The sequence below is a fragment of the Oreochromis niloticus genome, linkage group LG8 (genome assembly GCF_001858045.2).
Source record: "Oreochromis niloticus isolate F11D_XX linkage group LG8, O_niloticus_UMD_NMBU, whole genome shotgun sequence".
Classification (NCBI taxonomy): Eukaryota; Metazoa; Chordata; class Actinopteri; order Cichliformes; family Cichlidae; genus Oreochromis; species Oreochromis niloticus.
This window is the reverse complement of record NC_031973.2, coordinates 24,448,789-24,520,877: the sequence shown is the minus strand read 5'-3', so window position 1 is coordinate 24,520,877 and position 72,089 is coordinate 24,448,789. Positions and strand designations below refer to the sequence as shown.

Genomic DNA, 72,089 nt, shown 5'->3' with positions numbered 1-72,089 from the left:
AACAATACTTTCTTATGTAAAATTTGCATATAAAGGTTTGTTTCTGGATAAGATAAGCTCCATTATCCATTAGTTTGGTACCAGCTTGCTTGCTGAATGTTTATCTAGTAATCAAGAGCTGCAGGCCAAATATCTGGGTTTGGCAGAACTTCAAAAATACTGACATTTGGTAATAAAACAATAGCAAGAGGAATAAAAATCATCATGGAGATGCATGAAATTAGAAAAGAAAGACAAACAGTGTGATGGCAGGAGAACCAAAATCAAGATTAAAAACAAACAATGGGCCCCATGTTGCAATATTAGCATTCGTAGCTGTCTGTTTACCCGACTGAGTTAGCAGAAACGCATCACTGAATTTAACTGGCCCAGGACATAATGATAGTATGATCAGGCTTTCAAGGACATACTGGAAACAGCCGAAAACCGGTTGGGATAGGTTGTAATATGCTCTTCTTAATAATCCTCCTGATCTTTATCTCCTGTCTTTAATGAGCTACTCCAGATCAGGTTACCGCGGCAGAAAGACGTCTCGATCGGCACAGTTTCAGGACTGTGCTTGCGAAGGTGCGTGTTGGCTTTTCTCCAGCTTTTGTTCCAGTGGTTAGCCGTTGTAATTTGAAGGTAATTACAGAGAAGACGTTGTTTTTCCTTTATTACAAACAGAGGCACTCCCTTGATATCACACATGTATGAGTGTTCTGCCTGGCATGAGGTGTGTATGGATGTTTTGCGCATGTGCTTTGACTTCTCTGCTAAACCTTTGTTACCAGCACAGACCTACGACATGCAGAAGGAGATGTAAAGTACTTGCTCATGCGTCGTGCCAGATATAGCGCACAGGTGCACGGGTGGAGGTTTGGAATAATTATCAGCAGGCACTACAGATTTGGAGATTTGGAGATGTATGTAATCCATTGACCAGTTTCATCATGTAAAATTTATCAGCTGAGGGTAAAATGAAAAGGTGGAAAGAGAAAAATGTGATAAATCTCACTGTAACATTTTAATGCTAAATCTGTTCTCACATTCTACACAATCAGCAATAAACAAGAAATTGAGTCTATATTCAAATTAAAAACACAAATTTCTGGATTCTGGCCTTAATGGTCAAATGTACATAGCAAACTTATATCTAACAAGTTGAAAGTGGAAAATTTTATTTGGCCAATTTTGCGGCAATGCCTACCTCATTTTTGTTGTGTTGCGCTGAAGAGTGTTAAAAAGACTGGTGGAGACTGAAAAGAAAGTTTAGAAAATATTGGTACTTAACTGCTTCTACAGGAATTGCTGATTAGCTGACAGCTGCTGCGAATCAATAATTAATTAATCATCTGCAAGTGTGGGCACCTCTATGAAAGCAGAAATTATGGCATTTTTCTGGCCTGGACCATTGTGTGTGTTTCCAGGAGTGGACATCTCCTTAAAATGTACTTTGAGATCAGATAACCTAAACACTAGATGTCAGACTCTGTAGGCCTCAGTTAATGTTAACAAGTACAGCTTACCTGGCAGCACTGATTGGAAAAAGCCTCTTCTCTTAAAAAACATGACAACACATCTAATGTTCAATGGAGAGATAAGACCAAAGTGTGGATGTTTCATTATACTCCACAGCACCACCTAAAACACAGCATATCAGCACAAATACCTCATGTCAAATGTGAAGTTCAGTGGTGGAGGGGTGATGATTCTGACTTGTTTTGCAGCCAGTGGACCTGGGTACCTTTAGTTATGGAATCAACCATGCACTCCTTAGTATACCAAATTTTTCTCTCAAATGTGAGACCATTTATCCCATTGATAAAGATGGCCGAAACTGAGTCATGCAACAGGAAAGTGATCCCAAGCACAACAGCAAATCTACAAACGAATGGCTGAAAAAGAAAAGAATCAAAGTGAGTCAGTCTAGACCCCAACCCATCTGAAAATGCTGTGGCAGGACTTCAAAAGAGCTGTGCACAAGTGAAATCTCTGCAAACCTCAATGAATTGAGCAACAGTGTAAAGAAGAGCCAAAATTCCTCCACAACAATGTGAGAGACTGATAAAGTCATACGGGAAACTATTACTTTAAGATATTGATGCTAATTGTAGTTCTAAAGCTATTGAATCATAGAGTGTACTTACTTACTTGCATTAATGCACAAAGAACCAATGTGTAAATTCAAACCACCCTATAAACTGAGATTACAAATGAGCAGATCCATAGATGCCATGCTGCAAGTAAGTTGCATGTTGCTAGTTTTTCACTGATACCACTACACGATGCAGTGGTCCACCCTGATCATTTAACAGGACACGAGTTATTCCCAAGTTTGTTGCGAGGAGAGCTGCAAAGAATCCTTCATCTGTAAGTCCTTTGTGCACACACCTCCACAAATAAATCGACAGTTGTTACAAAAGATTTTAAAGTAAAGCCAAACCCTAAGTGCCCGTGTCACACAATGGGTGAAGTGGGACTTTAATTTTCATTTCACTAGCTGGGCCCACGTCCTCATTTTAGGTTTGACAACGTTTTAGTAGGTAAAGGTGAATGCTTGGACACGAATTGAGCTGCGGTTTGGGGAAGGCCTCGAAGGGGACTGGCGATGGCTCTCGGGCCTAGCAGATCCTCATGTACTAAATAGAAGTGAAAAAGTTAAAGAATTGAAAAGGGCAGGGAGGGTGGGGGACATAAACGAGAACAAACAGCTTGCAGAACTGGGGGAACCTATATAGATGAGAACCGGAGGGCGCGTGTTTGGAGGCGTGGTCCCGCACCTGAAATTCCAAAACATAATCTCCAATTGTTGCACTGACACATGAATAAATGGTTTGAGGATACGGTGATATGCAATCAAGATAATGTACTGGAGTCCTTACTAGGTGACTTACTGGCAGAAAACCAGTGGGGTTAAGAGTGTAGATGACACTGATGGGTACCTAAATGTATTCAGTAGGAAATACTCCAGTTTGTGCAGTTACCAAGTAAATGTTGGTGTAGATTAATCACGTGACAGCAGGCCATGGCCGCTGTGCATTTATAGGCAGAAAAGGCGAAAGCATTAAAACACTTAGTTCTACTAAAATTGCTTTAACCTTGCATTACTGGATCAGTATTGAGAGTGCAGTGCAAGCATGCCAAACAGGACAGGTATTATTGGTTTTAATTGCCAGCTGTGGACACCTTGGAACTGAGCAACCCGAGACCCGTGGCTGACCCTGGGCAGAGGCAGGTCATTGGACAATATGACACAAGCGTCTGATAATCCTGTGCATGTGCTGTCAGTGGAGGGGTTGAAGGATGTGGGTTGAGGTGCAGGAGGAAATAAAAACAACATTAAGGACACAGTGAATAAATAAAATCAAAGGAGTTGAAGAAAAACCAAAAGGGATAAAGAAGAGGGAGAAAAAAAGAGATTTTGTGTATAAGTGGTAAGTATGAGTGTGGTTGTATGAACAGAATGTACTCAACTGATTACCATGGAGGAATGAATGTGAAACGAGAAACACACAGACTGGATGATGTGGTTTAATCATCTATTAAACTTTTTAATTAGAGACTTTTTTAAAACATTGGACTGAGTCACTGATTCATGAACACACAAAGACTGAAGTAACTTTTCCTATCTTCACTGAGTGCCTTGAAGACACTGGAGGAAAAGGAGATGGAGGCTAAATGTACCTTCCATCAACAACCGTGAACCACATCTACTCTCCGGGGGATAAACATTAACTTTTGGCTTGCCAAAGCATTGCAGCTTATCACAGAGTGGACCTGTTTTTAGTATGATTGATTTTATACACTGTATATATACATTTCTTCTCTTTGCTGCCAACAAAGATAACACACTTTCAGAATATATTGAAAAAAAAGATTAAAAAAATTTGGTAACTAAAACCAAAATGTCTTGGAATATTTCATTCCTCATCCTCTCGCTTTTTTGTGTGGTTTGTCTTAGAGGGTGGCCAAAAGGCTGAAAACACTTAGCGCAAGCATGGTTGGAGCAGAAACGAGCCCATTTCAAACAGGACACTGATTCAATATTGAACCGCAAAGATCTCATCGGTTCACATTGTGCACCCATGACTTAATTCCCAGACATGGAGAGAGCTTGAAGTTTGAGGATGACACCGCAATCATCAGATGATTACACCAAAAAAAAAAAAGCAAGAAAAAAAATGATGAGGGTTCATATCGGGAGATGCACAAAATCTTCCTGTTGTGTGCACAGAGAGCGAGGAGGAGGAGGTGAACTGCTCTAGGTTCCTGTGTAGCTGTCTTGGAGAACCTTTCATGTCTGTACAGGAAAGTGAAATCTCAAGAAAGGCTTTATCTCTCAGTGAAGCTAAAGGTTAAACTTTTTTTTAAAGTATCCTGACTGGCAATATAACAGACTAGTTTGGGATGTTTGTGGTCCAAGACAGGACAATTCTGCATAATGCTTTCACATAGGCAGTTTGCAGCAGTATCCATGTAGGGTAAGCAGCAGTGCTGCAAACATTGCTATTGATCTGAACCTAAGAAATGTCCATCCTCTTCTTTTTTGCAGCTCAGTTTGACAATTTTTCATGACTCTGGATAAATTGGTGATGTTGCCACAGTAAATAGCCTTCCTACACAGTTTGCAATGTTTCATTTACAGCCATGAGGTATCTCTGCTTTTCGTTTGGCTTTACGCTCAGTCACTGTAACCTACTTGTCTGCTCAGGACTACTGAGTCATGTGACGGCACAGCAGTAGTACAGAACAAGGGAGGAGGCGGAGCAAAGTGTCCATGCGAGATTTCAGAGGAGTGGTGTTTGCACAGACATGTCTACACTAGGAATGTATTGAACATTGAGGACTGAAACTAAAATATGCTGATACCAATACCAATGCTAGTTTCAGTACTATTGATATTTAGATTGATCCACCTCCTCCTAGTAGCACGGATAGGAATTAGCACCTACAAGTGTGTGGTCATGGTTCTAAGCTGGAAAGAGTGGATTTTCAACTTTGTTATCAACTTTGTTGTATGGTGCTATTCCATCCTTGGACAGTCCAAGGACATTTTGGACATTACATTCCTAGAGCCTAGCTGCATTTGCAAGTGTTCGTGAGTTTAGTGTGCTTTGATGGCTAGAATATGAACAATGGAATTAGAAAGACGATATGAACCCAGCATATGGGTTTATGTATATTCTAGTCTAAATCATAAATCATACATTCTTGTCTAATCATAAACTGTGGAAAATTTAAATGTATGGTAGTCCGTTGTTTCCATGTCGCACTCACAGTCTGTATAAAATATTGTTAAGGACCAGAATTCCTACCAGATGGCTGCTGACTATAAACTTAAATATTACAATAATAGACTACAGTGAGAACAGATTTTAGTTTCGTGTTCAACTCTTTAATGTGAGGGTTAATTTAGGGAAAAAATGTGACAGAGTGAGACTGAGCCAGCTGCTTTTAGCTGCTTCCCTATTCACAAAGGGTCACCACAGCTGGTGATTTTTACAGTGGATGGCCCACCCCACGCAATCCCAAAGTGGGATTTATTTCATGCAACTGAGAACTGCGCATGAAAAATTCACTTATCACTAAAAACGTAATATGTGAAGGAAGTTGAATAAAACACAATAGAAGAAGAAGAAAATGCTATAACTTGAACTAAACACAACACAAAAAGAGAAAAAACACAAAATAAGCTGACTAAACATTATGAAAGAATAAAAAATATGAGAGAAGGTAATGAATGGAGCAGAATAGAATAGCCCTTTATTGTGATTATGCAAAATTCAACCTCTAGAGGTTGAATAAAACACAACAACAACAACAACAAAAAACATTAGTTGAATAAAATATCATCTCAGAAAACTCTAGGGAAGTGTTTTTATGGAGAGAATAATGTGACGGAACGACTGTGGAAGAAACCAAAACATGCACAGGATCGCACGGACAAACTTAAAAACAGTGTATGATTCATTGGTGCTGTGAGGGAGAAAAAGATGCAAAGTAACGTGTGTTTTAGTCACATGATTCATATAATGCTGTTGACTATTTCCACCGATGTTCATGTTTTTCTTTTGCTGGATTTTTTTCTATTTCTGTTGTTTTTAATTGAACATCCATTGTGTTTTGTGTGCTTTTGCAGAAATCTTCTATTTGCTGGTGTTTGCATAAGTTGCAGTGCATTTTGACCTCTCAGGGCCACCATAAGAAAAGCTTCAAGGTTAGTAATGAATCGCAGTGTTTCATAATCAAGAGCATCCTGTACAGACATAAAAGTTTTCTTCTGGCCTCGAGGTCCAAGTTAACAAAGACAGCTTTTGGCCCGCACGCTGTACTTTGAGAAACCTGGCACTGAAGAATTTAATATACGCTACAAGTATATTCCACCTCAGCATGTGCAAGGCTGTTAACAGTGATGGATTAGTCATCACGGCTGAACAGACAAGAAAGGACTGCAAGTCAGACACTGGAAAAGAAAGTGTGTTCAGCTGCCACAGGTTGACATGTAATACCTGGGCAGGGAACAGCAAACACTCCACAGAAATTAAGACACAACAAGGTTGTATACTTTAAAGTCACACATTTAAGGTATCATCAACACCTCTGCAGCCCAACAACATGTGACAGCACCAGGGAAGTGCTCATGCCAAAATATTACAGAGGTGTGAAACCCAATAAGTCAAGGACTCTCTGCTGTTTACATGCGGTTGCTGTTTTCATTGGAACTGCAGGGATTTGCAGTCTGCAAATACTCGTGCTTTCCCACTGGATGGGCACTGTTGTCTGCCTCTAATCTGGTGGGAAGTCACAATGGGTCAATATTTGCCAGCGTGGTAGGCAGTGATCAATATGGACTGTTGTTTTCACATAGATGATAAGAAGACTGGTTAAATCTGAGAGCTGTCTCTGATGACCTGTTTGCTATGCCCCCGGTGTGTAAAGACATTTGAACCTGTGTTGCACCGCTGTGGTTAAAGTGTAAAACTAACAGAGATATTAACTTCATGTAGATCACAGTTGTTTAAATACCGAATAAAGAAGTGCTGTTTCCGACAATGTAGACTACAAAAAAATCAAACCTACTTTCCTTTGAAGCAGCAGGTGACTGGAATAATCTGATTCACTCGTTGTTTCCTGTGTGAGGGCATAAACTGGTAATGGGACTACGTTTTGTGCCTTACTTTCCCAATCCTTAACTAGTGCTGCGTCGGATCAGGAAACACTTTTGTTTTTTCTGTTCTCATGCTCATAAAGTCATCTTCATGTATGTGCGGTAAATTTGTCATTAATTTGAACAACTTGTGGGTTGTTCTTTTCTAACATTAGACTCCATACCTTACAGGTTTTTTATGATTACAGTGGTCCCTCGCTATATCGCAGTTCACGTTTCGCGGCCTCGCTGTTTCGTGGATTTTTTTTGTGCAATCTTGCATGCTTTTTTTTTTTTACAGCGCACTGTAATTTGCATCCTGATTGGCTATAGACTATTGTCAATCAATCTCGTGCCGTGTCTGCTGTACAGTACAGAATGTGTTCAGCTTGTCAAATTTACATAAATCTTCGATCGCTACCAGTGTGACTCTGAAGTGCTGTACTGTATGTTTATAAGTTTTCTCCCCAACAAACACAACAATGTCGACGAAACGTCGTCACCTGTGGGTGACTGGTTTCATTCTATAATACTGGATAGAGCAGGGCGATATGACCAAAAATATTTATCACGATATACATTTGAAAATTTGCGATAACGATATAACTGACGATATAATTGACACTAGACAAAATACTTTACAACTCCACAACTTTTTTAGTGAAAAAAAAACCCATCAATGTATTTTCACTTGAACAAGCAGCTGTTTTTTATGTGCATTAAAGTTATATAAAAATTTTACAGTGCAAATTCAAATTCCTTGCTGACAGTTTAACAAAAAGGCATTTCCAGTGGAAACTGGCCGACATATCCTCAGCATAACCATGTATAATATTCACAAAACTTAAAAAGAGGTTATACACACAATACGGTAATATTATGTTGAAGCACAGTATGTATCACTCCGCGAGGATCCTGCCTACGATAGCCGTAATGCTCCGACAATCCAACAAGCGGTGCGGGTTTGTAGCTTAGCAAAGTCGTACTAAAACATTTGACAGATTTTCGAGCGCCGTGTACCACATAAAATCATTTCGAGGTCAGTAAACACAACCAGAATTCATACATAAGGCACACGGGATTATAAGGGACACTGTCGATTTTCAGAAAAATCAAAGGATTGATTTTAAGTGTGCCGTATTTTCCAAACAACACGGTAATAACGATGGCCCGCTAGCATGCTCTACCAAAAATAGTGCTTTGTTGTGTATCTGACGGATGAAAGCCAAACCAGTTCCACACCACTGAAGTTGCAGCATTTTTACAAACCAATTCTGGTTCATCCGTTTCATTCAACGATCCACTTTCGCCCTTCTCATTCTCCGTCGCTGCCGTGCTTTTAACGCCATGTGCGTATGAAAACAAAGGCACTGCGCATGCAGTACCCATATTCTATCGCGATATTTCATTTTCTTATCATTGCCCAACCTTATACAGGTATTACCGTGAACGGTATGATATGGCCCAGCCCTAATACTGGACTTATTTTTCTACAAAGGTTTGAACTTTGAGAGTGTTTAAACAAGAGAGAAAAGTGTGAAAATGTTCATGCCTGTCTGAGAAAAGTGTATAAAATGTGTAGTGAGCGGTTTTACAGCCTTAAAACATCGAGTTGGCTACTTCGCGGATTTCACTTATCGCAGGTTATTTTTAGAACGCAACTCCCGCGATAAATGAGGAACCACTGTACATGTTAACATGTTAGCATGTTTCTTGACTTCAACCTTGGCAAGGGCAAGGTTTGAACAAGGTTTGCTTTATTGTGAAGAACTTTGTGATTTTTATCTGTGCTAAATAAATACATTTTACACACTAATTTACAAAGCAATATCAACAGTTGTAATTAAATGTTGTTAAATGTCATAAAGTGCTGTTTTCATTTCAATGTCATGAATATTTCCTGGTTTATGTGAGACTGTGTTACTGGACCACTTGCTGGATGTTGAACCATCACAATCTGATCGTCCTCCTCACAGCCACATTTGCGTCTAATCAAATTTTTGGCTCACTCATGCTTTATGTAGCGCTTTCTTGCCCTATTCAGATGCAGATGCCCACATGCACCAGGTGACAGCAACAGCACAAATGCAAAGACGCACACATTTCTTGTGAAATTCATCTAATCGTGTGAATTTTGGGAGGAAACTGAACACCACACAGTGCTACATCCTGAGAGACACCCGGGACCGTACTGTTTTGAGGCAACAGTACAGCCACTGGGACACCGTTCCACCCTTCACTGATGTCACCTGCCATATGGCCAGCGCATTTAGCCTTCAAGAGAAAACAGAAGGAACTGCATCTCTAGTCACTGTAACCAGGAGACAGAAACACTCACAATCTTCCTTCTGTTCATCCTCGGCATGCACCCATAGGCGTCCGCAGAGGCTACACAAGCAGAGCCTCATATTCCCCATTCATAGTCAGCTCAACTACAGACACCCGCTCTGTACACACTCATACACACGCACACCTCATTTAAAAGGTCACACCACAAAACACAGTGCTGTGTTGAGCCTTCATCCAAAAACTGGAAAGTTTTAATCTTTTCAGTCTATTTTTTTTTATTTTTTTGCTCAACAACGAAGAATAAACTGAGAAATAGGAAGAAAAAACAGCCATAAAAAGCAGGCCATTTGTCATAATTTCCCGCTGCCGGTAGCTGTGGACAGAATGAGAAAGTGGTGGCGGTAGCTGGGAACGTGATGGCGCATCTTAAACAGGGGGAGGGTTCCACCCGTGAGGGTAGGAGAGGTGTGGCACCAACGCAGCACGAAAAAAAGTGCAGGGACCTGGGACTAGAGGGACTGGAGGTGGCCCCTGATATGGAGCACAACGAGGATTTGGAGGTGATAGATGGAGCTGGAGGCAGGATATCTGGGTAGTGTTGACGGTGTGTCTGTGTGTGTGTATTTGTATGTGGGTGTGTGGGTCTGGTCAGTGTAGAAGGACTTGTAATGCTGTTGGTCTGGCTGGACTCGTGAGTGCAGGACATAAGCCATTCGTTACACAGAGACAGTTACACAGCAGGCTAAATGAGGCTTATCCAAGAGTCTGGCTGGAGGTGTGCGTGTGTGTGTCTGTGTGTGTGAGGGTGTGTGTAGGTGTGCCTTCGACTTTTACTGTGTTTTTTAGTGCAAATGTAAAATGTTAGTGTATGTATGTATAACGTCTGCGTGTGTGTGCTCTGTCTCCACTGCGCCATGTCACCACACTCATAAAAGTCATCACAACGAACACTAACCTCAAAACCCGCACGACCCGAAGAAAGCGGCTCTTGATGTGAGCGGAATCAGAACTGAGCTCATTACTTTTTCCACAATGAGAAAGTTGTTTGTGTGACACTCCTAATTCTAATACTTGTGCATGGCCTGCTTTTATTTGGAAATTTCCCTGGCTGTCCTCGGGCTCCTCTCAACACGCTGTTCCCGCTCACTTTTTCTGAGCCTCATTTTCCAAAAGAGGCAACACGTTTGACATGACTGACAATAAACAGAGGTTAAGCAGATAAATGAAATCAGGAATATCCAAACACGGAGACTTTGTAGATCTGAGTGAGGAGGCGAAAGACCTTTAAAATGAAGCTGGGTGCCAGGGGTAAAAAAAGAAGAAGAAAGTTATAAAAAAGGAAAAAGGACTACAGGATTTGTGGACAAAATTGATCATATGATGAAGATGTTTTGTCCAAGACAATGAGCTCTGGTTCTTTTTGCTTTGCGACCACTTTGTTGTGCAAAAGGCCAACAGCAATGCTTGTAGTTCTTCTGTGCAAGTAAATCTATGGCAGGAAGTTCATTTTGATAGTAGACCAGTCAGCTAGCCAGACTTGAACTTTGACCCTATAAATTTAAAATACCATCACTTTATATAATCCTGTCGTACATTTATGCGAAATTTGTCATCACTAACACTTTCCTGAGTATTGACCTCACATGTGTTGTAAAGTCATGGTAATCATGACCTTTGACCATAATACACATTTGTACTAGACATAATTAAATAAACTCGCAGAAGTACGATTTTTAACTCCTTATTAATGGAAACATCTAATCATCCAATCACATGGCAGCAGCTCACTGCATTTAAGAATGCAGACATGGTCAAATCAGTTTGCTGAAATTCAAACCGAGCACCAGAAAGGTGATTTAAGTGACTTTGAACGTGGCATGGTTGTTGGTCCAAAAACTGTGGATATACTGGGATTTTTTCCCACACTGTCATAGGGTTTACAGAGAATGGTCTGAAGTATCCAGGGAGCAGCAGTGCTGTGGGTGAAAATGTCTTGTTGATGCCAGAGCTCAGAGGAGAAAAGCCAGACTGCTTTGAGCTGATATGAAGATAACAATAACTTAAATAATCATTTGTCAGAACCAAGGGATGGAGTTAAAGCAACTCTGAACACACAACAGGAAACTGCAGCAGAAGACCACACTAGATGTCCCTCTTGTCAGCTAAGAAAAATTTGCACAAGCTCACTATATCGGACAACAAGATGCGTCTCGATGTCTGCTGCAACATTCAGATGGAAGGGTCAGAATTTGGCATAGATAACATGAAAGCATGGATCCATCCTGACTGCTGTCAACAATTTATGCTAATAATGGTGATGAAAATGTGTGGGGGATATTTTCTTGTCACCCTTTAGGTTCCAACTAAGTGTTTAAGCACCACAGTCTGCTTGAGTACTGTTGCTGTCCATCCCTTTATGACCACAGTGTACCATTATTCTGATGGGTGCTTCCACGAGGCTAATGCAGCATGTCAAGTTTAAACCATCTCAAACTGGCTTGTTCAGCATGACAGTGATCCCAAAAAGCTGATTCTGTTCATCTGGACGTAGCGTTTACAGTGGGAGAAACCTTTTGTCACTCGTCCAACTGACTTCTTTAGCCTCTAAAGACTGATTGCCGCAAACATCGGGTTTTAGTCAACTGCGACTTTTACCATTTCTCTTCACTCAGTAGTCAGTTTTGTAAAATTCGTATTTATCTGGTGATAACTCAGCATGCAGGATCATTTGCAGAAACGCTCAGCTTCACACTCGGGCAGTTACAGTCACACTTGAGTGATGGTAGTTCAACCACAGTCTAGCAGTAATGGCCAGTGAGCACAGAAATATGGCTCCCTCATTGGCAGAAGGTGATTAAGTTACATTTTTCTTACTCACTTGTGCTATCCAAACACTCACAGCCAGACTCCAGAATTAACGCCCGATCACAAGGTCTTGTCCGAAGCGTAGGTAACGATCATTTCTCGTCATTTCATAGCTTCTTTCAAAATGTCTATATTTTGTATAGCTGAAGGGTAAAAACAGGTGAGGGCTTATGGCCAGTTTGAGAGATCAGTACATCGTACATGCAAAGAATCCTGCAACTTTAAAAGTTATGTATTGTATACTTACAAGTTACACACAGTTTAACTAGGATTTTACTTCCAGTGTCCTAAAATAGCTGTCTTGACTATCCTGGCGACTTATATTAACCTTCTCCTCTTCTTCTCTCTGACCTGTGTTAACTCATTTTTTATCACCTCAGTTACTCATTTTCAATCCCCCAAGAACCTTTATTTATTGCTCTCTGTCTGGCTCTCCACCCAGTTTCTCCAGCTGTCTTGCTGTTTCTTCTGCCTTACATCCCTCTGTCCCTCCCCCTTCTGCTTCCCCCATAATGATGTTAATAAAGTGAGCAGAATGGATTACCCAGATTCCCATGGCAGCTGGCCTGAGCACTGCTTTGTCTCCCGCTCCCTTCTGTTAACTGGTGGGAATCATTCACTTAGCGTTATCGCTACACACCAACACTATCAGGGCTCACCCGCACCGTGCAAATACAGATCCTGATTAGCGATGTGTTTGCTCAGCTAAGCCGCGATCATAAGGTAACGCCAAGAAGTGGGAAACAGATGAGGTTGCAGACAAGTTTGAAACCTACGACGAACGGTGAAGATCAAACATAAAAGAGAGTGAGCGAAAGACAACAGCTAAATGCTTTCCAAATGTTTCCTCTCTAAAGGCTAAAGAGACACCAGTTCACAGAAACAGACTTATATTCCCAGCGCTGGTCGTGCTATAACTGTTCTAGCAAACCTCTCTCCAATCTAATATAACCTAACGAGGCAGATCGCTCTATCAAACACTGCCAGACAGTGTACGGAGAGCAGCGAACATGCTGTAGTTTCATTAAGCTGAACTTTTTCAGAGCGTTAGGGATGTGGGGAAAGAAACAGTGGGTTGGCTTTATGCTGAATTTGTGTCCAATGTTAATCATTTAAGCCTCTCCACACTGCAGACTTGTGCCTTTCTCGCCTTATCTTCTTTGTTGTTTCCAAAATTGAAGCTGTTCTTGTGAAATGAGGATGAGAAAAATTAAAAAAAAAAAAAAGCTGAAAAAAGGACTGGGGATTAGAATTAGAGAGGCATCTGTGATTTACAGTTTCTGACCACGATGTGTCTTTCCCTTCTATCATGCCCTGAATGGGGAAATGAATCTAGATCCGCACTTGAAACTACTGACAAAGACCAGGCCAGCTGTGTGTCTTACAGAAAGAGCTTGGGCACATCTGGAGGCTATCAGGAGGAACAGGTAGGGTGAGTTTCCCAGACACAGTAACCAAGGCAGAGATGCCTCTATTGTGCTCAAATTAGTGTAAGTGCATTTAATCAGACAGTGTTTAAGTAGATTTTTCACATATTTACACTTAACATATGAAAATCATCTATCTATCCAGCCATCTATCTGTCTTCAAATTCAATTTATGTTTATATAGCGCCAATTCAGAACAGCAGTCACCTCAAGGCACTTTATATTTAAGGTGAATGCCCCAACAATCAGAAAATCTCTTATGACCAAGCACTTGGCAACAGCGGGAAGGAAAAACTCCCTTTTAACAGGAAGAACTAGGCTCAGAGAGGGGCAGGCATCTGCTGCAACCAGCTGGGGTGAGGGGAGGAAGACAGGACAAAACAAATTGTAGAAGACAGAGAGAGATTAATAATAACTAATCATTAAATGCAGAGTGGTGTATAAATGCACAGTGAGTGAAAGAAGGTGAGTGAAGAAGACACACCCAGTGCATCATGGAAAGCCCCCCAACATCGTACGTCTAATCTAACACTAATCTACTTAAGCGATGGTTCAAGGTCACTTGATGCAGCCATAACTACATACTTTATCATACTTGGTTCTACAGAAGAGGGGACTGAAAGCCGAGGCTCTGCCTCCCATTCTACTATTAAATACTCTAGGAACCAGAAGTAGACCAGCATTCTGTGAGCGAAGTGCTCTACTGTGCTGATACGATACTATAAGGCCTGATTATTCAAGACCTTTATATGAGGAGAAGAATTTGGAATTTGATTCTGGATTTAACAGGGAGCCAATTCAGAGAAGCCAATATGGGATAAATATGCTCTCTCTTTCTAGTCCCTGTCAATACTCTGGCTGCAGCATTTTGGATCAACTGAAGGCTCCTCTGGGAGTTTTTAGGACATCCTGATAATAACGAATTACAGTAGTCCAGAAGTAATAAATGCATGAACTAGTTTTTCAGCATCACTCTGAGACAGGATGTTTCTAATTTTAAAGATATTCCACAAATGCTGGAAAGCAGCATATTTGGTTAATATCTGCAAAATTTCCCACGTGTGGGACTAATAAAGGTTATCTTATCTTATCTTATCTTATATCCTGGTCAAGATTACTCACATTGTTACTCTGGACGTCATTACCTTGGCTTCCAGTAAGTATCTGGTCAGACACCATATTTCTAAGATTTAAAAACTATGTTGTTAATGTTCACACGTTTGCATGCACCAAAAGCAGATTACAATTTTAAGTGATGTATGCTTACATAAAAGCAGCATTTTTACCCAGCGTTCTTTGTTTTAAGAAGCAATGAGTTCTGACAACTGATGTCTTTTATAGACCAACAGCTGAAGAGAGGAAAAGAGGCTTTTTCTGAAACACTCCTCAGGAGGATTAAATTTAGCAAGCATACCTGAGTTGTATCATAAGAGGAGCTTGAATAATGAACCAGTGGAGAAAAAAAAACCAGACACACACACACAAACACACAGGGTGAAACAGAGAGCATAAACAAGATGGGAAGGAAATGGATGTTTGTGAAAGTAAAAGCGGCAACTGGGAGGAAAGATCTGCGGGAGAGAACAGTAGGAAACAGAGGTGAGATTGTGGTGAGGGGGCCAGAGGGAGGGAGGCAGGAAAAGAGGCTCAAGCCAAGTGGTGAAATGGGATGGAGACAGTACCTAAGAATGAATAAGCACTTTGCAATTCTTTAATGCAGTTATCCATTTTTGCGAGGAGGCGTGGCGTGCCAGCTCCAAAGATTCGTTACGGCCTCAATCGAGTCATCCACAGTCATATATACTGGCGTTTGACGCAGGATCAAAATGGAAAAGCTCTTGATTGAGTTTAGAAAGGAGTCATTCTTAAAGAATTGGGAATACATCGGTCTTTATGTTAGCAGCGGTATGACACTTGGATCTGAGAGCGCTTTTCACTTTATGCTTGGAGACCGATTTGGATTACACAGCCACTGAGAAGACCAATCAAATTTTAAGCAAAATGGAGAACACGTCCCTCACCTCTTCTGCCTCTATTTCCCCCCTTTCTGTTCACTCATTCACTTCTCCTATCATCTTTCAGCCACCATCCATATGTTCATGCATCATTTTCCATTACTCAGCTCCTCTATCCACATATCTAAATCTTTTATCTTTGTCTCCATCGCCCCCTTCTCACTTGGCAAAGTGCTACCGGGCTCTGGCAAACGTAATTCGGGCCCTTTAATTTCTGTCAGCCTCCTTGGACACAGTGCAAAATGTTCTTTTTTCCACATTATGAGCCCCCCCCACCCAACCTTTCTCATCATCACTGTTCTTCATCGTACCCCTTCCTTCCTTCTCTGAATATCTTTGCTCCCCCTTTGCTCTAATTAATTCTGCTGTGAATTAATTACCAGGGGGAATCTTCCCAAAACAGAAGCGAGAGAGAGAGAGAGAGAGAGGGGTGAGAGTGGGGAGTAATAGGGAGGGGATCTGCATTAATCACCCCTCTATTCTAGAAAAGCTTGAAACAAAAGAGGCCACGAAATGAAAGAACAACATAACAAAGACACGATAAACAAAATTGTTTACTTCGCCCTCACCTCCGCAGCTGAAACCTCATGGGGATGTGATTAGGAAAACAGGGCTCCCCCCCACTACCACCACCACTTTTTCCTTTCTTTCTTTCTTTTTTTTCTGGTTTCCTGCCCCTCCTCGCTCCACTCATTCCTCTTTGATGAAGTTGTGGGAGTTCAGAGGGATGCGGCGCGGCTGGGATATCGCCTGAGCACAAAGCACCATGGGAAGAGCAAACTTTGGCTCATCCGACGAGCGGGCCGCTTGGTGTGTTTGCATGTGCTGCGGCGGCTTCCCCCTGACCCGTGCGTGCTTATACTCGGGGGTGCTGTCATACCCGGCCGATTAAAAACATCAAAAGTGAGAAATGGGAAATTAAAGCCGTTCACTGATATGCTACCTCACGCCAGATCGCTCCTCTCCTCTCCGCATGCTAATCAAGATGTTTGTAGCAAAAAAAAAAGAAAAAACCACAGAGGCTTGTCAAACTTCAGGAGGTCCAACAAACCCATGACTCAATCCAGCTTGTGCGTGTGTTGCTGAGGTAACCCAGACTCCAAGAAAGGGTGACAACAAGGGGATATGATGTCAAGGAGCAATGTGATTGGACAAAAACACTGAAAAAAAATCACTGCTTTTCTTTTTGGGGAGGTTGGGGACACAGTCTTTTTCCTTTATGTGTGTGTGTGTGTAAGGTGGGTGGAGGGGATTCTAGTCACACTGACAATGAAGATGCCACCAGGGGCTTAAAGCAAGGATAAGGTCTGTGCCTGAAGTATATGTGGGTGGGGGATGGAAAAATAGGGAAAACATCAAGTCGGGGAGGCCGTCACCATGGAAATTTTGACTTCACACACTTCGTCTTCTGCAATCTGGTTACATTTTGTGCAACTGTTTGTACAAATAAAGAGATTTTTTTCACTGTACAGGAAAACACAAAAGAAACTACACGGATCAGACATAACATTGTAGCCATACACCCTTGTATAAGATTGCCCCTCTGTTCACCACTTGACCGACACTTGATGTTTTTTAAACATGCTATACAAATAAAGCTGACTTGACTTGACTCGACCACTGACAGATGACATGAAGAACACTGATTATCTCTTCATCATGACACCTGTTAGTGGGTGTGATATATTAGGAAACAAGTGAACATTTCAACAGTTGATATATTAGAAGCAGTAAAAATGGACAAACATAAGGATTTGAGCGAGTTTGACAAGGGACTTATTGCGATGGCTAGATGCCTGGGTCAGAGCATCTCCAGACCTGAAGCTCTTGTGGGGTGGTTCTCAGTCTGCAGTGGTCAGTACCTATCAGAAATGGCCCATGTTGACCTCTGTACACCTCAGAAAGCACCAACAATTAGCATATGAGCATCAGAATACAGAGCAATGGAAGAAGGTGGCCCAGTCTGATGAATCATCTTTATTTTTTAATCACGTGGGTGGCTGGGTACGTGCATGTCACTGTCTTAGCACCATGATGCACTATGGGAAGAAAGCAAATAAGCAGAGGCAGGGTGATGGTTTGGGCAATGTTCTGCTGGGAAACCTCAGGACACGCATCTAAGCATTGTTGCAGTTCTGCCTCCTCCAGGGTTATCAACCTGCTTTCCTCTGCTTTGTCATCAGTATGTACTAATGAGGTCAGGAGAGAGGTAAAACATGGAGGCTCTGCAGATACATAGTGGATCCTCTGTCATGGTTTAGGGCTGCATTTCAGCCAATGTTGCTGGAAAACTTGTAAAAAGTTGATGGAATCATGAATGAACAAGAGGACCATCAGATTTTGATCCACCATGCAGTACTTCATTTTTTAGCATGACAAAAAACCCAAACACTCTGCCAGTGCATTGCAAATATACCTGGAGAGACACAATGATGCACTATCAGTCATGGATTGGACTTCTCATTGCCCAGACCTTAAAGCAGTATCAATAGCAAACTGAACAAAAGGCAGCCAACATCCAAAGAACAGCCTTAGAATGTATTTCAGAATAGTGAAAGCTCTGTTTTGGCTTTATATATTGTATTTCAATTTATGCAGGCACATGTTTCATTGAAAAGCTGCATAATAATGTTTCTTATTATTATAGTGAAATATTAAAAAAATGAATTGAATTTATCTTTATTTTCATTATAAATACACAAAACATAATGAGAGGTGCCTTCCTTATGGTGACACTCATTCACACAATAGACCATTGCACGTAATACATAACACTATTGCATGAGAACACCACCACATGTTTAGCATTATTGCACATAATAACAACTATTACATATGGTGCCAGGTGGTGTTTAATGCCCTGATAGCTACTTTAGCCGGCTTGTCCTTGTTTTAATGCCCCTGTATCTGCTGCCAGATAGCAGCAGTTGGAACAAATTGTGACCAGGGTGTGAGTAGTCTTTTAAAATGTTCTTGGCTTTCCAACGGCAGCGGGAGCTGTGGAGTTCTTCGAGAGCGGGTAGAGGACAGCCGATGGTTTCCTGGGCAGTCTTTATGATTCTCTGAAGTGTTTTCCTCTGCGCTGCTGTGCAGCTGGAAAACCACACACAGAGTCAGTAGCACAAGATGCTCTCAATAGAGCAGGGGTAGAAGGACACCAGCAGTTTTTGAGAAATGTTATTTTTCCTGAGGATTCTCAGGAAATAAAGTCTCTGCTGGGCCTTCTTTGCCAGCTCTGCCGTGTTCAGATCCCAGGCCAAGTTCTCCATGATGTGGACTCCCAGGAAAAGGAAGTCTGGCACCCTCTCCACATGATCCTCACTGACGTATAGTGGTTGAATGTCCAGTTTTCTTCTCCTGAAATACACGATGAGGTCCCTGGTCTTAGTTGTGTTCAGGATCAGGTTGTTGTCTGTGCGCCACGCTGTCAATTGCTCCACTTCGTTCCTGTAGGCAGACTCATCACCCCCAGAGAGAAGCCCCACCAGAGTTGTGTCATCTGCAAATTTGATGATGGTATTGCTGTGATGGGTGGAGGCATTGTCATGTGTTTACAGTGTGAAGAGCAGGGGGCTCAGCACACAGCCCTGGGGAGAGCCGGTGCTGATGCTGATGGCTGAGGAGCTGTGAGGGCCCACCCTGACATTTTGTGTACAATCTGTCAGGAATTCCTTAATCCAGCACAAGCTGATAAAAGGGAGTGCTAGGGCTACCAGTCTGCATACCAGTCTGTAAGGGAGGATGGTATTAAGATGGTGTCAATATAAAGGAGACGTGAGTAGCTCTTTCGGTGCACCAAGTGGGATGGGACACCATGGAGGGAAATAGCAATAGCATCCTTAATCGATACACACACATATATAAAACACAGTACAGTGTCAGTGAATAAGTCCAGGTCTGGATGTTCAAAAATCCCCCAGTTAGTCCTTTCAAAACAATCCTGCAGCTGCAGAGAGGCATCATCAGGCCAGGTTGTGATGGTTCTTATGGTGGTAAGAGCACATTTCCTGAGAGGGGCGTATGCGAGAAATCATAACCTGAGCTAGATCTGATTGCTGCTTAGCTCTGTAGCCCAGTTTAATGTTAGAGTAGACCTCGTCCAAGGTATTGAATCCTGTGGTAGAACACTTTACATGTTGATGGAAATAAGAGATGGTTCAAGACATTTATAAAGTCAGTCTGTGTCAGTCTTCATTATCTTAACCAATTATCCAGTTCAGGCTGACTCTTAGCTGACATAGGGGAAGAGACAGGCTACCCACTGGACAGGTCAACAGTCTATTGTATAGTAAATGTAGAATGATCAGCTAACCTAACATGCACAGTGGTGTGCTGGTTAGCACTGTTACATCACAGCAAGAAGATCTTTTGTTTGAAACCACCATCTGGCCTTTCTGTGTGGAGTTTGCATGTTCTCCCCGTGTCTGTGTGGGTTTTCTTTGGGTACTCAGGCTTTCTCTCACAGTCCAAAATGTGAGAGAAAGTGAGATTAGATTAACTGGTGATTCTGAATCACCCATTGTTGTATATGTGAGTGGTTGTCTGTGCCCTGTGACAGACTGGCGACCTGTCCATGATGCACCCTGCCTCTCACCGTATATCAGCTGAGCTAGGCTCCAGCCTCCTCATGACTGAATTGGATAAGCAAGAAGAAAATGGATTGATGGAATTAACCTAACATGCATGTCTTTGGACTGTGTATGTTCTCCCTGGATGTGTGGGTTCTCTTGAGGTTGTCCAGCTTCCTCCCAAACTCCACATAGAAAGGCCATAGCCAGCTTGCAGATGCTATTCAGAGAGGCCTTTTGCTGAATGGCTAAGTACTAACCAATCCAGATCAATAATCAATCTAAAATCAGCCCATACTGCTGAAGAACTTTAGGGCCTGTGTCATCAAACCAAGCTTACGCCCACACTCATACTCACACACACATAGTAACTTGCCAACCCCACCCACCTAAATGACACACACAAATTCATGTTTCTATGCTGAGCCAAGCCAAAATTATCAACACAATAGCTGTTCCCCTGCACCGAATGAGGGATTTGAAGGAAATCCCAAACTGTGGTACACCACAAAGGAAGTTTAGTGACCCATTGCTAGAAGGAATAAAATTCTAAGCCTACTGAGAAATCTTGAAACATGTCACCTGAAAAGGGACTACTTTCCACCATTTCAAAGGCACATATACTCACAGGTTACTGCTTTACTATCAGATGGACTTCCATCCCATGACCTTTCCAAATATTAAGCTGAACATGAGAATCCAGACAGTGGTTTCCCCTCTGTGCCTTTTGCTGTGATCAGCTTTCCAAGCTTGAGTAACTGCTGGCTATCACATGTCAGCATCCGTCTTCCAGTACCCATAAAATTCTGTGATTTGGGGGTTTATTTCCTGTTGTTGGTTCTGATTACAATTGTAATGAACCTCACCGCAGTTTGCTTGGCAGTAAAATGAAACCCACAACTGCAGTCATCACTTGATGCGATTATTTTGCGTAGGAGCCAATTCAAACGGCATCAGTCTCACCTGGCCAAATGAAACTCGTTAATACAATAAAAGCTCCAGCTAAGCTGTACAAGACTCCAAACACACAAATGCACCCTTAAAAACACAAGGCTCTGCCACATGGCACCTTCTCACAACCAGACACCTTCCTCTCACTAAACTAAACACGATTAACTCACTGAGGCAGAGACAAAATAAGTGGCCAATTATGGTGATGTAACAGAAGCAAAACCTTATTATGATTCATATTTGTGAAGTGATACTGGGTTCAAAAGGGTTTTGGATGAGAATGAATGTCTTCTGTGGGGGGAAAAAAAGCCAAAATATTGCCAGTATATTACAGTAAATGACACTGCATGAGAATAAAAAATGCAGACATGTTATATAACTTCTGGTAAAGTTTGTACTTTAACTTCAGCCTGCTTCAAAGAGGTAATCATGTTTTGCCATGCTGGGTTGAATGAGAGGGATAAGTGACATTGGTGCATACCACCAAATTATACATAATGATTTTTTTTTCCCTCTGTAAATGTTGAGATCTTACCATGACCTGTTCTGAGAGTGTTAAAGCTGCAGCAAGCAGAAATTCAGGAAAGCAAAAATTTGGAAAAATGCCGTCTTCTGGAGCTTTCTGTTTTAAGTCTGTGCCACCAAATCAATCTCAAAGTCAACCAGTGGGAACGTGTGTTCACGTGTGGTTTGTGCCCTAATCTCCTCGGTGAAACTCCAGCTAATCAATTACAGCAGAACATCTTCAATTCGTTCTTTTGTGATCTTTGTTGCTCTCTAACCCAGCGGTCCCCAACCTTTTTTGCGCCACGGACCGGTTTAATGTCAGACAATATTTTCACGGACTGGCATTTATGGTGTCACGGATAAATACAACAAAATAAAATGCTACGACCAAGACAAAAACTGTGGTATTTTGTAAATATGATAATAAACGCGAATTCACTGTGTTATTGTGTAACTTTATTAGCAGCGTCCTCCTGAAATGCACCACCAACATTGAGAGTAACATCCTCCTCTCTGCACCATAATGCTCTCTGGTTGCTATGGTAACGTGTAAATGTTTCTTTCAAAATAAGACACACAACTACAACACGGGAAAAGATAGAGTTAACGATAAAAACACTGAAAACCGTAAATTTTGCACCCGAGCCTCAACTCGAGCGGTGCGTGGCCCGGGGGTTGGTGACCAATGCTCTAACCCATTAAATACCAAGTCTGAGTAAGAGGATCCAAGGTTTCCTATGAATCATTGGATATTGCTTTATTGGCGTTACACTCTAAAGTAATCCTGTCAATCCTGGCTGTGTTGTTCACTAACATAGTCCCAATCAAAGTTTAAGACCACTTGAACAACAAGGTTCCAAGTAGAGCTTCAACCTTTAACAAGAAGAAATGGGAGTGAGATAAAACATTTTTTTGAGCATGCAATTTTCACAAAGAAAAGAGAACTCTCCCCGAGGCCCCCGCCAGCTTCTCTGGGTTCGTTTGCATTACCGCGCTATTAATTTATTATTATGTAAATTTGCATGGGGCAACACAAATTAATGTGAAAAAGAGGAGAGACTATAAGGAAATAGTATGAGTATGTATAAACACACACATTCACTCTGTGTATTGGGTTGATGCTTCTATGACTTTCTAGCTAACTTGCAGTTAGTGGTAACTTTGTCTATTAAAAACACTGCTTGTCATTGTGAACATGTTTTTAGAGGGAGCATATAAATATTTGACAGAAAAAGAATCAATTAAGCCCTCTAAAGGGTTAATCTGTAAATACAACCAGTTTGTACAAGACCACTGATTTTTCACACTGCCACAATCTGTCATTTCGGACATACTTCATCACGCTCAGTGACGCTTCTTTCTGGTTTGGTGACGAGCCTGTGTCTCAACTTAGTCTGGGCTTCTGTCCTCCACATACAGGCCTATCGACACCGTTTGGAAGTGGAGATGATCGATGAGCTAGTGCGTCATTCCCTTGAGCGTGCGCCATTAGAACCGTCACCATGTGCCTTGTGCCAAACCCAGCAACATCCAAGACAATGTGATGCATCAGTCATCAAACCATTTTTTTTCCCCCCTCGGACTAGAGGATCTGAGCCTATGGTGGGTGGTACATTTTCCTCTGATATAATCCCATCTTCAGCTTCTATCCCACCCCAGGCCTGATAGAAACCAAAGCTCTGTACATTTCATCCCAAAACCAGAACTGTCTAATTTAGCCCACTTTATCACCCAAGCAGTCAGAGCACTGTTCCCACACAGAGCATGTCCACATCCAGATTTACGCCAACACATCATTGAAGCCTATCTTAGTGTGGCTCACCTCCTAAGCCAGAAGAGACACACAAGTTTCTGCTTCATGTCCTGGGAACCTCTACTGTCTCAGTCCAGAGCTGGCACCAGAAGCATGTGGGGAGGGGTAATGGAGGAACTGGGGTTTGTTGGGGCAGGAGCTGCAGGATGAGAGGCATCCATTCAAACGCAAACCAGATGGAGGGATAGATGGATGAATGAGTAGGGAGGAGAACCTGAGTCATCCTCTTTCTTAGTCTTCTTCCAGTTGCATTTGTTTCAGTGGACGTTCCAATGTGTAGGTTTATCTGCCTGCATTTTTTATGTGGTATTATCAAATGGATAATTTCAACTAATCTTGATTGGTCAAAGAAACAATTCAGTCTTGCAGATGGCTGCGCAAGAAGAAAATCGCTTGAGTTGTTATTTTCTCCATCAGTGGTTTATCTCTATACATCTTCAGTACACCTTTGTACAATCCCCCCAGGATCATACTCACTCAACTTTTTGTACAACAAAAGCCAGGGGACCTCCTTAAATCTATCTATGCCTCACACTCACACACACACACATAATACCTGTAATTTCTAAAACACTTGTTTAAATGTAAATGTTTGAAAAAAACCAAGTCTGTCTTTCAGTATCTGAATACATCTAAAAATCTAATCTAAAAAGTGTTTATGGCGATCTCAAATGGCTATCTGAAGGAAAGTTGAAAAATGCTGTGTGATATAGTGGAAGCAAAATGATACAGTTGTTCACAGCATAAATGGTTTCGGTCTAGCATCTGCATGTAGAAAAGAATAGCAGTTGTATAAACGGATTTACAATGAAAAGGCTGGAAGGAGACGTGAAAATCTTTAAGTTGTTCCTACTTCTACATTGTTGGTCTTAAAAATTAAGACTAATGTAACATTATTGTAATTTTGTTTGAGTCACATTGTTTCATATAAAGGTTTGGGGGATTATATCAAACTCTTAATTTGTATTGTATGTATCTATTTAATATGTAAACTGTATGTCCTTTGAATCCTCTTTATGTTTAAATGTACTATTATACATTTTGTTTTCTGAAAATACAGTGAATTCATGTGGACACAAAAGGCTCCCCATATGGAAAAGATATATATAAATCTTATAAAGTTTATATCTGTCTTGTGTGAAACTTGTATGAAAAGCATACAACAGTGAAAACAGATATAAGATCCCTTGAAAAATCATATAAATGAAACTTGTTTTGTATGTTTTGAATACTTGTTAAAAGAATATATGAAAGTAATGAGAAAGTGTCCACTTTCATGAGTAAATCATATAAGCCTTATATGATTCACTATATGAAGTCGGCCACATCTTATGCAAGTTTTTTATAAGTTTTTACTGTTTCTTTTCCATATGGGTCAGGAAAACATAAGCAGGTGAAATTTACTTTCAATTTTTAACTCTTACGTCCTTCCAAAGATTGTCTCGACTACCCCTTTTTCGTCAGTGGTTAAAATACATTTACAAGCTCTAGGGATGTTGTTTAACCTGAGTACTGCAATTTTCTGTTACCCAGCTAGAAAAAACACATTGAAAATATGTTGAAATGAGTTGCAGCATGGTGGCACGATGGTTAGCACTGTTGCCGCACAGCAAGAAGGTCCTGAGTTCAATTCCACCATCAGGCTGGGGTCTTTCTGTGTGGAGTTTGCATGTTCTCCCCGTGTTTGCGTGGGTTCCCTCCGGGTACTCCGGCTTCCTCCCACCATCCAAAGACATGCAGTTTGAGGGGATAGGTTAATTGGATAATCGAAATTGTCACTAGGTGTGAATGTGAGCGTGAATGGTTGTCTGTCCCTGTGTGTTGGCCCTGCGACAGACTGGCGACCTGTCCAGGGTGTACCCTGCCTCTCGCCCTATGACAGCTGGGATAGGCTCCAGCGCCCCCCGCGACCCTGAAAAGGATAAGCGGAAGCGAATGGATGGAGTTTTAGCATTTCAGATTTAGAGTTTTTCTGCAAACTATTCATCAAACATAAATGTAAACATAAACATGTTTCATTACTTAACTTCAGTGACAAAGATTATTCTGGATGATGTCTGCATCTGTCGCCAATGCTAAACACTTGTTAGCTTCAGACAGGAGGCCGTATTCCCTTGTGCAAAACAAGGGGTTTAAACTATGATCAGCGTGCTTGGGCCACGCTATGATATCTCGTTCCGCGTCCACTTCAGTGACAAGATCGTACCCAGGCATGTATGAGCAGGAAAAGTTTAAAGTTATGGCTGAACTGTCCCAGGCATCTTCTGTTGCCCAACTACAAATGGGTGGACCTCCAGGTCAACGGAAAGCTACGTGACCGTGACCGCTCATTATATCACAGCGGAGTGGTAGATACAAAGCCCTGTACTGCCCTATACTGCACCTTAATTTGTTTTTATATAATAATTATATATATATATATATATATCTATATATATATCTATATATATATATATATATATATATATATATATATATATATATATGTATAATGAGTCTTGAGTTAAATGTTTTTAATAGGCAAAAAATACTTAAATAAGTTAATAAGTAAATGTTAAAATTTTGTCTTTTTTTTTTTTTTTTGCTGATCTGAAAATTGATCCGATCCATGACTTAAAACCGTGATCCGATCCGAACCGTGAGATTTTTGATACGTTGCACCACTACTGCATTTCACAGATGCAGATATCTATTTTTTAAATACTAATCTATACCTTACAGCCCAACATATATAGGAATTACAAGAATAGTATCAATACGTAGTGATTTAAATATTGGCTATTCCAATATATATTTTTAGACACACAATAGATGACAAGATTTCTTTAACATTTGCTTTATGTAGCTATTTATTTCTTGGTTTACACTCCGTAAACCAAGAAATAAATGCTGCTCCAATCAGCTGTGTGAGTGCCCCCTGGTGGACAAACTATGCAGCGTCAACACTCATAATGCTTGTTTTATGCTTAACCAGGAGTAGCGTGAAGGCAAATACTGTAGACCTGCTTAAGCAGGAGCAGTGTGAAGGTAGATAGACCTGCCTATCTTTAGTCAGCATTTGCAGACATCATCAGTGTCCGTTGGGTTTTAGGGGGACTGCACAGGAGTACGTTGGCGGTGAGTAAAAAGCCCTCATTTTTCGTCCAAACGAAAACACATATGTGGACGAACACATTTGTGGGACCATAAAAAACACTTAACATGGTTGTTTTTTAGGGTGAAAGACGACATGAGCAAAATCGGGGGTTTCTCCTCTAGCTTTTTCAATTTTCATTTAACAGTCATTATAAATACTGATACTGATATTGGTAAATAGCTAATACAACAAGTAATATTGTTACTTTAATAAATGAGTAATGTTTTCATTTACATTGGAATAAGTGAAGAATTTTTCTTATATAAAAAGTGAAAATGACACGGATGGATGTTATAATTACTTCTAACTGGGGATCGGATGAATATTGGTTTTTGGAACTTTCATACTGATTTAATGTTTTAGGCTTAAATCTTAACAACTTGGGTGACATTTGTACTGTTACCATTTGACTGAAACTTAGGTTTCCAAGTCTGTATCCATTACTTTTGTGCTTTTGTTTACTTTTTAAGCGTTTTCATATGTTCTTATGCAATCAGATTCACAGTTACAGCAACTTTTTCCATTTTCTAATTCATTAATTAATGTTCTTTTTTATGTGGACTTTGCCATACTTGTTCTGTTCTCTTAAAATTACAGGGACTAGATCAGAACTAAACTATTAGAACTATCAGAAACTAAAACAGTACTCCAGTTAAAGATGGGCATATCTCAGAATTTCCAAAACCAGTCAATGAAACGTGATTTTTCTGAGACAAATGTCATCATTTTGGCAGGTTTACATGGATGACGAGAAGAAACAGCAACTGAAAAAGAGGCAGGTAACTGACAAAACTGAAAATCAGTAAGACCTAAATGATATACCATGACTTGAAATGTGTTGGAAACTAAAACAGATGTGATGTCTTTTATTATTGTTAGTTGTCTGTTGAAAATTGTTGCCAGTTCACATTGGCAGTGATTATCAGCTGTGGTTATGAAAAGTGTTTCAGGGACAGAGATACGAGGAGCAATTTTGGCATGAAGGCCTGCGATGTGTCTGTCACATTTTCCTTTCTCCTCAGTCTCTGTCTTCTTTTTTTCTGACACCCAGTTTTTGTTCATTTTCCAGCCAGAGAAGAGGAAAGCAAACAAAGCAGGTACCGCACTAAGTCAGTCCACCTCCTCCACCTTCTTCACCCTACTAAATCTATCAGCACTCATGAGAGGAGACACTAAGGTCTTCGTGAGTGTCCACATATACATACATATAGTGGAATTTTGCCAAAGAGTGGCAGAGAGTTAGAGACTGAAATGAAAGCAAACCCCCAAAAAAGCAAAAAATAACAAGAAACATGACAGCTCTGATGTCATTCACCATTAGAAGCCATTAGTGGTTTTGAATGTTCCATTGAATGTTTTTAAGTCAGTGTAGTGTGGGTGAAAGCTCATTGACATCTTACTATCACCCCATAAGTAACTTCACACACACTTGTGTGGATGTTTAGCAGTAAATTGGGAATGCTAAGGCAGAAGTGGGGGTCACAGTAGCTCTTTGACTAGCACAGATTCTATTAGACCTCCAAAATCACACGCACACACACACACTTGCACAAGCCATCACTCCATCGCCACCTACCAGCCGATGTTACGACGTCACCAGCAATGGCCCGTCCTTCTTTTTTCCTTGGCAACTTGTCTGTCGAGCTGAGGTGATTCAGACCTGAGGAATGATGAAAGAGAGAGAGAGTGAAAAGAGGGATAGGGAGGGCTTCATAAGAAGACAGATGTGCTCATGGACCTGTCACCACCTTAACACTGCACCATTTCCAAACACTTGACTTTCTCTATTTCTGCATTCATCTTCATAGAGCTCTCTGCTGCCGCTTGGACACTGATCTTTCACTGTTTTTATTTTTGTATTTTTTAATACAAAATAGATAATTGAAAAAAACATACATTTTGGTTTTCTAGTTTTTATCTTTACTGAACATTCAGAATGTTCATACAACACAAGCCACATCACCTGTTAACATATACATGTTTGTTTTATGTACTTTTTATGCATTTTACACACTCACAAAGTGATGAAAGCAAGGAAGCAACAATACAGCCAGTAAACAAGGCCAGTGCTAGAAGTGATTCAAATACACAAGTGGCAGCACACAATATTTTATGAATGAAACTACAAATTCCTGTCCCGTTCAGCACTGTAGCAATCAGAATTATTGTCTGAATGCCAAGAAAAATGCCCAACAGATTTATTTTCCCAAGTGGAACATTACGGCTTTGCCATACTGGTCCACTTGATTGATCTTTATTATTTATTTATTTATTTGAAATTTTAAGTTATTACAATCAGAACGGGGGGATAGGAAAGATGTAGACAAGAGAAGTTCAAGAAAAGGAGGGGGAAAGAAAAACAGAGGGGAAGAGGAACAGTGAGAAAAGACACAAAAGATTCACTGGATCACCTGCTGGAAAAAGGAGAGCCACTGGAGGGGCAGCACCACCCTCCTAGTAAAAAGCTGAGGAGAGCCCCAGACAGAAGGGGGTTCACCCAGCAGCCACGTTGCAGAAGCCACAGGGGGCTGCAGCGAGGTGCACGCAGGCTCCGCCAGCAGCCTGCTACGTCAGAGCGGACCGAGCCCCGGGCTCAGAGACCTGAGCCCCCTCCACCTGACCGAGCCACGGGCACCAGGCGCCATCAAGCAGCTGCCGGGAGTGAGCCAGTACACACCCGGGCACCCAGCCCCGGACACTGAAACCCATCAACGCACCGACAGGTGAGAGCATCAGCCACTAACACAGAAAGAACGAGACTGAAAATACTAGGGGCAAAAATGAGCTTTTGAACCTCACTAAATTTTACATTTAGTGAGGTTCAAAGTAAGCAATGCTTCTTGGAAACAACTGAAAACAAGGGAGGATGTTTCTAAATGTTCGGACCAGGTGGATGAATATATGACAACATCATCCAGGCTAAGCATCACAGTTTTTCACTCCAGCTAGTACAGTCCTCACGGGACTTAAATGGGATAACTGGAGAAAATCATCTGTATTGTTAACCATTCCTCGCCGTCAGTCCCCTGACCGTGGTCAGGAGACGCGAGGGGAGATGCTTCCTCCAGGGCCGAAGTTTGTCCTCCTTCGGGGTTAACTCCCTTCACTTTGTGGAGTAGTGAGGCAGGCAGAAATCAGCTGAGACACCGGAGAGTACTGAAGAGATGAGGCTTTAATAACAGTACTGCACACTTCAAAGTACAATGCATAGGCTGTAGCCCGTTAGAACGCTGCTCCCGGTCGCCCTCTCTACCCGTGACACACTCTCTCTCTCTCTTTTCTTTTCCGCTCCCCGCGTTTCCTTCACGCGCATGCTCACACACACATCACATACACTCCTCACTGCACCCAGCCACACACAAGACGGCAATTCCCGCAACAGTATTACCAAAAGCAGATATTTCGGATGCTTGGGGAGTCAAAGTAAAATGCCAATAGCCTTTCAGTAGATTGAGTTTGGGTTACAAAAGTGGTCGATCCCGCTGTATCAATACAATGTTCCATTCTAGGAATGTCATGGTCCTTCTGTCCTCGCTGGCCAACCTGCCATTTGTGTTTGTTTCCTCCATCTGTAGTTCCCTGTCTGTCCCTGTTCTCTGTGTGCGTGTCTACCGGTGTTCTTGTCCTTGTGCAACGTTGGGCCTGGAGAGGTTCCCACTCTGGAGCCAGCCACACCTGCCGACAATCACACTAACCAGCTGCTGATGATCCTCATCACAGGAGCGCTATTTAACAGAGTGGCTGGGCTTCAATCAACGCCTGATTCTTGTGTTAGTCAGTGAAACTCCAGCTCACGCAAAAGGTGAAGAAAATTAACTATTGCATCTTGTTCATGTCCAGAAAACCATGGGGAGAGTGTGGAGGGAGCCAGGCACGTTTGTAAATATCCCATGGGTGTTGTGGAGAGCAAAGATTGGGAGAAGGATTCACTGCACTGGGAGCTGGGAAATCACCACTGAGCAAATGTCTTTTATTGGAACTGTTTGCACTTCTCTGGGGGTTTTTTCACTGTAAATAAATTCATCGTCACTGCTCAGAAAGTCCTGCGATTGGGTCCTGTATTTCACAACTTGACAAGGAAGATGAATAGAGTCAGTTTTAGTAATAGAATTAACTTTCGCGTAATCATTATAGAACCAAGGACTGCTATTGAACTTCGGTACTAATATACAGGGTGAACTCTATGCGCTAGTGCTCAGAATAGCTTTGTTCAATAAGATAGTTTACTTCCTTTTGCATTACATTCCTTTTCATTGGGTTTGGCTCGGCAAGCATGTTGCTTAATTGGCTTATGTTCATCCACATCAAATGCGTGTACAGGACTACAGTTTGGCGAGGGTGGTAAGAGAAAAGTAATAAGTTGCTTCCTATCAGATTGATAATATCGGCTTCAGATTTAGATGGGTGGGCTACAAAAGTTTCTAGATTATTTAAAATCTCAAAATTTTCTCACCAGACGTCACTTTTTACAAGCAGTCTGTTATCAGGGGTTCATGGGGAGGAGCGACACCAGCAGTGCTCTGCAGGGCTGGCACAACCAAGTGGTTTCTTGGGTAATACAATTTCATGTGTGGATTTAATGTGGCAAACCCTATACTTTCTCTGTATCTCTGGGGTTTGGATCACATAATTAGTGTCACTGATTTTCCATTCTACCAGATATGGACAAGTAAACTGGGCTTGCAGGCTGGATCCTACTATAGGATCCAAAACTTTCTTTCCAGGCTGGAAACTTCTGTTAACATTTTTTTTTATCATAACAAGCCTTCATTTTAGCCTGAGCATGTGTCAAGTTTTCCTGAGCTACTGACATTCAAGGTAGAGATTCTCCCAAAAAACTGCAAACAGTGTCAAGCACATTATGTTGGGTTTTGGACATTTCTGACAACCATTTCTCTTTCAGGAGCCAAAGGTGACCAGATACCACATGACCAAACACTAGATCTGCCGGACTGAACTCTTAAGGATTCCTAAATGGCTTCCCTAGCGACAAACAGCAATAATTGCAGATCCTCGCCCCATTACCTACCAGACTCTGGGCAAAACTTGAGCAGCATGGTTTTGAAAACTTTGAGTTTTGGAAAACAGTGAGTCAGGGATAGGTACATCCGGTAACCGCAAAAATACACGCTACTGTCGATTTTCCTAGCTTACAAACAAATAGAGCTCTGTGCCATTTTCTAGGGGTGTGTGGCTATTACAGAGGATTCTGTAAGAATTTCTCCAGTGTTGTGGCTCCCCTCAAACCGTTTGTGTGGACAATTTCTTGTCAGACTGCTTGTGAGTCTGCGAGGGCATTACTGTGTAGTTCCCCAGTTCCTGCTGTACCCTATTTCACCTCTCTTTTTAAACAAGAAATTGACAGTAGCACTTGTGATCCGACTGTTGTTCTCATGCAGGAGGATCGGCAATAGTTCAACAAACATCAAATGAACTATAGCAAGAGTGAGGAGTGCAGTCAATGGAGAGGGGTTCAGAGTAGAGTTGCTAGTGCTCAGAAGTGCATCAGAAGCAGCCATTTAAGATGGTTTGGGCATCTGACTAGCATGGCTCCTCTTCCAGGCATGTCCAACAGGGAGGAGGACCTGGGGCACATGCAGGACACACTGGAGAAATTAAATCTCTCGGCTGGCCTGGAAACACTTCAGTGTTCACCAAGATAAGCTGGAGGAAGCGGCTAGGGAGAGTGGGCAATGTCCGTCTGCTATCAGGTTGTCAAATAGTCAACGACATGTTTGTGGTAATATGTCAATTAATTTAGATCAACTTCAAAACTGCAAATCTGTTGCCATTTGTTTCTGTCTACACACAGAGAAATTCACATTTACTATTTGCTTTCAAAGTTCAGCCAGAAAGTCAGAGGTCTGACATGCTGAATGATGTAGCAGGACGATTTAACTGCACATGACATAGACACTTGGCAACCTTGCTTTTATATAGCAATATAGCCAGCCTAAACAACCAGTTAGCAACTAACTGAGTTGAGCCCTCTGTTAAAAAGAGATGTGTTGCAGACAAGTTGTGTTTATCAATGCAGACCAACTCAGATTGATTGCAGCATGTTGACAACCTGTCAGGATTTAGAAATTAGATGGCAAACCTTCACCAATCTGTCTGAGAATGACTACAGTCACTCCAAGTCAGACAGCGATAATTTTTAGACAGGCTGCCTACTACCAGGCAACCAAAGGTGGTTGCACAGAAACTGAGGGTTTTGTACACTCAATCTCTGGATGACCAGTTGCTGCAACTAGTTGGAATTGCAGTCACCGGGCAACACCAATATTTTTTAGTGGCAAGCAGGTTGCTGTTATAATTCTTACTCTAGTGTGCCTGACAATGATTAAGGAATGACTCGGGTTACTTCCCACTTGTATTTTCACACTCCTTCAGAGTTTTACAAATGTACTTTTGGAAGTAAACGGAGTTACGATACGGAGTTGCCTTAGTTGGGTCAGCACATTCAATAAGAGAAAGTTTGTCTACTTGGCCACTTGCACGATACAACAATCACCAGTTTTCTACAAGGACCTCCACAGTATGATTCCAGGGGAGGCAGCTGACTCTGGGCCCAGATTAACTTTTAGAACCGACACCAAGACCAGAACAAGCAGAGCAGAGAGGAGTCCAGCAGATCTGTCTGCCAGCAACAGAGCACCGCCAGAGAGCTATATGAAAGCTGGGTCTGGTTATAATTGTTTGGTAGGGTGGAGGAGTTGGACACCAGGGGTTATGTTTCCATGCCCCTGTGTGTGAATGTGGATGATCCAAAAGCCCATGTCTGCATATGTCACTGGTATGAAGCAGAATCCAAGAGTGAATTCTCTATAAGCTCTCCTGTATGAAACCACTAAGCCAGGCTGGAAAGGAACTGAGATCTTTATCAGACTATAGATCAATACATAGTGAAATAGCACAAGGATGTACAGTGGCAGCCACTTGATAAGGGTCTTTAATTAGTACTGGAGAGATTTATTTTGTTGTCAAAAACCTCTCGTGTCTTTACAATTTAGTTAACAGAGCAACCCCTAAAGCCTCTAACAAGAAAAAAAAAAAAGAGACGTTAATTACAGTGATCTCGTTTGTCGTTCTTTAACAGTGAGGGAGCCATTTTACATGCAGCTTGATGTGGGTTTCCAACATTTGACACTGTTTTCATGGTCAATTATCCTTTTGAGAGGAGATAGCATTATTTAAGACATTGCCATTCAAGCGTTTCTTACAAAATGCAATGCTTGAGGATATGGCGGAAAATGTAAGGGAAACACGAGATTTATTGTATGACTCAACAAATACAATAAGAACAGATGAGTCATTCGCAAATGTCGTTACAGTTGAGTTTGGATAGTGTAGGTCACATCCCGAAACTGCAGTGCTATGTGGCACAGTGGAAAGGTCTATTCAGAGAGCTAGCTTCTGCTTCTCATTACTCTGAAGAGAGAGTATCTGTTCTGCATGCTCTGCACTGTTATAAGCTTAGCACATTTTGTGAAACGTGATCGCCGAACACTAACTTAAATAGAAAAGTCACCAGATGTGATAAAAAGGGACTTCATTTTCTTTAAAGGTGTGATAACATTTAAAAGATACTAATTAAATAGTTTTAAGAATACTGTAAATTATTTCTATTTGCACACAATAACAGAATTATATCAGGAAAAAAAAGCTACCAGGGTCGGGATTATTCACTCCCTAAAAAACTGACCTTTTGAGTGAACTGTAACACTAACGACGGCCGTCCAGTGATCTGCTCTGACTTTTTGATGCTCAAATTTCAAACTTACACACAGCATAAAAACTTCAAGGGTTTTAGCCGTCACTTGAAAAAGCATCATGCATCGGGGTGGATATACAAAGTTATTACAGTTTTATCAAAGTGTCAAGAACTGTAGCGAGAAGCATCATCAAGAAATTCAAAGGCAGTCTTTTCAATATATGCAAAGTACAGAACAAGTCTAGCAGAGATAGAAAGCCAACGATTTCAAAGACTCTGGAAAGAAAACTATTGAGAAATGTGACTGAACAACTGCCAAGACACTAGTGTCTTAGTGCCTAGTACACTTAGCCAAGACTGGAATTGTAGTCTCAAAGAAGACAATCACTAGAACCCTGCACAGGAATGGACTGGAAGGTTCCAGACCAAGAAAATCTGTCATGATCCTGGGTGTGACCCGGTGTTTTGTGTGAAATTTATATTTCTTGATTATTTGTAATTCATGGTTTTAGTTCTCTTGAGGTTATATTTTGTTTTTCTAGCTCAGGGGTGAGCAACTCCAGGCCTTGAGAGCCGGTGTCCTGCAGGTTTTAGATATCACCCTCGGTCAACACACCTAAATCAAATGATTAGTTCATTACCGGGCCTCTGGAGAACTACAAGACATGTTGAGGAGGCAATTTATCCATTTGAATCAGCTGTGTTGGATCAAGGACACCGGCACTCGAGGCCTGGAGTTCCCCACTCCTGTCCTAGCTTGTAGTTTCAGTCAATGTGCCTTCCCTGTGTCTGTGTTATATCTACTCCATAGCTTTTTTCCTGTCCCATGCCTCTCTCTCAGTGTCAAGTCCGCGTCTCTGTGTTATACTTCCAGTTTTACTTTGACAGTCTGTTTTTTTTTTTTTTTGTCCTCATCCTCCTCCCTTTGTCACGTCGTACTCTCACAATGCTGTGTTTTTTCCTTCCATGTTTCTAGCCGTTTCCAAGTTTAAAGTTCCTGGATTGTTTTCTTGTTTTCTACTTGAAGTTTCTTGTTTCCAGTTTCTAGTTTAGTTTTGTATTTAATGTCAGTTTTTTCCAGTAATAAAAGCTGCCGCTTTCAGTTAAATTCCTGAGTGTGAGTCCTGCATTTGGGTCCTACATCCTGCCTGCCACACGGCAAACCTTGACAGAACGACATGGTGACAAGATGGGCCCAGCGGACTCAGCCTGTGAGAGGGGCATTCTCCGAGTACAAAGGCAAGGTGAATTTCCCATGCCCCAGACTCTCAGACAATTTCTGTCAGGCTTAATGCTATCGAGATGATCCTCGAGTGCAGGCCATACCTTCGCCAGCTCTCTGGCTTTATGGACTTCATTAAGGAGCTGCGCAAAGCCAGGGAGGCAATTCAGGCTCGGGAGCTGGTTAAACGCATCCGCTTCCGATTGTGAGTCATGCATTTGGGTCCTACATCCTGCCTGCCACACAACAAACCTTGACAAAATCTCTGCTTCAAATCAGAATGAAGTGTGCTAAGGACAACCTGGAGAAAAATTATACATACTGTAAGCATGTCCTCTAGTCAGATGAGATTAAAACAGAGACACTGTTTATGAGTTCCTACAGTGAAACACAGTGGTGGGAGTATTATGCTCTGGGGAATGCTTTGCGTCTAGAACTAGGTATCTTATCAAGGTGGAAGTAATGTTAAATGGACCGGCTCTTATGTAGCACTGTTCTACTCTGCTGGAGAACAAACCGTTTTATACAACATGCCTCATTCAGCCATTCAAACACATTTATACAGCCACTTTTTTCTTTGAATACCTTGGTTTGAAGGCTGGATAAAAGCATCAACCTTCTAATAAGTAGATGACCTGCTCTACCTCCTGAGCTGCAGCCATGAAGAAAGAAAGATATGAGAAGATTTTGAAAGAAAACCTCAAGCAGTCAGAAACAAAACTGGGTCTGAGTTTGTCGTCCTACACAACAACAAACCAAAACATACATTGCTGCTGGTGAAGAACTACATTCTACAAGACCAAAGTCATAATTTTGTGTCCATGTGTAAAATAAAATAATGTAATCTTCCAAAACCAAAATAGAACATTTGGGAATTCTGTAGTAAAAATTCTTTGCTCCGTTGAATAGCACTTGGGAGATGCTTAAAAGAACAAAATAATCCTGAAGAGGCTAATAATTCTGCCCTCATCTGTACATATATTCATAAAACTGAGTGAAAATCGAATTTTATTCAAATCTAAGTGTATCAAACCAGGTTTAATTTAGCAATTTACTTTTATGTATTTTTTTGGATCAGACCATGTAAGAGCATGCTACACATTGCTCCTACTTAACTTGCAATGCTCATATTGCAATACTGGAAATTATTATCATTATTGTGTCAAATTATCTGAAAATATCCAACAGATGCAAGAAGCTGAGTGGGAGGGGTCAGGGACTGCAAGTGGGTTGTTGCTCGTTCTTAGGAATCCCCAGCAATGTTTTTCTACCCTGCAGCTTTTTAGGAAAACCATGGAGAACAAACAACATGAGGTAAAACAGGGTCAGACCACGAGTTTACTTCAGTGTCTATTTACTGTACAAGGATTCTGCTGGGGATCAGCTGGATGCAATAAAGTCATCAAAAGACTTGATGGTTTCTAACATAAACCAGACATGAGAGAGTGCTTTGCAAAAAAGGGGTTTACATAATAAAACTACAAAAAACGTATGAAAATAGACGAAGCGTTGGAAGAAGTGACTATAGGAGACCCAAGAGACCACAAAGGATGACAAAGGTTTTAAAAAAATCAAAGTACGGCTATGAAAATGTAGTTTATCAAAATTAAGTTGGAATTTCAAACCTACACAAATTCTGTTTGGTAAGCCAACACAGAACTTCCTGCCTAAAGTGCTTAAATGAGTGACCGACAAAATACTTTAAACTCAGTGTTTCAGGTTATAGATACAAATAAATGTGCAAATTTCCAGTCAAACTTTTACTTTCTAATAAAAAAAACATGGGGGCATTTTTATAATTCCTGTCAGTGTTGTTGTCATGCTGATCTCATTTGTTTACTCTCTTTAGATCAGATCCCGTTGGTACTTATTCCCTCTTTGCCAAAGGTGTATTGGGGACATGTGTGGCTCGCGGGTTTCATGCTGAAATAAAGGCACAACGACAATATATGAAGAATCTGTTGAGCTCTGCAGGGCATGTCAGATTTGCGTAATTAAACTTGACAGCCAAAATGCATTTGAGTTTAAAAATAATAATAATAATAATAATAATAATAATACAACAATCACAATCCTTAAAATTCTGTTTGTGTGACACTAATGGCTGGGAAAAGCTGAAGAGAACAGTATGGCAGCATGCCCTTAAATTAATGAATTCTTTACGTTCAAACTGCCATACTGAAGCTTCTTCAATGCTTTCCACTAGTTTTTTCTCCATCTTAACAGAAATGAGTTTTCTTGAGTACGTTTGTATGTAGAGGCATAATCAAAGCAGGATCGAAGTGTAAAAATTTGCGCTGTCAGTGCTAATCTCGTTAAAATGATGTTAACGCCATAACCGCATTAACGCGGCAAATCTCCGTTAGCGAGTTAACGCGGATTGCCCCGTGCGTGGGGCTGCACCTGCACATGTTAACGAGCTAACTGTGCTATTGCATTGACGCCGTGCAGCCCCGTGCAGTTACAGTGTACATATAAAAAGAGCTTGTTGTTTCCTATCAATTTTTTCTATTACACACCTGTCTTAAAAACTAGGACGCTATAGCTAGTATTAGCTGTTAATTTAGTGTTTGCTATACTAAGGGTTCTTAGCCCTAGTGGGCTGCTAACTTAACAGTAGCTAGGAGTAGTCTGCAGGTATAGATAGGCTTATATAATACTGTTGGATTTATACACAAGTCCCCACTTTGCTCTTCTCCAACATCTCGCCAAATATGGTCATCCCAAAAAATGTAAATAAATAAATGTTAGTGAACAGTAGTCCATAAACCAACGACATTATGGCTATGTCCAACTTTCTTACATGCATGGCGTTGCCTCAAAGGCATTTCTTTTAAAATTGTGTTTTACAAAATTCTACAAATATGACTATGCCCAAATATTGTTTAAAATGATTACAGTTACAATACAGTAGTTTGTTCGATGATTACTGGTTGAAGCTGTAATATAACGCACAGTGATTTAGAGTAAGAAAAGATCCTGTACAAACACATAAATTAACATTTGCACACACATATACACACGCACACAGAAACCCTGTCCAGCTGGACACTTTATGCATGTTTTGGGTAATGGCTGACATGGTTGGTGGTTAAGCGGTCAGGCATCCACCACCCCCAGCAGTGTTTGAGGAAAGACCAAAACCACCACCTCCTCTCCTCAGCCAAACCTCCAGTAGCCTCAGGAGAGGGAGAATATTCCTCCATGCAAGTGTGTGTGTGCGCAGCAACACCTCCAGCACCGCCCTCATGTGAGCCAAGCCCCTATCATAACAAACTAAAAACAAACTCTAAATGGTGTTGCGACACAGTGCATGTTTGGATCTCACTCTTGGTAATGATCATGATTTTTTTCCTCCCAGGAGAAAAACGGAGTTACACAGGCCATCTGCTGCCATACAAGTTAGATAACATTCCTCATAAAACCGATCCCCAGTCAGCCAGACGTCAGCCTGAAGATGATATGCCAAACTGCAGCAACTTAATATGTGTGTTTGAGAGAGAGAGAATGCAGTGGGCTTTGCGTGTTATCAGTCACTGTCGTAGTAAACAGCCTTGATTAGTCATATGCTCGGAAGATCTGTGACCCCTAGGATATCTGCCAGGAAAAAAGCAACACGTATAGCGACATACACACACTGATAGCAAAGTTAATATTCCCACACACAAACACGCAAATCCTACCTCAACAAAATTCTGCCAAGGACTTCTTCTGCTCTCATTGAACAATTGTTTGGCTAGCTCTATCAGATCTTCTTAGAGGTTTCCTCTAAACTACCAATCAGGTTAACTCTCCAAGACCCAGAGCTTGTCACCACCTTCACAAAAAGAGGGACTTTTAATCTAGCTTTGGCATCCACCTTCAGAACACAATTTTTCCTCTGTGCCTCTTTCTTTGTAAACTCGGTTATGTGAAACAGTCTGTGGTTAAATTCACAATCAAGTCCTCTGGCTCAGAGTAAGGCAGTTTATCCAATTATCAGCTATGTTTGGAAGCTTGCTATGCACCTCTGTTGCTCTGCAGTTTTACGAATGTATAAGAGGTATTGAGACATTAAGGACTGCAGGTCTGGCATGGTCACGCTAGCATTTAAAATTGTGATATTTCATCACACAATTGAATCATTTAGCAGAACCACATGAAGTAACAAAGAAAGGATGCTTTTTTCCATAATAGGTTCAATTTTAGTGAACTTTATGGATAAATTTGGGTCATTAATACCAAACTGTCTTCACAGTGCCATTTTTACCTTTAAGCAACTCACACTTGGTAAGCCTTAAAATACCCTACCACACCCAAAGCCCTGTTGGTTTGACTAATATCAGTACCATTAGTCAAATGTACCATGCACGGGCTTAAAGAGGTGGCTTTTCTTTGTTAATTGCTATGAATTAATTGCAATTTGATGTGTAACAACAAATAAACCTACACTCCATGTAAGAGGACTTAAAAATCACCCTAAATAAGCCAAAAAAGTGTGTTCTCTTTAGAGCTGACAGAAATTTAGAATTAGGAATTTACCGTGTGGCTGCCATTACAATAAACAATAAGTAGCAATCACCATCCATCTATAAAATATACCGCATACACAGAGAAGAGAGTTAAAGGATGGCATAGCTGAGGAAGAATGGTTTGATGAAGAATGTTTTTTTGTTCAAACCCAAAGTGTAAATACACATTCTAACTGGAGCCCTGGAGTAAGTCAGAGTCCTTTCAGCAGGGGTTCAAAATTTGGGGTCGTCATGTGGGTCGTGTGCCCTTTGAATAGTTCATGCGTGCTTAGCAGACAGTTGAAATGTATGATGATTACATACAAAGTTGTGTTTTAACGTCTTACCTTTTAAAAAACTATCTCAAACTTCTGTGCAGTTATATCTCTATGGCACGACTAGCATACAGTGGCTTGCAAAAGTATTCGGCCCCCTTGAACTTTCCCACATTTTGTCACATTACAGCCACAAACATGAATCAATTTTATTGGAATTCCAGGTGAAAGACCAATACAAAGTGGTGTACACGTGAGAAGTGGAACGAAAATCATACATGATTCCAAACATTTTTTACAAATAAATAACTGAAAAGTGGGGTGTGCATAATTATTCAGCCCCCTGAGTCAATACTTTGTAGAACCACCTTTTGCTGCAATTACAGCTGCCAGTCTTTTAGGGTATGTCTCTACCAGCTTTGCACATCTACAGACTGAAATCCTTGCCCATTCTTCTTTGCAAAACAGCTCCAGCTCAGTCAGATTAGATGGACAGCGTTTGTCAACAGCAGTTTTCAGATCTTGCCACAGATTCTCGATTGGATTTAGATCTGGACTTTGACTGGGCCATTCTAACACATGGATATGTTTTGTTTTAAACCATTCCATTGTTGCCCTGGCTTTATGTTTAGGGTCGTTGTCCTGCTGGAAGGTGAACCTCCGCCCCAGTCTCAAGTCTTTTGCAGACTCCAAGAGGTTTTCTTCCAAGATTGCCCTGTATTTGGCTCCATCCATCTTCCCATCAACTCTGACCTTCCCTGTCCCTGCTAAAGAGAAGCACCCCCAGAGCATGATGCTGCCACCACCATATTTGACAGTGGGGATGGTGTGTTCAGAGTGATGTGCAGTGTTAGTTTCCCGCCACACATAGCGTTTTGCATTTTGGCCAAAAAGTTCCATTTTGGTCTCATCTGACCAGAGCACCTTCTTCCACATGTTTGCTGTGTCCCCCACATGGCTTGTGGCAAACAGCAAACGGGACTTCTTATGGTTTTCTGTTAACAATGGCTTTCTTCTTGCCACTCTTCCATAAAGGCCAACTTTGTGCAGTGCACGACTAATAGCTGTCCTATGGACAGATTCCCCCACCTGAGCTGCAGATCTCTGCAGCTCGTCCAGAGTCACCATGGGCTTCTTGGCTGCATTTCTGATCAGCGCTCTCCTTGTTCGGCCTGTGAGTTTAGGTGGACGGCCTTGTCTTAGTAGGTTTACAGTTGTGCCGTACTCCTTCCATTTCTGAATGATGGCTTGAACAGTGCTCCGTGGGATGTTCAAGGCTTTGTAGCCTAAGGCTATGTCCACACGTACACGGGTATTTTTGAAAACGGAGATTTTCCGTTTTCGTTTTAAAAAATAATCCCGTCCACACGTAAAGGCAGAAATGAAGGAAAACGCTGCTAGGAACATGCCAAAGCAGCAGGTGGCGATATATTCCTAACCGTGTAGAAATGTTGGCCAATCAGAAGTCTAGAAGCCTCGGTGGGAAATAGTAAACAAAGCTGGGGCATAGAAGCAGAACCGAGTCGTATGTGTGGAGGGACAGTAACTGTGTGTGTATATGTAAGCATTTAAACACTGCAGAGAGTACAATTAACAGTAACAGTATTGTAGAAATTCATTTCACCGAAACAACAACGTGGCGCACAGTGTGACGTCAAAAAAGGCGCACACCTTTGACGCTGCGTTTTCTCCGTTTTTCTCGTCCACACGTAAATGCAAAAACGGAGTTTTAGAAAATCTCCACCCTGGCCGGAGTTTTTAGAAATCTCCGTTTTCAGTGACTGAAAACGCCGTTTACGTGTGGACGAAAGGTGCAAACGCATAGAAAAATCTGCGTTTTCAAAAATACCCGGGTACGTGTGGACGTAGCCTAAGCCTGCTTTAAATTTCTCAATAACTTTATCCCTGTCCTGTCTGGTGTGTTCTTTGGACTTCATGGTGTTGTTGCTCCCAATATTCTCTTAGACAACCTCTGAGGCCATCGCAGAGCAACTGTATTTGTACTGACATTAGATTACACACAGGTGCACTCTATTTAGTCATTAGCACTCATCAGGCAATGTCTATGGGCAACTGACTGCACTCAGACCAAAGGGGGCTGAATAATTACGCACACCCCACTTTGCAGTTATATATTTGTAAAAAATGTTTGGAATCATGTATGAGTTTCATTCCACTTCTCACGTGTACACCACTTTGTATTGGTCTTTCTCGTGGAATTCCAATAAAATTGATTCATGTTTGTGGCTGTAATGTGACAAAATGTGGGAAAGTTCAAGGGGGCCGAATACTTTTGCAAGCCACTGTATGTTGCTACGTTTCAGAACTATTGCAAGGCTCCACGATCCACCATTGCTGTAAACAAATGGTCCATTTGAGCAGTGTTTCCTAACCACTGTGCCGCGGCACATGATCAGGTGTGCCATGGAAGATTATCTGGTTCCACCTGATTAGTACTCTAAGCGACCAGTGTGAGTAACGAACAGACCAATTACATTCTCTTCCACTAGCTGGCAGTACAACTACCTACTCTAATTAAATGGGTTGCCAACTGCCAGTAAAAGGGAAGAAGAGGAAGAAGAAATTGCATATGCTGTGAGTGAGACAATGCAGCGTGTAATAGCAATTGATCAATATTTGAGAAGAAAAGTTTGTCTACTTGACCCCGGTCCTGGAGAAAATGCCAACCCAGATGAAGGCCCTAGCATTAGTGCTGGTCAGAAGAAAGAAAGAAAGAAAGGTATACTGGGAACAAACCGAACCAATTCCACTATGCCTGGTGCGCGGGAAAAATTATCAATATGCTTTTTGTGACATTTTTGTTTGTGTGATTTTCTAATGTGAAAAATCTCAAAAGGTTGGAAAACATTGCATTGGCATGAACGGAGATGATGTGACTCCTACATGCAAAAGCTCTGATTCTAATCAACTGCAACATTCCCAACACTTGCAATAAATCTAATATCTTAAGACTCTGTGGGTGGGAGGAAGTCAGAGTAACCAGGGAAAACCCACACAGACGGAAGACCATGCAAAATCCACACAGAAACCATGGCCCTTCTTGTTGTGAGGCCACAGTGTTAACCGCTTCACCACCAAGCCACCCCAATTCCAAAATGATGCTTTTTGAATCTTTTTGATGGTTTTGTGATCACTAAAAATATCAGGTCACTGCTCAACTTCTGCTTTTTCGGAAAAAGATCAAACATACAAAAAACGGTGTCTAGCTATCTTATGGAAAAACAAACAACCTACACACTTTCACAGTGTTTTTCTTCAGAAAGGTTAGCTCACAAAAATCAAGTTTGACCAGTTTTGGGGTTTATGGAAGATCGGCTGTGACTTTCCAAAGAATAATTATAAAATTATTTGAAATACATGGAAAGAAACCTGAACTGTCTCCTGTGTAGGGCTGTCATTTTTATTACACTATTTTTAATATGCTTTGGCAAATTCTTACAGCAGCAATGTCATTTTCATCTCTCTCAATGCAGTTCTCAAAACAGGTAGTTTTCATAACACAGACTCGCATCTGTAAAAATAAAAATACTAAAACAATGAAAAAGTTTTTTTTTCACACATTTCAAAACATGAAAAGTCAGCCAATCACTTCAACTCTGTGATTAATCAATAAAAACCTTAACACTGTTTTACGTGTCAAACTGTTTTTTACTTTTATCAAAGCCTTACTGACTTTGGAAGGAATACAGCAAAAATAGGCATGATGTAGAGTCAAAGTGAACATAATGTGTTCAGATACAAAAATGAAATGTGAAGAATTTATTTGAAACTTTTACAACATTTCTGACACAGAAAAAAAGCAAAATGAAAATATATGCATCAGAAAACAGACAAAGAAAATCACACAATCTGAGAACATAGCACCAGCTAATCACACTACAGTCATTCAGATTGCATTCAGTTTACTGACAGGAAGGCAACAGTAACTCAAATAACCACTGGTTGCAAACAGGCTATGCAGAAGAGCATCTCTGAAAGTACAACACATCTGACCTTCTGCTACAGTAACAGAAGACTGCACACACCTGTCAGCTAACAATATGAAACTAGGGCTAAATTTTGCACAGACTCACCAAAATTGGATACACAGAAGTTTGGAAAAACACTGTTAGTCACCAGATCTCTGTTCAGTTGAGCATCCTTATGATGTGCTTGATTGTATTTTGTAAAATGCTGCAAAAAAAACACAAGAAAAAACACAATGGAAAATGAAAAAGCAGCAGAAGTTGAATAAAACACAATGGAAGAAGAAAAGACCACTGTGTTTTTTTAATTTGTTAAGGGGGGCTGGCTTTGGCTGGATTCGTTTCCGTTTCTGTTGTGTTTTATTCAACTTCCAATGTGCTTTGTGTGATTTTGCAGTACTTTTCTATTTGCTGGTGTTTTCTTCTTCTTTCTTTTCTGCAGTGCATTTGACCTCTCAGAGCCACTGTGCATATTTTTACTTTTTGTTTTCACAGATAAAACGTTGATGCTCTGGATGACTCAGATTTTAAATCCTTAAATCAAACCTTTTTTTCAACCTCCAGGACTGGAGGTCGCCTCGGCTTAGTTCAGCGGTGTGAAAAAGTCCTAGATGTGGTAAAGCTCTGGTATTGGTCCTAATTATGTTAACTGCAATGCAACTTTCTCTGACCGCAGCACCAAAGGTTTACAGGACTCTCATTATGCACTTAGACTCTACTGTAAACCAGGAAACAAGGAGCCAGTAAGCTGCTACACCAAAACCACACCAGTTGCACGCTTAGACACACGCACGCACACACACAAAATAAAAACAGCACAAAAATCACTTTGCTTGCTTTCTTTGTTGTCCGCTGTGATCACCATTAAAATGCAAATGAGAGTTTTAGTTTGTTTTGGTAGGACACACACGCACAATAAAAATGATGTCATGGTGTTGCAAAGTGTTGATGTCCGGCAGCTTTTTGCTTAAATATGAACCATGTTACCTATTTTCAGTTCAAGTGTAGTGTGCCAATGGTCAGAGATCACAGGTCACACATCTTAAGATCAAGGATGAGTTTTCCTATGAGACTAACGATTGCTACATAATGTGGCGGTTACTGAAAGAACAGAAATCTACAGTTACATAAATTTAAATGTAAAAGGACTAGATATGAATGCTCCATAAGTTCCAGACAATTACATATTGAATTGAATTGAATCTTTGATGCATTTTACCTGTGATGTAGCACGTCATTTAGCAGATGCTTTGAAGTGCCATACATTTAATAAATACATTTTGTAAGATTAACTCCACTGGGAATGAAACCATCAGCCATTAACGTTAGATTCTTGCTGTGCTCGCTGACTTCTGCGAAACATTGAAAAAAACAGCTGACTAAGGTGTACATGTCTTCATGTATCACAACATGCAGCTGCCTGCTTGGATCACAAATGCTTTAGCGCCACTGATAAGAATAAATAAAAACTTAATAATGACAATAAAAAGGAACAAACTGGCAGAGGGCTTGTCTGTGCAGATGACTGAGCCAAGGCCTTGCATTAGGAGAATTAGAGGGTATTTGAGAGCGGCTCAGCTTAAGCCAAGAGTACTGGGCATACTGCTGAAGATTATAACCCGGCCTGCAGCCCTCGGCAGTCCTGTTTCCAGCCCATTTCTGCAAAAGATCATAGTCTATTGGCTGAATAGCTCTGCACTAAGTGCCATGGAGGGAGAGAGAGTTGTACTCAGCCAAGTCCACTGGTCCACTGGCAGCAGAGGCTGGCAGAAGAAAGTCCCAGTTCCATAGTTTAAACAGCCAACAGTAGATGATTGGCCTGGCAAAACAGACCCACTCTGCCTAGCAAAACACATGGCAGTGCTTATGTTCTTAACCCTTACTCAGGCCCTACACTATAACATAGCTTGTACATCATACCCAACAGCAAAAAAATGAGTGGATGGCTTAGACTGTCATCCCTCACGGCAGCACAGTCAGTTTGTGACATTTTCTTTAACAAAGTTTATTTGTGGCATTTGTCACAGACTAAATGATTACAGCCTGAGTCAGATGGTTAAATTCAGATCTGAGAAACTCTGAATGAGCAGATCAGGGGTGTGCTGCTCTTCACAGCAACCACTGAAGCTGCTTGCTGGTACTGTGTATGTTCTCATCTGTCTCAAGGTGTCAAAAGGTGCGCTAGCATAAACAGAGTCATAGGCATAATTCAAATGATGAATCATTTTCAAACAGCATATATGTGGACATGTATGTCAGCACTAGAACAACTGAACAAGATTTTATAAGTAGTTGAGAAAGTAATGTAGGCTTTTAAAAAGTTCTCACTTCACTGAAGATTTCCTAAACGTATGCGGTTCTGCACCAACCTTGAATCAGGATTTACTGCCTTTTTTAGTTGTTGGAATTTACAAGTAATAGTAAATTACAGACAATAAAATGTTCTGATGGAACGTGCGAATTTCCAATTTTTATGCTTTTAGTGGCCAATGTAAAATCACCTACGAACTTTAAGCACGGTCTGCAGGGATTGATTAAGAAACTGTCTTGTTTGGGATTTATCACTTGCCACAATCATGGTTCTAATGAGATCCAGAAAGTTTGAATTTGGACAATGCTAGGATGGATATTAGATTGAACAAGCAAGTGGCAAAAAGAGGGATACAAATAGAACATTTTGCTATCTTCTTTAGGAAACAGTGACTCTAAAACTTGCGAAGAAGGCAAATGAGATGAACCGAAAAGATAGCTGATCAAAAGCAGGGATGCACAGATCCAATATCTGGATTGGACATTGGTCCAATACTGACCCAAAAAGCTGGACTAGATATCGGTGCCCATGAGCCAATCCATGGTCCAACTTGTTCCATTTAGTTGTGTTGCTCTGTGTTTACTTTACCATGCAACAGCAGCAGCTAGTAGCCGAGCTAATGTAGCATAGAGGAAGCTAACAGCATAGGGACAGTTTTGAGGTTACTGCAATGTAATCTTGGTGAACTCACACGAGTGGAAAAACTCCAACAGAGGACACTCTGTGTGCAAACACTTGGTTACAGTGGGAAGGAAAAACTCCCTTTTAACAGGAAGAAACTTCGGGCAGAACCAGGGAGGGGCAGATATCTGCCGTAACCTGTTGGAGGTGAAGATGTTGGTTTGGTGTAACACTTATTAATAATCAGTTCTTCTTGCTCCTCTTCTGAGGATATGGATCATGTGTCTCCATGTCACCATGTCCCTGGCATTCTCCTCTGTCACACCAACCTCCACTACATCCATGATACTTCTCTGTGGTCTTCCTGTTTTCCCCTTCCCTGGCAGCTCCACCTTAGATGTTTTTTATTTATGACTGCCAGACTTTTCCTCTCAGTGTGGGAAGCAAATTATTCATTTATCTATGGTATTAGTATTGGCAGATACCCACAGCCAAGGTGTAGGTACTGGATCAGAACCAGAAAGGCCATCCCTAATCAAATCAAATCAAATCAAATCAAATCAGTTCTCGTGGATGAAGTCTACAACCATCCATACATACAATACTACAATGATTAGTTTTAATGCCATAAGTTTTGCAAGAATTTTGTCATATGATTTCAATAGAAACCATGGAAGTCTGTACTGAATTCAAATGTAATCTGTCCAGTTGTTGCTGAGGCATGTCCCCTGACTGCAGTTCAGTCAGAACCACTAGAGCCAAAACAAAACTGTCATTTCCATCTGCATTAATTTATATCTAACAATATCTCTCTGTTCTGAGATCTCTCGACCCTACCGTGTGCAAATGTGGAAAGTATGAGGAGCATAGGATGGGTAGATCAGCAAAATCGCCACCCTGTACAGAACAGAGCAGGCATGAGTGACAATAGACACAACATCACTTAAGTCAGAAACAATTTGGAAAAGGAGGAGCTGGTGTGAAAATGGGTTGCAAAGCAGCTTGCAGAATGCAACAACTGTAGTCACGCTAAAGAACATTGAATGGTGCATGCTGATTTGCCAGTTGGATCCTCATCAGGCTCACATCAGCCATGTACCGATGTCAGCTGGCATATATATCATCCAGCAACATCTGCTCTATTGGGAATGTGGGCTGAGCTTGACTTTGTAGCCTGCTCAACTAACCCCCAGTAAACTATAATTGCATTTCTATAAGCTAGAAATGGTGATGTATGAGATGTCCCAGAATCATCAAAGTCAGCAGCATTCATTCAGTTTCAACAGAGCACATCTGGCTTCTGTATGGAAGAGGAACATGAGATAAGATGATTTCTATGAATGTAGTCATAATTCCTAAAGAAGTCATTACTGACCATCCCAAAAAGTTGATTCTGAGTGATGAAACGATTCTCCCACTGAAAATGCTACGTCCAAATGAACAGAATCAACCTTTTAGGATTTACTTACCTGGATGATTGAGCATGGCCATCATTGTTCCTTAAGATCAATGCACTGCACAAAACTGCATGTCTTCATGTGATTGTATTCCTTTTACAAACTAAGACGAATCACTTATAGTTCCTAAGTGCTGCGATTTAACATGAATATTCATGGAACCCTTGACACATTGATGAAATGTATTTACAATGACAACATCCCAGACTAAAACTCTCATTTCTGTTTATGGAAACATAATCAATAGTAGAATAAACTCAACGCATGAATGCAATGCATCTGCAGCACAATCAATCTGTCATCTATAAGGAATGGACTTCCAGCTGAGAGCAACACACTCAACCAATTAAATGTGAGCCAAGGGTGAAAGTAACAGGTTTGGGAAGAGGAAAATGTTCCCATGGTCGGGACGCTATTCGTTTCCAACCATATCTACTTCAGACACACAGCAACCCAGTGCTGCAAACTCCCAGACCTGAAGGCTTGCATGTGGCCTTAAAATCTCTTAACATGCTGCCCGTAGATAGGCAGAAGGAGAGAGAGAGGGCCAAACAGTAAGAGACAGACTGACAGGAAGGCAAATTGGACTTAAAAATCCCCTAAAGCCGATTGTTACACAGAAGGAAGAAAAAGTCACAAGGAGATGTATAAGAGCAGATAGAGCCGTGTCCCTCGCAGACTGTTTCAGCCTATTTTCAATGTCGTATGTTGGATGGAAAGGATCAGATTGCAGCACTGAGGCCCGCCAGCTAGATTTCTTGGAGCGCCTGATGCTACGTTCTGCCAGGTTTGTGTCAATAATCTGAGGCAGTGGACTCCTTCCACCTCCCAACCCATTGCCTGTTTATCAGCAATGCCAACCCCACACACACACACACACACACACACACACACACACACACAAATAACAATGAAGAAAAATATAAGGAGTTCACACTATGTACATACACATGGAGCCACATACTTTCGTTATATCAGACACAGAGATTCAAGCAGTACCATCGATCGTTTTCTATCCTCTAGAGAGAACTCTATCTAACATGCACAAAACACATATGGGCCCATAACTCAATAGTACACATTTGTTGAACATTTGCCGTAAATTAGATTGCACAGATGTAGTCATTGCAAATTATTGTCAGTTGCATATGTTTATATAACTCCCATTTACCCTGTTCATATTTATATCCTATTTCTCTTTGATGTATCCTATTACTCCTCGCTGTGGCAATAGCCATATTTCTCAAAGGAGATCATTAAAGTTTCATCTCATCTAATCTCATCAAATCTAAAAGGCTCATTTTTCCCCCCATGCAGCACCTCGGCTTGTTGTCCAAGTGCAATTGTTTGGAAAAACTTGGAGTTTTCCTCTTTTTAGGTGGCCAGAAGACTCTACAAATGGTCTGTTTGGTTGAGATACAGGAAGCTTTTGTGTAACAATATACTAACCTGCTGAGCTTTAGAATATTGAGAAGAATAACCTCCTGTAACAGTTATTAAAGAGTTGTTAAAGAAATGCATGAATGAAGTCTTGCATGGTTTTAGATTTCACTGTAGCTGTAGCAGAGCTATTCATTCAGCCAGTGTAAGCTGGATGTGGGAAGGCCCACACTAGAAACTGCGAATTCCAAGATAATCTTAGATTGAATTACGTAAGCTCCACAGAGAGGCCTAAATGGAGATTCTGCATATTCTCACAAACCCACTTTCTCGTCTTATCACACATAAGGAGAAAAGTTACAGCAGGACAGAAGCAACTAAGTGTGCACCACAGGGAGTGGAAACATTGAATAACTAATATTAACACTGTGAGTTCTTAGTTTCACTGTTACAATAAAGTTACGTGCACTCACAGGTCACCTTGTTAGTTACACCTGTTCAACTACTTTTCAACACAAACATCTAATCAGACAGTCACATGACAGCAGCTCAATGCATTTAGGCATGCAGACATAGTCAGGAAAACATTCTGATGTTCAAGCTGAGCAAGAGAATGAGGAAGAAAGACAATTTAATTGACTTTAAACGTGGCACGCTTGTCGGTGCCAGACAGACTGGTCTGAGTCTTTTAGAAGACTACTCATCGACTTGGATTTTCCTGCACAATCAGACATAGTGTTTCCAGAGAATGGTCTGAAAAGGTAAAATTATCAACTGAGTGGCAGTGGCAGTCAGAAATATCTTGCTGATCTGAAAGGTCAGAGGAGAATGGCCAGGGTGCTTTGACCTGTCAGAAAGACAAAAGTAGCCTTAAAAACACCAAAGTATGCATCTCTGAGAGCGCAACATGTCAAACCTTGAGCCTGTCAGATAAGAACAGGAAACTAAGTCGATAATTCCTACAGGGTCACAAAAATTGAACAGTAGAAAACTGGAAAAACATTTCCTGGTCTGATGAGTCTCAATTTATGCTGCAGCATTTGATGGTAGAGTCAGAATTAGGTAAAAACAATATGAAAAAATTGATTAGCCGCTCAGCATGTGGGTATATTATCATTTGTAATGTAATATTATCTCGGGAAACACTGACTGGGGTGGAAACACCAGAACTGCTCATTAATCAACTTGAGCATATATCTACATGCAACACAATAAGCTCATAATAAGCTAATAGTACATAAGCTGGCCATGCTAGAAAACTGAGTTTTATATTACATTCTTGAGTTTAAGTTGCTGTTCCTAAACTATATTTGGGCCAATCACGATGTGAGTGTTTGAGGGTTTGGTGAATGGTCGATTAGCATGAAGGATGGAAGCTTGCTAAAATTAAAAAATTTTCTTGGCGTACCAAACTCAGATTGACCCTGTTTTTCTCCCATTTCACTCTGTGTTTCTTAGCTGTCTAAACTGTGAAAGGATATAATGTTGGGGAAAACACAAGCACAGAATCAAATGGTAACAAGCTGAAGTAGTTATGATTCATCGTTGCCGAGACATCTGGATCAAGGAGGCAGATGGGACGGCGGATGAGGACACAGACCCCAGGACTGAAGCCTGCTGTCAGGTCCTCACGCAGTTAAACAATGTCACATTTGGTTTCAGGTCTTTTGGGTGGCTCCAGTACCCTCTGAGCTCTTTTATCTCTAGTGTACTAATTTAAAGATACAGTAATATCATACAACTGTGGAAAAATGTGGAGAAAGAGCCTGCGTGGGAAGCAACAGTAGTAACACTGAAAGATAGAATTCCCAGGATTTCTGTCTTAATATATTGTTAACTATGTAATTAGCTGTGACAATCTGTATTAACAAGTCATTTAATCCCCCCAAAAAGTTTGGAATTTATTAAGAGTTATTGCCAGAAAAATGACTTAAAAGCACAAGCTTCCAAAGCGCTTTTCCATTTCTTTTTCTTTCTTTTTTTTAACCAATTGTCAACCAAAATGTGTCAAAGATGGATTAAGGCATCTACCAGAATCAAGATAGTGGCATTAATTCAAAGACATTTTTCAAGCAAACTGACTTTAACTGGCAATAAGTGATATTATCTCACCCCATTTAAAACTTTGTTTTACTTGTTACAAGAAAAATTGGGTTCTTGTTGTTTTAAGAAAAATAAATGTGGCCTTAATGGCTATTTTGAAGTGTGCAAGTGCTCGCACTGGAATATCTGAAAGACTCAAGCAAATGGTGAGCAGAGACTCGCATCCAGAATTCGATCCTTACACTTGGCTTTAACCTTCATTTAAAGTAGCAACAGAAAAAAGCTATCAAACATTTTAGTATCCGAATATAAAGAACATGTAAGGAAAATTTCTTGTAACATGTGACTCAAAAGCTTTAGGCAGGCCCAGGCTGATGTCTAGAAATGCAAATATCTAATGTCAAATATCCACAATACCATTTGCTGTTTTGGTCCCTTTAGCAGAGTAGATTCTGGACAGGCTGGCACTATATTACAGTGCCACTCTGTATAGACAGCTGCACATAATGATGTTCAGTTGAACCAACCTGTTTGAGTTTGGATGGCCGAGAAAACTCCAAAAAGCCCCAGGTTCTTGCCTCAAATATACTGGACCACTGGAACTTTGAGTTTGTCGGTAGTGTTTAGTCCATCTGAATTGAACTGTGGTTTATTGTCTCCCTTAGTGCGATTCTCTTGTGCACGTGTGAACACAGTAATCATAGTTTGATGTGGACCGAGACAAATACACAGAAGACACACTGAAGGAAGTGGTCTCAGTCCAGAGCCACACGAATTCCACAGTGGTTCGTCTATGTATCAGGACGTGATCCGAGCCAAGTACCAGGTGTATGCTGAAGGTTTGAGGTATGCTTTGTAACCTGGGATGCGTCAAGGTATTATAGATACGCAAAGTACACAAACAGTCAGTACAGGCTGACAAATAGCTGTAAATTTAGTTTAAATTCTCCATGTTATCCACTAGGCCAGAACACAGTGCCTTTTTAGTGTATTTACCTTTGTTGCTCTCGCTCCAGACTGGTGACCAATAAGTGGACTGAATGTTCTCAAGTAGTTTGTAGTACCACATTTTGGTTCACTTTTTTTTCTGTGTGGAAAAAAAGTAAAACAGTAGGGAAAAGTTACAAGTTTACAAGGTCCTCAACTGATTCAGACCAAAGCAAATGTGCTATAGGTGTGAAAATGCCCTTAATCATAGGTCAAAACCTAGTATCAGTCTTTGATGCAGAAGTCAAAACCCAAAACCTCATTTTTTTTTTTGTGGCAAAAAATACCCAGAATTTTACCTATTTTGATACATTAATACCAGACAATGTCACACGCATCTTGTGAAACATTGATCCAAACAGTTCTGCCAAACGTGTAGGGGATGTGGAAGGGATGGCAACTCCTTGGCTATGAATTTACAACAACTGCCATTTTCGCACTGGTGCAATCAGACATGACCCTGACGTAGATTAGTTGTCTGATTCAACTGCAACAGAAATACAACACTTTTAAGGACATGTCAACACCTGCATCAGCTGTTTGATGGTACCATATCAGCACCATATCACGAAAATGTCTTCCGTGCTTCCTTCTAGAGGGGTTCTTTTTTACAAGGTGTGTCTTGTAGAAACTCTTAGTATCAGGTAGGAGGCTAGTAGGCAGGAAGCTAGTAGGCCAGAAGCTGGGAGTCAAAGGTGAAGGCTACTAATGGTTTGTAACCAGCCTGGTAAAATGTTTCTCAGGTAGGGACTAAGAATTTCAAACAAAATAGGAAATGAATCATGAAAGGACCCATTTCATGATATTACCACTGAGATGGGCAAATCTAAAGATAATGCATGTCATCCTGTCCAGAGCTTGTCCCTCCCCTTACCCCAACCATCCTGGTTCTACTAGAGTTTTTTCCTGTTCAGAGGGAGTTTTTCCTTCCCACTGTCATCAAGTGCTTGCTAATAAGAGATTATCTGATTGTTGAGGTTTTCCTCTATTTTATTCATTCATTCATTCACAAATACAAGCAGTCATAGGGTTTTTTTTACTCTCAACTAGGAGTCATATTGAGCTCGACAGTGACCCATTCCAATCAACACATGGGGTTGACATCCCAGTTCCAATCTTAGTTTAGGTTTGAATTCGACTGCGAGGCCAATTTCCATACCCAGGTCTAGAGAATAGCTTCCTTTGCTCTCCTTCACAAAGTACCACTTCCACCTCTCACTCAAGACTGGAGCAACATCCACATCTCCACTTGCAGTTCCAGCTTTAATCCAGGTCTCAGTCTAAGCTCCTGCGCAGGGCTCCAGAGTATCCAAACCCCAGGCACAGACCAGGCCTGGGGTGGGCCTGCTGCTTACTAGCATCTGGATCTAATCAAGGGTGTTTGTCGTCGGGAATTGAATCAAATTAAAAAGTTTAATATTTAATGCGACACCAGATGGAAGCCGAGAGAGGGAAAGAGGCCCTGCGGTCAGCACTAATATCCCCTTCTGAAGAGCCATGCTACATTCCTGGAGAGAGAGTTGCTGGAAATATGTATACACACACACATACACATGCATGCACAAAAGTGTATATGCACACAGACACAATTAGTGTAATGACACTGGCAACAGATTTTTACAGCCATAAACTTGCAGAACAAATACACAAAGACTACAAAAAACACACAAGAACACAGCGGTCCTGCTGGACAAACGCAACGTGTTCTACAAGCTAGCACGTTAATCACAATGACAGAGTGCCGGATACAGAGGCGAGGCGCAGAAAACACACTTACACACACCTTTAGTTTTAACCTCCACAGCTCATAAAAGCAAAACTATGGCGCACCGTTTCTGACAGCAACTAATACTCGCCCAGTCTATGTTATTCCTATATGCCTCATTTACAGAAAAGTCAGGAGCATTCATCCCCAGTAGCATCCAGGCGTTTCTTTCAGTAAATGTATCTTTAATGCCACTCTTATATACCAGATTTGGGGGCTTTTTGCTTTGTGAAATTGTAATATAAATCTCTCTGACATCAGTTCAGAAAGTTTCCATAATCTATTGTGCTGTAAAAATAAATTCCACTGCTCCGTTTATATGCTGGGTGTGTACGGTTTTAATTTTTTTACGTTTCTTTTTTAAAGCTTCGTGGACAGCAAGGCTCCAGTAGTTACTAGATAGTGGATTTGATTTCCTTCATTGTGGTATTCTATTAGTCATTGGGTCATCTGACATAGTTAGAGTCATTATGTGGTAAAGTATTTCTTTTGACTTTACATCAACACCATCGAACCGAAGCTGGGGTCTCCCGCTCACAGAATTACTTGTGAGGTTAAAGTATCTAGAATATATGCTAATATTTCATTGCAACATCTATTAACAGGTAATCTGTTAATAGATGTTAGCTGCCCACAAAATTAAATCAAGGCCCAATTCATTCATGTTGCCAATCAACATGTAATGATGATCTATATCTGTTTTATTTTTCACTTCCTAGTCTTTTTACTTTGTTGTCACTTTTATTTCCTGTTATTAGTTTTGCTAACAGTAGAACTTGTAAGCTTTGCTACCACTACTGTTGTGTATTTGTGATGTGTGATTTTATCCCAAGCAGGAGCATCTGATTTCCAACATAATAAGAAGACATATTTTCCTGTTAATACCACCGATGGTTTCCCTTTCCTTTGCTTTTCAGGCTTTCCTGGTGTTACTTGTTTTCTGGTTTGTTTCCTTTCTTCTGTTCCATCTTTCGTTTCCAGTTGATCTCCTTGTATATGATGTTTCAGTCATAGACTCTCTCTTGCATACTCTTAATGGATTGTTTGCCCCGCTGTTTGCCATTTACCAATTTTTAGGTTGAGAATTTGTATTATTTGACTTCACACTGCCACTGTTGGTCCCGCAAATGATTTTATGATGTTAAATGATGCATGGCTGAGGGTGTTGAGTCATGATGGCATGCAGTCAAAAGCATGCAACAAACCAGTATTGTAATAAATGAAAATCTGTGTTATTCCCTCCTCAGATATTAGGGATACAGCAAGGTGTCGATACATTTTAAAAAGGGAGCAAGATAAAATGTGCACAATATCGAGTATGTGCCAGGGAATGTGAAGTGCTCTACAACTCACGTGCCTTGTGATTAAGTTGGCTCATTGTGCAAGTGTGCATATGTGAGACTGATTAATGTAATGAGGATTAATTTGAGACCTACTCAGAGGACCACCCTGAGAGAGACACACAAGACTGGGCACCACCTGGTTATTCTCTGTCTAACACACACAGCGACACTTTGCTCACGATGCAGGAATCTGCATGCCAAAATCACTGTTACCATTACAGCGGACAAGCCTCTGCCACCACCTGCTAATCCATGAAAAAAACATACACACCTGAACAACGCTGTGCTGCAGTATTTTACCATTAGAACATAGATGTTTTAGCATCTTTTGTGCCCCCTTTACAAACGCACAAAAAACACACACACACGTACACATAGGGAAACTCCATCAAGCAGCAAGGAATCTATAGGAGTGGAAAGAGAGAAACTGGGCTGGTGGGGAGAAATCCAGCAGAAGTGACTTCCATTGGTAAGCGATTCAGTGGTGCTCGACTGCTCTCTGATCCCCCCGCAGTAACGATATTCAGCTGACATTTCACTGGAGAAACTTAATCTCACCTTGCCTTGCCAGCGATACCTTATGGCATCCACAAACATGCACGCCTTAATGTAAACCATCCTCACACACGTACACAACTGGAAAAACAGAGTCTCAGCTAACTTTCATCCAAATCACACTCTCTGCACACCAACAGCTTCTCCCCTCATGCTGTGTATGTGTTTTCTAATTGTTAAAGCAGAACCAGGGAACCAGCAAAAAAGGTTTTTGCCATTAGAAAGACTGAAGCAAGGCACACAGACACACGGGGAACGAAGCTAACAAAGCACAGGCAAACTCAGATAATAAGCTGGTGGAAAGGAACTCACAATAAGTCAGGCAGTAACAGAAAGAGTGAAGAATGTACACTCACAAATAACAGCAACAACAAAGCAGAACAAAATAAGAGGAAAGAATGAGCACAGCTGAAACCAAGGAAGGTTGCACAGATTGTAGCAAGGCTGTGTCTAATCCAGGGGTGTCAAACATAAGGCCCGGGGGCCAAAATCGGCCCAGCAGTGACTCCAATTTGGCCCACAGAAGAGTTCTGGTAAATGTTAAGGAGGGCATAAACTCTAGAATTTTAACTGTATTTTCATACATTTTACAGCTTTTCTTACTGTTAAAGACCTTCATGGCCATTCATGCTACACTAACGTAACTAAGTAATTTTTTTTTATTTATTTATTTTTACAATGTTAAAAAACAAAACAAAAAAACCTTTATCTGTAAATTAACAAAAAACTTTCCTGTTTTTACAGGAGAGTCTGTGCAATGAGATACCAGGACTTTTTCTGTAATTTTACGCATTTATTTAGAATTTAAGCCAAATGAGCTGGGCTGACAGATTTCTTTAACTTACTACACCAACATGTCTTCGAATTGCATTTGTTTATCTTTTATTGCTTTTATATTATGCTGCATATTTTAGGACCTTGGAAATTACTTAGAATAACCAAGGAAATTAATATGACAATCTCAGGGTTTCAGTGTGTAGTAAAACTTCTTTATAATGACACAAAACTAGTTCGGCCCACTTAAGATCAAAGTAATGCTGTATGTGACCCATAAAGAGTTTGAAGTCTCTGTTCTAATTAGAGGGTCCGTGTGCAGTAAATCACTTTAATCGAACTGGTCAAGGCAGATAGCTGCCCCTCCTTGAGCCTGGTTATTGCTTCTTCCTGGTGACAGTGGGAAGGTCCCACTGTCCCCCCTGGTGACAGTGGGACCTTCCCACTGTCACCAACTGCTTGCTCACATGGGGTCTGATTGTCGGGATTTTCTCTGTATTATTGCAGGGTCTTTACCTTACAATGTAAAGTTCCTTGAGGTGACTGTTGTTGTGACTTACAGCTACATTAAAAATATATAATTAATTGAAATGAAATTGGAGTTTAACCTCTTGAAAACTACTTTTGGTGAGGCGTGGTCTGTGGCATGGCTGTGAGGGAGGCACACGCACCTGGATGGCATCCACAATCACACCTCTCCGGCATAAATAGACTGAACTAGGTCCTGTCAGTGTTGTTGTTGTTGGTGTGTGTTCGGCTGCGAGCGTCTGTTAAAAACAGCAGCCGGTTAATAAAAGAAGTTCAGCCTGCTGGAAAACATGAAAATGTTTTCCAGCAGGCTGGCAATGTTGGGTCTGGCAATGTTGGGTCTGCCGTTGGTTTGTTGCCGAAACCCAGGATTGGGGCACGGCGGACTCAGTACCGGGGCAGCCAGGGAAGGCGCTGGCTCAAATGGTGACCCAGCTCGCGGCCACGCAGAGAGAGCAGGCAGTGGTGTCTCGCCACCAGCAGGAAGAATTGCAGGACCAGAACAAGCATGGGATGCAAGTGATCGAGTATGCGAGTGACCCGTACCCACTCCTCGGGTGGGAGGGGCTGGTGCCCGGGAGGTGCCTGCACCTGTTCCTGCTCCCCGGAGTAGGTCGGAGGTCGCGCCACCAGAGGGAGCTGGAAACGAGGTCGAGGCGCCAGAGGGACCTGGTGCACCGCCGGAGGGCGGTGTGAGGGAGAGTACAGCACAGCCAGAGCTGGTGGACAGTGGGCGGCAGAGTCCTGCTCAAATAGAGCCGGAGGTCGCCGTGCCGGCCAGTCCAGCGGCATCCATGCAAGAGGCCAGCGAGCCATCTGGACCTGCCTCATTCCCACCAGAGGCCAGTGCGCAGTGGGGTCCAGTGCTGCCTGCCAAGCTGCCTGGGAGCCTCGCAGCTGCGTCGCAGACCACACCCCACCACACTACAGTATCACAATATTATAAGTGTAACCTTTACCCTGATGCAGTGGCAGCTTGTAAAAGGAGCAGGTTTTGCCACCATAAATGGTGAATCTGTGTGTTTGAGTCTCTGAATTGGGGCAAATCTAACTGCAGGGCTGCATCCAACTTGCACAGTCAATGTTCCCCCAGATAAATAAAGGTTATAGGGAAAAATAAAATAAAAATAAAACAGTCATGCAGGTTTTTAGTGCTGACATTTTGGGTGCGTGATTTGGGCCTGGCATCTTAGCTTTTTCCAGTGTTTTCCACCAGTGGGAAATACTGATGAATAAGTTCAAATGTGAGGAATTGGGAATATTCAACTGCCACTGTGATACTGACTGTTAGTGTATGATTCACCACCTGGTCCTCTGATTGCTACATGACTTCCAGGCCTGGAGTTGGGTGCCACTTTCGAATCCCACTATTTACATTGGAGTGAGGAGTGGCCATGTGGGCTTCATTGCCACTGTTATAGAAGAAGCAGTAAAATAATGGAAAAGGTTTAGCGCGAGTGTGTGGAAGGAGAGAAGTGTGTGTGCCTGTGTTCGTCTACATATGTGCAGCTCACGTGTGTAAAAGCATTTGCGAGTGCGTAAAGTCGTGTGTGTGTGTGCGTAGGCGTTCAGCATGCCTGCCAGTCTGGGGTTCTCCTGGCAATGAAGGCTTCCCACTGCAGCATCAGAGGTGACGAGGTGCGAGGGCGTATGCGCACACACACGTGCGCGCACACACACGCACACACACACTGAGGGTTTTCCTCAGTCTCATGCCAAAGCAGAGAGAGGAAAAGACCACTGTGAGGTGCTGGGAAATAAGCAGCATTAAAATAGTGAGGGCTTTTTCCACTGGCACATTCCCACATACAGCGAATACACAGAAGTGACAGGTGACTAGGCCTGGCAAGACTTCTCAACACACACACACACACACACACAAGATTCTTATACATGGACACTGCATAGAAAAAACAAACAAGTGTGCAGTGCAGGCACACTTGCAAAAGTACACACATACCCTATGATCAACAGGATTACTAACATGGATTAGTCAACTATTATGTTATATATATTTTTAATTGATTTATGTATTCATTTATTTATTTATTTTTTCAGTGGGTTTTGGCTTTACTATAAAGTATTACACTTAAGGAACTTGATTTATTCATTTGTCCATGCAGCTCTTTGCACTGCGCTGTAGTTTTTTATGCAGTTTTACTTCTACGTTTTCTTTTTCCCCGGTAAGGTTCCGGTAAGCAATAACAGCTCTAACATGTTCTTATTGCTCTTCAGTGCATAGCAAGGTCTCATAGCTTGGCAGTTACGAGGGAATTAGTCAGACACACACACGCGCACAAACACAAAATTCTGCGCATATACACTCACACAGGCACATACGCCCATAAACACAAACTAATGTAGATCCATAAATTACAGATTCACTGACTTGGCAGAATGTAAACCCGTGTTTATTTTGGCTAAAACTTTGGTAGAAAGCAAAAAGCCTTTTTCACTGCAAACACATTAAAAATTGGAAAATAATGTTAATGAGACTGACACAGTGAACAAAATCAGACGCATGTAGATAAACCAAAACAATGAGCTGAAAGATACTAGCATGGTCTGTAGTGATTAGGGGTACTGCAAAGCACCTCTAAAAGATATTGACATCAGCCACTGGTTAGTGAAGTTGCTTGATCTAAGCAAAGGATGTATCTAAAGGGCTTTACACACTGAGTGCATTGTAAAAAATCCAAACAAAACACATGAAATTTAAAGCTGAAGCTGTATAACGACTGCTCTCGTGCACAGATGTCAGCGCAGCAGTTTGAGCTCTTGTTGGCAGAGTTGGGACCGCATCTGAGGAGGCGACTGACCTGGAGCAGTGTCTAGGTGTGTGTCTGAGGTAAAGTAGTGTAAAAAATGCATTTATTCTTTTTAACGCCTGAAACATTCGCAGAAGTTTTACACATGTAGTTTGTAAAGGCCTTTACAGTGAATTACAAAAGGACAATTGCAATTTCTTGTTTTATTCAAATAAGACAAATGAGAACCCAATGAGAATCAATAAGAGAATTGATAATGGAATTGGAATCGGTACATTATAATCTATTCCTATCCCTCCTCGTTTCACATTGCTTTAAAGCTAATGGTTGGACGTCTACACATCTAGTTTGTGGCTCTGGTTGCCAAGGTAGCCCTTTATTGTATTTATTACCCGGTAATATGAATCAGCAGTTTTTTTCACCATCACTGGAAGATGCTTCAATTCTTTTATCTGGCAGTTGAGGAAAGTTTATCTTGGGTCTCATTCACTTCCTGTCACCAGCAGTTATATTATCCATTGTCACTTGAAGCCGCAGAATGTCATGTACTTTCTACGTTCTGTGGTTTGCCACATCACTGCCAATCGCTTCTAATGTGCACGCTGCTTCATTCTGAATGAACCTCAGTGAAAATTTCAGTGACGTTTATTTAAATACATGCCTTTTAAGCCATTACAGCTATATGAGGAAGCATTAGTGACTGAATCTTTCTCTCAGTGATGAAAGTATTGCAAAATGTACTGTATGTATTTAGAGTATTATGAGTTGTGGCATGTGCAGCCTAAAATCACATTGGTTAGACATACACTGCCTTGATCCAGTTGTAACAGGTACTTTTCTTCTACAGGGTGGGCCATTTATATGGATACACCGTAATAAAATGGGAATGGCTGGTGATATTAAAGTCCTGTTTGTGGCACATTAGTATATGTGAGGGGGCAAACTCCTCAAGATGGGTGGTGACCATGGTGGCCATTTAGAAGTCGGCCATCTTGGATACAACTTTTGTTTTTTCAATAGGAAGAGGGCCATGTGACACATCAAACTTATTGGTAATGTCACAAGAAAAACAATGGTGTGCTTGGTTTCAATGTAACTTTGTTCTTTCATGAGTTATTTACAAGTTTCTGACCACTTATAAAATATGTTCAATGTGCTGCCCAATGTGTTGGATTGTCAAAATCTGACAACATTACCAGGTATGTTGAGATTGAAAATCTCTTGCAGAAGAGCACTCTGGCCATGAACCATAGTAGTATAGTCAACAGTACTTGCATAGACAGCAAAAAATACACAATAAAAATGGGGGCCGTCAGTAACAAAGGCCTAAAGATTTATTGTCGTCCCTCTGGAAACGCTAGGCTCAAACTTCACAAGTGGTTACCACATAGGTTGTTGACTATCACTGAGTGAAATCAAACAGTAAGCAGTGCAATATGCTGCACCCCAAAAAAAATTCCTTGTAATTGCATTGTTCAGTAGCAGACTGCCATAGTTGATCACAGTTGAAATGGAAGACACCAACTTGTCTACAACACTTGCTAACTAAACACTGAATACCAGTGAAACTTGAAAAGGAAGAAACAATCCGGCGCACAATCTATTTGCGATCTGAGTTCTTCCCACTTACCAACTACTCACAAAAACTTGTGTTTGTAATGTTTGTAGAATAGTTTGTGTCTTCTATGCAAACTATAGGCGATTGGCTTTCTGGTAGCTATCCCCCCAAAAATAGCGATTTTTGCAGTGCAGCACCACACGCAACATATTTTATCTAGAAACAACAATCAGTCTCTTGTAACTATTCGCCAAGAGCAGGTCTATAAGTAGCTACAGTCATAGCTGGACTGGCCATCGGGCATACCGGGCATTGCCCGGTGGGCCGCTGGCGATTTTTTGTTTTCATGGGCCGATGGATTTTTGTTTAGCAATCTTATAGACGAACTAAAGAAAATGGAGAACAAAAAAAGGAAAGGAGGTGTTTATGAAAATATCACTAAATCTGTCATTTATTAATTTTAATATTAATTAATGATCATGTCTCACCTCTAGTGTTCTTGGTCTTAATTTAAGGTTTTTCCTATAGCGATTGACAGATCACGTGACTTTCGCGCAATGCATGCCGGGAACTCGAGGCAAAACAATCCAAGTACCGCATCAAATGCAAGCATTTGCAGCACCGCAAAATGTTCATTCTCCGGTTCCAATACCTTCTTGGTTTTTCTTTGCCGCACAAAAAAGGAATGTACAAAACTAAGGAGAACAATGCCGGACCGTACAAAGACAGACTCGACGAAAAGGCAAAGAAAAGATACGAGGAAAAAATCAAAGGAGTGAAAGGGTCAGACCCTTACGAGCACACAGAGTGGACAAAAGACGTTAGCGTGCTGCCCAACTTTCACCACGCTCAGATTTATAATTATACGGTTCTTGGAGTGAGTGCATACACTCATGAAGTTTTTAGTAACTTCAGGTCACTGCAACAAGCCCAGGTACAGTTTACCGATGGATGGGTACAGGACCTTGAAATGCACCGTGTAGAACGAAAGACCATCGTACAAACAAAGGTAAGTTTACCAGTCTCACAAATCGTCGTCATAAATACACATTTGTTAACCGTTTATTAATATAACCTTTGAGCTCAACGGTAATTAATTAGTAGTGGAAATAATTTCTGGTACGCATTACAGAAATGTAGCAGTGACAATAATATTGTATGTTGTAATCACACTGGACAATTAGTGATACAAAACAACTGTTTTATCCTGTGAATAAAAGTATATGTTTTTGTCAATGTACCGTGGTAATAACAGAAGTGAAACGCAATATTCTGTCAGGACAATTCACTATTTATGCACAATAAATAAAGGAGCATAGCGACAATTTCTGTTCAGTACCAGACTTGCTTGTAACCCTATATCACCAATTATGTTAAGAAAAATGACATATTAACTACTACAAAACACTGACCTTTGTGGGAATGCTTGGAGCAGACTAACATGTGAGCTGGAATGTTCTGGGACGTTATATTTGGTATATCCAGACCATCCGTCGGCTCTTACTTCGGAAACATGGCTTAAAAAATTTCTCTTCAACGACGTAATCCGATAAAAAAAAGAAACGATCTCTTTACCCGTCGGCTTCCCGTGGCTGTCATGCGACCGGCTATTGCAGTTAATAATACAACAGCTTCTTGCCATTTTTTCTGTTTCTTTTTATCGCTGTGTAACTGAGTTCAATTGAAAGCCTGCGTGCGTTAGTACCTGTTGCCTCAAGTTCCCAGAATCCTTTGCAGTTTTACCCCTGAATGACGTCACATTTTCAGTCTCTATCCTGGTGGGCCGGTCTCCAGTCAAAATGCCCGGGCCGATTTTTTGTCCCAGTCCAGCCCTGGCTACAGTCCTAATAAGATTTTACAACTTTCAGTCTATTTTTTTTTTTTGCAATATGTGGACAGGGTGGCCTTTTATAACTGAGCCCCTAGCCCTTAAAATGTGTGTGCACATCCCTGGACGGCTGTACATTTTGAGTTCCCTTCCCATTACATTGCCCTGTTGCCTATTAAGTCCCACAGCAAAACACTGTGGCTCTTGTGGCTGGACCCACTGAGAATTGACTCAGGCAATGCTCACTCAAGTGACTTAATTTCTGCTTCTGGAGCAATGCTACTCTATAAATCCAGTGTATTTAAACCATACACATGATGAGAACATTTTGTCCTGATGTGAGCAGTAGAGAACATCACAAACACATAAAAAACAGCAGGGTACTGGTTTCATGTGTTAAAATGCAGCAGCAGACGGTCACAGCGGCTATGCATCATCCAACCAGTACATAAAACAATCAGCACTGAGACTGCATCAGCAGGTCATCAGTGCAGGAGACATGATTCAGCTGTACCGTATAGCCCTACCACTCCCTGCAATGTTTGTGTTAGCGTCCTTGAACATTTGAACTTAATATCAAACCGTTCTGACAAAGAGACAACAAGGAGGATGATTACAATGATGTAAGATGTACCAGCTTCAGTTTACCATGAAAGAAAGTACAACCTGCCCTAAGTTTCCATACATGAGGAAAAAACAAAAGGAAAAGACGTAGAAGAGGACAGCGAGAACCGTGAGAGCGAGAGCTGTATTGCACAGACAGACGGTCAAAGATGAGGAAAAATTCTGTAGATGGTAGTGAAAACAGTGACAATACAAAGGTGTATTAATAATGTTCCTATGTAGGCAGACTTGGAAGTATCACCAATGCTCATTCGTGGTGTCTGTTGAATTTAAGAAAAAGAATCTCTGTTGCTTGTCACATTCATGCAAGTTTCAACAGAACTCTAAAAATCCACTTCTTACCCATAAAGTTACTTAAGGCTAAACGCAATTTTCTAAAAATCTGTCAGCTGTTTGCCTGACTGTAAATATTTTATATGATGTCCTAGACACATGACAAACAAGCGTCAACTGTGCAACCTTGCTCTTTTATCTCAGTTGTTACTGATCCAAGTTAGACATTTATTCCGTTTGGGGCCGTGCCATGTCTGCAAGGTTGCCAAATTAACTACCACATGACCCAAAGAATGCAAAACTGAGAAAGAGAGCTCATGACTCAGTCAGTGATTCAGACGTGGCAGGGACTTCCCACACATTAACAAGTTTAAAGTTAACCAGTCTGACAGTGGCAGGTAGGAATGAGGTAGGAACGAGGAAGCAGTCAGAAATTAATGAGATAAAAAAAGCACTAATAATATCCCACAAGACCCTCTCCCTAGCAGCATTTAGATTTGTCAAATGGAAATGACAGACTACTTCAAGTAGTGTAAAGGACTACTATTCAGTAACATTATTTCCACTTTTTTTTTTTTTTTAGCTTGTTTTTCTATCACAAAAAATTAAGAGATATTACTTGGTTAGCCAACCTATTCAGCCGCTAGATTGTGTTTGTACACACGAACACGGTTGTTTTGGTGAAGTTTTTTTCTGTGCATTTATGCCTTTCATCTATGCATAAAGGGCATTTTAGATTTCGGAAAATTTAGAGTTCGAATAAAAAAGTGTTTACATATAGATAGAGAAAACATATTTTTGTCTTGAAACATCAAAGGTGTGCCTTTTTTAACTTAAGGAATTAAACTAAATGTAACTTAGAATTAGACAACAGGGTTATCCGGAGTGCAAAGTGTGAATCAGAAGTCACAAATGAGCGTGCGATATCTTTGGTTTCACAGATCCACCCCTCGGTTGTCAGGTTTCAAAACATCAGGATGAAGATAGCAAAAATATTCAGCTGGCAGGCTATAGAATGGGATTTACTTCCAGGTTCACCAACGTGCATCTGAATTTAATGAATCATATGACATATTTTTGGACTTGTATGGAGACGCCGGATGAAAGCCCTTTCTTTGAAACAGCTTTCCATCCAATGTGTGTGTGTTGTAACTATGTGAGGTCAGTGTCGTCATTGGTGATAACCCCAAATTTAGTCTTAAACCCAAAACCCAAACCCTATATTTTAGAGTCAACCAAAAACTACTTTTCAATTTCCCTAAGTAGCAGGCACTGACTTTAAAGGTATAATTTTTGTTTACCATTCCATAGCAGAGTTGTGTGACTGACTTTGACTTATAGTCCCTTTAAGCTACCTCTAAAATTACAATAAAATGATTTAATTATAATAAATTACATTCATGTAACTTTCATATTCATTAACAAGGTTAACAATGCCTTTTGTGTGGTTTCTGGATTGTGTCTCACCATGTGGGTATGCAAATATTTTCGAAATCTATCAAAAATTTGTTTAAAACTAAAAATGACTGAATTCACATTTTCATGCACAATTTTGAGCTGGCAGACTGCAAAATTAATCATGTATATGATTCAACCAGTAAAACTAATTTTTCTGCTCAGGAATACAAGTAAATAATTGTAATTTGGCATCTTAATCAAAAAATAATAATGTGCTTTTCTCATTTTTAACATTAAATTAGAAAATTAATGAAAGATAATAATTATACTCCAGCATTACAAATATAATTCCAATTAAAAAGCTTGTGCATAATGATTTATTGATGATTTTGGTAATTACCAATACTCTAGGGCAGTTTTGGCATAAATTTTACATTGGGTGGTGGTAGATTTGTTAAACACTGTATGCAATGCAGAAATAATCAAGGGATTTTTGTTAGATTAATAGCCCTGTCAGTGAGAATAGTTGTGGTTATAGGTCTAAATTTTTTTTGGGGGGGGGTAAAAGCTTTTGGGTTGACAATTTTTAAGAAATTAAGATGCTACACTGCACATTTTCAGGAAAAGTCAAAGATTGGCAGACTTTAATATTTATCAGCCAAAGATAAATTTCAGCCATTGGCAGCATCTAGTGTTAAAGTTACCTACTTATTTCATTGTCAACACATTTTAATAGCACTTATCAATACCTAATACCCTGACAAGAAGTTAATTGGTGGGATGTGAGGCACACAAGGAGCCTGTGAGATCCCTCAGAAGCAAAGGGAGTAATTGCCGTGTGATGCAGAGCGTTGAGGGTGATAGAGCGGTGACTATGAGTCATGCTGGTTTCCCTCTCGGTCATTATTCTGTCATTGAAATTTCACTTGAAACCAAAGCGTGGTCCCAAAACAATCCAGACACTTATTCACGTACAAGTTAATGCATTACTAATTACGGTAAACACCCACGGTATGGACAGCTCGAATCGCAGACTAAATGCAACGGCATGTCCGGCAAAAGCCAATTGTGTGGTCCTCTTTTGCACATTTGAAGTAACGTGAATTTGTGAAGGCAGAGACTGAAAGACTCAGTTTAAAATGACATTTTCCAGTGTATCATGTTGGTCTCTGTGTTTCAGGACAGCAGTGCCTCTTGCACATATCTGAATACATTTCTGTGTGTGGTTTTACACATTTGTGAGGAGAGCATCAAGTCACAAAGAATTTACGCTTGCTGGTAACTAGACACATCACGCAACCAATAAAGAAGAAAGCAAAGCCTCCTCCAACTCTTTCGGTTATTGCAATCTCTCTCGCGACTGTAGTCAAATGCAAACCTGTTGACTTCGGATAGTGTTTGATTCTTTTTCCCTCTATAGGAAGCACATGTCAAGATCTCTCAACGCGATAATGCAAATCCAAACATCCTATATTCCACTGTAGGAATTTTTGGAATTCAAATTTCCCCAGCACGCTTTTGGAGGAAACTGTGGCCTCACCTCTGAGGGGTTGCGGAGAGGAGTTCGTGGCTTCAACTGTGACCTGTTCCGATAGTGTGACGAGCTGTCAGTCTGAGATGAAATCATGCAGATGAGTGCTGAGTTGCTTTTTTAGTGTAGTGTAGCACTCTACATAGAGACACAGACGCATATTCCAAAATCCCCTGGAAATTCTGAATGAAAGACAATTTTGAAAATGGACAAAGTAAGAGAAAAAACAAAGGTAAAATAAACATTTAATAGAGAGAAACCGAAGGGAAGAGACACCAGTGCGCATTTTTCTCTGTAGCTTAACTGAAGAGATTTTCTTGGAGGGTTTTCAGAAAAGCTGTCATTCTTTTTCCTCCGAGAACTCTTCACCAACTCCCGGTTGTTTTCTTAAAGAAGTTATTCGCCAGAATACTTCATCACAGCAAAAACAGAATTACGGCTGACGTCAACAGGAGTTGCACTTAAGTGTAGCTTGTGTGAGTTATTCGAGGTGTCGAAAGATGTGATTCTTCAAATGAAGTTGCCGTTTGGGATTTTTTTTTTTTTAGTTGGCGTTAATGAAAACATAAAACGAGATGGAAATGCATATGGCGTGGCAATTATTTCCAAGCAAATCCATTAAGTTTTTTTCAAGTTCTATTTCTTTTACTGCCTCTACGTCTCACATAGGAGTAAACATCAAATTACCGTGCGAGGTGATTTCAGATCTTTATCACAGTTGGCCTACTTGACTTTGCCAGACACACTAATAATTTGGCTGAGACCTCAGAGATACATTAATGTTTCACAACAGAAATATTAGAATATAGAATCACATAATGATGCACTACCAATTTTTCCTGATCTTGGATTCAAAGCATTGACTTTTCATTTACTCTTGTGCATTTTCTTGGCACGCGTTTAAACAGATCTCCATTTCTTCACTTTCTTTCATGTTTTTCACCTTCTTTATGCATCATTGCTGCCTCAGTTTCACATGCTGATTAGGTCCCACGCTTAGAACCCCGCTGCTTGGTGTACCAGCAACTTATTACTGCATGTCCTCAGAATGCTCGCCTTATCGCACAGTGATAAAAACACCAGACGTTCTCCTAACAAACCAGCCCAGTGGCATAATCGCAGCAGAGCTTCGTGTAACTAATAGAGATTTTTTTTAAATGCAGGAAAGCGGACTGCAGGAACCAAATGTCTGTAATATAATGAAGTATGAAATTAGCATTATAATAAAAGACTTAATTTAGTCAGGATTTTGTGATATTTTAGCCATGCACACAAATTAGATGTGGATCTAGAGATTAGAACAATCAGCTTTGACCCTCAGGATGACAGTATTTCATCTGTTGGATAAACAGCAAGGAAATGTGGGGGTATTTCTTGTCTCTGAAACAAGAAATTTTAATAACTTTGGCAATTCCCTGAACTTAAGCATCAGCATGGTGTAAATTCTCACATAAATGTTTGATATCTTAGCATGGATTGGCACACAAGTTTAATGGATACATTTTTTTCATTTTAACTTTGGTAATTCATTTACTCTTCCATTGTCTGATCTGGCTATTTGAGGTGAAATACCAAAATAATTATTGAGTTTTATAAAATTTCATTTGCATAGCACCACACTACAATAACAGTCACTATACTGTAGAGACCCTACAGTAAAACAGAGAAAACTCCAAGAATCAGATGACTCCTATGAGCAAGCACTTGGCGACAGTGGGAAGAAAAAACTCCCTTTAAACAGGAAGAAACCTCCAACAGAACCAGGCTCAGGGAGGAACAGCCATCTGTCAAGACGAGACGAGAAAATCTATTGAGAGGATGAGGTGCATTATCTTTAGGTTTGACAATTCCTGGGATGCTTGGCATCTTTCTTACATCTGTTTCTGAGGTGCCTTGTGTCGGCGCGCTGACGCCTCTCCTTTTTCTCTGACCTGGTGAAAAATCAAAACGAACGACTCGAGACAGACTTCTTCAATTCAATCAACTTCTTTATTTCAACCCCTGTGCAGAAGGGAATCAGCTCAGCATGAAGCCTCTTGCAGATTCGAAGGGCAGTCTTTCGAACTGTTACATTTATATTATTCCAAAGTTCCTTATTTGCCTCCCACCTTTCGTGTTATTCTGATATCATGTTTGCCTATACATCATACACAGTTTCGATCAAAACAACTTCTTCCTCATCTATCGTCTTCTATCTTTCCTTTTAAGGTCTTGCCCTCTCTTTAACCCCTTTTTTAATGGCATATTTTAATTCTGAATGTGTGTGTGTGTGATGTACATGTCTCTATCTGCAATGTGTGTGTGTTCCTGTCTGCACTGTAGGTGTGTGTGTGTGTGTGTGGGTCATGTCAAGTGTCATGAGTGTGCGCTTTGTAGGTGTCAAGTGTGTGTTGCACCGGAGGTTTACGCTCTCCTTCTTAGTTCTGCTTTTCTAGTCTATACTTATCCAATGTGTTAGACTGTTCTTAACGCTGCCCTTTTGCCCCCCGTTATCTACTGTAACTTGTGTACTATTTCTTAGTATCTCGCCTATGCATCTTTTTCCTGTGATGTTGCTTCAACTATTCTTACTCCTAAGGTCACACAGGGGCCTGCTTAAAAGTGTAATGTTTAAACAGTATAATGCTGAAAAGTATAATGCTAAAAAGCAATATAATGCTATATAATTCCACACTTGCCATCTTCATTAGCTCCTGCCTGGATTTTTCTCTGTGTTGGACACTCAGCCATCTGGGGGCTCCAGCCGTTGTTCCTGCTCTAAATCATCAGATGTTTTGCTAGAGCTTGCTCAGCTTTACTGCCTTAACCTGTTCTCCCTGCAGCCCTTATTCTCCTGAGACATTCCACCTCATCCACCGGCCTCCTGCTCAGCTGCCAGTGGGGTTCCAACGCCTTTTTTCCATATATTCTTAATTGTTTCCTTGTATGACCTCTGGACTATTTCACTTCTTTTTCCTGCTTCTCTTTTGGATTGATTCCCCGCCTGTCTTTTGCATTTAATATTTGTATTTTTGGACTTTTCTGTGGAAATCATTACAGGTAACCTCTGAGCCAGAAAACAAAACTATACTAGCTGCATCCATCTATTTAAATTGTCATCAATGTCAGTATTTAAGAGTCAATCAAATGATACTGCAAGGACCACAAACCAAAATCTTTATGTTGACGAACAAATGTTGGAACGTGAGTAAGGTGGCGGACAGCACTCTAGACTTTCACAGGTTTGTTTTTAGTCACTCAAGTGACAAAATTGGACAGCAACAGATTTGCAGTTTTTACTGAATCTGATGTCATGCAAACATCGTTTTGAAGCAAACATCATAAAAGCAACGTGTGATTCATTACTGGCAACTAACCTACAACAATACAATTGACTGCATCATCCTGGGCTGCCACTTGAGAAGAAGCGATCTGATAAAACCTGATGCCTGGGTCAGACTCATGAAACACCACATTAAAACTGAGTCTACACTGACAGAACACAGAAATCAACCTTTATTTATTCAGGAACTGACAAACACACAACCACAGATGATGAGCCCAGAAAATCCAGAAAGCCTTCCAATTTAAAAAAAATGAAACTGAAATCGTAATGCAAAAATCTTGATCTAACAGCAGGTGATGGTGACTGATTTAACATGAATTTGACAGCTTACAAAGGCAACCATGACATCATACCGGAGACTACAGTTATGCAACATTGGTGACAGATTTGTACAAAGAGCCTCAAAGTGAAGTAGTTCACCGTTGGCACCTGTTACACACCTGGAGGAGGTGGGGATGGGGGGGGGGGGGGGGGTGCAGGAACATGAGAGGGGCTTTTGGGTGAAAACATCACAACCTTGCAGTGAAATGGTGGTGACGGATTAGGCCTCATGCTGACAGCTCAAACACCGGCCTCCTCCTGGCTGCCAGTGTTGTGAGGTGACGAGGAAAACAAAAATGTGCACTTAAACCC

General features: G+C 41.0%; 1 long non-coding RNA gene across 1 annotated transcript; it reads left to right on the top strand.

The window, feature by feature from the left end:
* The first annotated feature begins 30,461 nt into the window (after window positions 1-30,461).
* LOC102083152 (uncharacterized) lies at window positions 30,462-32,200 on the top strand. Its single transcript, XR_265729.3, has 3 exons — window positions 30,462-30,502; window positions 31,465-31,518; window positions 31,604-32,200. It is a non-coding gene; the product is annotated as an uncharacterized LOC102083152 (long non-coding RNA).
* Window positions 32,201-72,089: the final 39,889 nt, after the last annotated feature.